At 36.1% G+C, this 60,948-nt stretch overlaps 1 protein-coding gene and 1 pseudogene across 1 annotated transcript; both read right to left on the reverse strand.

Moving 5' to 3' along the window:
• Positions 1-27,418: 27,418 nt before the first annotated feature.
• On the reverse strand, positions 27,419-34,337 carry LOC137388266 (uncharacterized protein C3orf20 homolog; annotated as a pseudogene).
• Positions 34,338-46,338: 12,001 nt separating this feature from the next.
• LOC137388267 (uncharacterized protein C3orf20-like) lies at positions 46,339-50,906 on the reverse strand. Its single transcript, XM_068074761.1, has 5 exons — positions 50,848-50,906; positions 50,104-50,305; positions 48,660-48,802; positions 48,217-48,378; positions 46,339-46,435 (listed from the first exon to the last, which is right to left on the reverse strand). The coding sequence occupies exons 2-5, from the start codon at positions 50,275-50,277 to the stop codon at positions 46,339-46,341; spliced, it is 576 nt and encodes a 191-aa protein (XP_067930862.1). The 5' UTR covers positions 50,278-50,305; positions 50,848-50,906.
• Positions 50,907-60,948: the final 10,042 nt, after the last annotated feature.

The raw sequence follows: 60,948 nt of genomic DNA on the forward strand, positions 1-60,948 counted from the left end.
TCATTCGTAATTAGTATTATTTGTTTGAGTAATCAATCCTTCGTTTTTTCGTGACATCTTTCTATCATTTGTCGACCATCTTTATGGACAAATTTTATAGTTGAAAAGCCAAAGCTTCTGCGTTTAATTATTACAAACAATACCCTTGTTTGCTAATTTATTTTATTTTAGTATCAAAACAACACCGAAAAATACTATTAATAAAGAGAATGACGATCGTTTTCTTCTACAAAGATTGGGGCTTTTTCGTAGATGAGCACATGTGCAAGCAGGATGATGACGTAAAAAACAATGGATAGGTTTTGCTGTGAATTGGATACATTGAGTCATGTCATGCTAGGGTCACTCGTTCAACCAAATGTCTTCTCCCCATCCTTTATGAGGTCTGTGATGATCTCATATAATCATAAATCATCACAGATTTATCAACCAGTCATTACCAGTGTCCACTAAACTATAGACATATGACATATGTCATATATGTCATATATCATATATGTCATATGTCTTATATGTCTTATATGTCATATGACATATGTCGTGTAAGCGTGATACAAAGTTAAGTAAAATAAACCGTTGTCTTCACCTGTTATGTAGGTGGAGAGGGGGTGCTTAATACAAGTAATGCTGTATTATGTTATTTCACAGGCTTTGTCACATCCTGATAGTCAGCTAGAATTCATTGAAGATGGTATAGTGTATGTTGCTTGAAAAAGGAAGTTATATTCCTTTTACATAATAAAAACACCTGTAATAATATTCACTAAGACTTGTACTATCAACGATTTGGTATGATTGTAATCTCTGTCTATGCGTAGTAAAAAATGGATAAACATTCGAATAGCTGACTGAGACAGAAATATTAAGCCTAAAAAATATGAAAATGCATGACTATATGACTCCCTGAATATCTCACACAGCACATATTCAATGATCAGAGACTAGCCTAAAAATAAAAACCATGACAATCTACAAAAGCTACAAAAAACATGACTTTACAATGTAATCAACTAATAAAGTGTTAGTTGTAAATTTTGAGTTACTTTAGAGATTGGCAGCAAGAAAACACAGCATGCTTACTTTGGCTAGCTTTAAACAATTACGTTGGTTGGTTACAATGTTTCCTGCCGCACTAAATATTCTCTCTAATGACGCAGACGTAGCCTGGATGCTCAGGTATTTCTAGGTTAGCTGAGCCAAATAGGGGAAGGACTCTTTGTGTCCTCGCCACCATACTAGTGGGTCCGACTTCATCGATAGTCTCAGCAGGGAGGCATAGAGAGAAATCTCCTTGTCTGTGTTGGAAGTTAGGTTGTCGTTTTCATCGCTGTGATTGTCTTCTTCTATGAGCTCTCCCAACAAGTCTGCCAGGGTAGACTCAGACGTTGAGCCTGTTGGAATCACTGAAGGCTCACTTAATATATCTGAAACAAAGGAAATGAAAACTTATTCAAACCTATAGAGTGCTAGACGATGATAGTTGAGAAAAAACCTTGTAGAAATTTTACAACCTCTCCATAAATGTGGCAATCATAAAACTTTAGCACACAAAAAGGCTGTAGTAATATCGATGGCTTAGAGATCGATAAGAAATGCTTAACTTTTTCCACCCCGTTCCCGTAATCTTACGGGTTGAGAGCGCAGTTTCAGCGCAGTCTCATCAAACCCGTGAATGCCCGTCAGATCTGGGTCTTTGATAGGTATTTTTAAATTCATTTATTTATTTTAAAAACGGCACTAAAATTTTTAATTAATAATTTGAGGAGTTTTAAAAGATATCATACTACTATTTTGAGGCTATAATTAGTCCCTTATACGCATGTGCAAAAAGAACATGTTGCTAGAAGTTGATCGTTCTTTATGGAAAGCTTATCATCATGAACGGACGTGATATTTCAAGCGCTGCTAAAAAGATTCGTTTACAGGAAGATATCGACTGGTTTGAAAGTGAAGCATAGGATTTTAGTGCAGAAGAATGTGAAGAAGACGATGAAAGTGAAAAAGAAATTCAACAGAGTGAATCGGAGTACGAAAGTGAGACTGAAACGGCCGGCGTTGAAGGAGGGAGTCATGACGGAGTTCAAAGAAGAGCCGATTAAAAACCTATAGAATTTCATTTTGATGACCGCTTGGCAGGTGTAAAATGCCGAATTCCTGGACAGATAAGTATTTTTGGCTATTTAAAGCTGTTTATTACATTGGCCATCATGAATGTAATAGTTAATGAAACAAATAGATATGGCCTTCAAAAACATGGCGATGCCTGGCAGCTTGTCGATGAAAAAGATATTTGGCGAATTTTTGGTTTAATTTTGCTTATGGGTATTGTCAAGAAGTCTACTCTGTCGTCTTACTGGTCTACCGATCATTTGCTATCTACACCAGTGTTTAGTAAACTGATTTCAAGAAACAGGTGTTCAATGGTTTTAAACAGTTTACATTTTACTGACAATTCGGAAAACCCTGCTGGCAATAAATTGTTCAAATTAGGAAGTGTTTTTGACATGACATGTGACCGGTTATCTTCTGTTTTGCTGCCTGGTAAATTTATATCTATAGATGAAAACTTGCTGGCTTAGAAAGGGCGACTCAGCTTCAGACAGTATATTCCATCTAAAAGATCTAGATTTGGAACAAAGCTATTTGCTCTCTGCGATGCTGTCTCTGGCTATGTGCACAAGCTGTCTGTGTACATTGATGAGGAAGAGGAATCACTAACAACATAGTCATAAAATTAATGAGTGGTTTACTTTAATTTAGGTCATTGTTTATTTATGGATAATTTTTATAATTTGCCAGAGTTAGCGGCTGAACTTGTAAAAAATAATACTCATGTTTGTGGAACTTTGCGTCTAAACCGAAAAGGTGGCCCCAAAGATTTGAAAATGTATAATGAAAAAGTAGTTAAAAAGTTGAGACAACAAGCTTTTCTAATGGAGAATGTATGGTTGGCTGTTGGAGAAATAAAAAATATATTTCTGTAATTTCAACTATGCATAAAAACATGGAAGTCGCAGATACAGGCAAAGTAAATTATAAAGGAATAAAGTTTGCAAACCAACTGTTGTTTTGGATTACAACAAATACATGGGGGAGTTGACAAATCACATCAAAATTTGCATTACTATAACGCTGCGCGTAAAACCATGAAATGGTATAAAAAAATTTTTTTTCATCTATTAGATATTTGTGTATACAATGCGGCCATAATTTATAGAATCCATAGCGGCTGTAAAATAACTGACAGTTTCGACAGAAATTAATTCATTAGATATTTGAATATACCGGTTCTTGTCGCAAAAACAGTACTCCTCACGCTTCAACTTCTTCTACTCATCGAATAGTGACAAACAGTCCAGGGAAAGGTAGACCGGCACAATACAGAATTTGTGGGCACTGCAAAAGGCGCGCTGATGACAACAAACCTAAGCGACGCGAAACTAAATTTAAATGTCTAGATGTGGAGTACCTTTGTGCGAGTCATGTTTTGCTGCTTACCATGCTAAATAAATTCATTTTAAATTTTATTTAGCGTGAGCAAATCCTTCATTGCTTTGTATCACTTGCTTTTGTACATACACTTGCTAAAATGTCAATGTCTATGTATTGTATTTGTTGTGTATTTACAGGTTGTATTTGTTGTGCATTTACAGGTTGTATTTGTTGTGCATTTACAGGTTGTGTTTGTTGCAAACCGCCCTTTTTAAGGGCACCCATATTATCAAAGAGTTAAGTTCACATGCATTCTAGCAGTCCATGATTTGCTGGTTGCGCTCGTAATAAATGTTGCCTTCTGTCTTGTGCTGCTTCACAAAATGTGCCAGTGCAGACTGACAACACAATTCATTTTATGCACAATAACTTTTTCTGCAGCACACATGAATTTGTGCAATGTGTTTATATGCAAAATTGTTACATAAATCTAGTTTCGAGAAATGCATAGGATCAACTAAAATCGGCAAAAAATCATAACTATCAATACATAGATCTCCAATTGTAAAGCTTTGCAAGCTGTCTGGAGGAAAAAATCAGTCTAGAAAATAATCTCAGCTTTCAAATGCATATTCATTTGCAGCTAAATGCCAATTTGCACGAAAGTTATAGCAGAGTTGGAACAGTCTTGTCAGCCATCTCGTGCACTACTTATAGACATGGCATCATAAGCATTTCTAAGATCTTCCCCCAATGCACATGAGCGCCTAACTCTGCTTTTGATGCACTTGGACAACCAATTTTTTTCCTACGTGTCGCACACATATCTGACACCATGCAGATGCTTATCATAAACTATTTTCTTAGAGTTATTGCTTTTAAAAAATGTATTTATTATCGATATTTTATGGTAAAAAGCTGACAGCTTCGTCAAATCAGAATATTGACCAAAGTTTTTACAGCCTATTTGCAGGAAACAAATGGCTGCCTGTTGAGAAATTTCTAAGCTTTCTAATGCATATTTATTGGTGGCTGTATGCCATTTTGCATGCAAGTTATTGCCAAGTTTAGGCAACCATGTCAAGCCTCCATTTTTCGCTGGTCATTAGGGCCACGCGCTGAGAATTTTGAGCGGCGTTCCTGTATTGCATCGGAGATCATAACTCCACTTTCATTGCTCTTGGACGACCAAGTTCTTTTGCAAATTGTTGTGAACATATGAATCCATGTAAGTATTATTTATACAACATTGTCAATTACTTTTATTATTTGGAAAACACAATTGAATATGACATACAAAAATAAAAAAAAATTGGTAGCTTCAACGAATTGAGACTTTTGCAGGAAAGCAATTGCAAACTATCTACATAAAAAATATCAGCTTGTAGAAAATCTTCTCAGCATGCTTATGCATGTTAATTTATGTAACTACCCCAATTTTGATGTAAGTTGATGCAGTTTTTACGCAGTCGTGTCGAAGGCTCAAATCGCCCTAGTAAACGCTCTGGTGCGCTGGGGATTTTCCAGCCGTAAGTGCCTGTTCGATAAAGGGTTAAATGTAGGGTATGGTTATGGCATTGTCAAGTGAAATAAAAAATGTTTTACAATCTTTTATTTAAATGAAAAGTTTACCAACCTTCACGATAAGGCTCCAGAGACTTGGCCTTTTCTTTCACGCTGCTTTCAATTCCTGGAGAAGACTATCCGTTGTATCTAGGGTCCAGGAATGATACTTTCTGGTATAGCTGGTTGATTGGAATAGGCTTAAAGGGGTCGCCCATATACTTCCAGACTGCCTTCTTGAGCTTTGACGATAGAGCAGCCTCATCTGGCTCTGCCACCATCTTAGTTTTGATGAGCATGAGCGTCGGTAACACACTGCTTACTGTGACATTTGTCTCCCCTAGTAACAAAGGAACCACATAAGTCAGTCACATGAGTTTGCTTGAGAATCACAATCCGGCACTTGATGAAGCTGGCCATCAAAGCAACACATCATGCAAATTAGTCTAAGAACTCAGACTTCAAAAGTGTGGAGTTGTTCCACACTTTTGAAGCTGAGGATTTAGGCTACATGCGAGTGAAAAAATTTCACAAACCATTTTATACGAGCAGAGTGAAGGAGGAAAAGAAGGGAAAGGAGAGGGGAGATAATAAAGCCGTGGTGGCCCATGCCTAAACACTACCAAGCCAATTAAATTTACTTCTAACATTAAAGAAATACTTTCAAACAAATAATAAACTAACCTGATAGCCAATCAGTAAGCTGTGCCAGTGGCTTCAATGCATGGTGAAGGGCTTGTAGAATTTCCAACTCAACATTAGAGAGTAGCAGGTATGTAGCTGAGTAGTCAGCTGACAGTATGAGTCTGATGGCTCTCTCTTGTTCTAAAACCTCTCTATCACTTGAAAAGTACTCCCCTACCTTGTGGGGCACTCATTGATGAGGGAATGGCTCTCGATGTTGAGTTTATCCTATGTGACAAAGAAAATTATACAAATGTAACATGGCATGTACCTGCAGCAATGGCGTAGTGTAAAATATAAAATTGCAATATTATTGATGAAACTGTCTAAGACACCATTAAATTAAAAACAAGACAAACCGCTTTTGATCCTATGCGAGTGCTGGGGTCTTTAGGTGTAAACATTGCAGATATTAATGCCCGATCTGATGTGATATTGCTCATTGCACAACTTTAATGTGAGCAAACTGAATTGTTACTTGCGCCTCCTTCAAAAGCCTCTTCTTCTTGTGAGAGTGGGCAAAGTGTCTGATGACCTTTTTCATCGCCAACATAGCAGGGGCTATCTCCTCCTTAGACTGCTTCAGAGTAGTGACCACAGCAAGATTAAGACGGTGTCCAAAACACTGCACTCTTAGCCAACCTAAAACAGTGACAAATAACAGTGAAGGTAAAAATCGATTATAAATTGGTGAATTAAAAAGAAAAACCCATGTCCTTTATTGACTTTTCTAATGAAAACAGAATAGCTGGATTGACAGCTTTAATAGGTTTGTGATCTGAACCACAAAATTTTCCCACATTTTACCAATAAGATAAAAGATAATAGTTGTAACATAACAAACTCAAAAGCTGATTATTAGGACTGTTTACCTTGACCAGTGACTGCCTTGCTGATGTTGGAGGCATTGCGTTATCAGTAGTCAAAGCAACTTGCTTAGATGCCTCAAGATCCCAATCCAACAAGACCTGGTCCAGCATCACCTGGATATTTGCAGTGGCATGGTTCACTGGACAGTGATTCACATTAAAAAGAGCAGAAAATGTGGAGTAAACTCATACATCTGGCAAAATATATATGTTGTAACCATAGATATGATATTATTAATTACTATAAATTTATTATATCTATGGTTGTAACACTCATCACCAATGAAGTATAGTTCACGGCATAAAGGAAAGCTGGAAGCGGCTATACCATTAAGCCTTGTTTGATATAAAAAATGTTGAACTGGCACCTAACTGCAGACTGAAACGGTACGACTAACACACCACAAGAAAAACAAATATATCAATGAAATGTTAAGCGGTAGAACATGAGTTCACGAGACTAAATTCACTAAAATAAAATCACTGATGTCAAAAGGCAGGTGAAGAAAAGTAGCAAGATAAAAATAAAGGTTGACCCAGTTGTTGTTATAATATAATGAAGCAGGATATCTGGAGTTAGGTGTAGGTTTGCTTTATCTGAGTTTTGATGATGTATGTTTTCTAATCAACACCGTTGTAACAAAAAAAAAACACATAACTGTAGTTGGTTATAAAGCTGACTTGCAAAGATCATGTCTACAGCTGAAAGTCGTCTGTCAGCCAGTGGACAGTGTAGGCCATGTACGGATCCTTGATGATGGATGACCAATAATCCGTGGTAGCGCTGAAGTAGGAAACACTACTGAGCTCGTTATTGACAATGTCAACAGTTTCCTGATAAATAGCTGGTGATAGGGTTGGGCTAAAGTAGCTTCTACTAGGAAGTGTGTTCCTAGATCAGAGAACAATAAAAATTAATGATACAAATTGATGATCATTCCAAGATGATCAGCATATAGCACTAGAACTCTTTGATTGCAAGACCAGCTTCTTAACCTACTAGGAGCCTAAAATGAAGAAAGAACTCCATACTATGTCTTTAATAAAACTAGCATACACTACACTTACAGTGGGTCAAATGTTGACAACATCTCCCTAAACCCTGTCTTCTCAACTGTGTAGATGGGCAGACCATCCTTGAATATGAATGGCACCACAGCCTTTGTCAGTTTCTTATGGTTTGCTGAACTGGCCGAATAGGGTGTTCTGAACAGCTGGTGTATAGATTCAGCCTTTGACAATTTGAGAGTTTTTCTAACAGGCTTTGAGTCAAAAGCCTGCTCATTACAAGTTACATCTACAAAAAAGAACACGAATAACGAACATTCACTGGTAATACAATTATGTTTTATCATCAGATATCAGGTGATTGATGCACAATTAAATTTATTTGTACTGTGACTTGCATCGGTTAAAATCATCACATTCAGACAATATATATTCCTATTGTCACACTAAGATTGAAAATCATCCTGGATCAACAACAATGAGCTATTGTAATCAAACTCACTCTGCTCATCATCACTGGGGGAAGCCCTTCAGCGGGTGGTTCCATGTGGTATAGAGGTCACTTGTGAAGCAGATGGTGATAATAGCAAATCAGAGAGCTGTGATCCAAAGGTTTTCTCAGGATCACTCAACTCCAAATCATTCACTCTAAAACTATCTAAATTCCTTTGAGTTGATGTTGCTATAGATATAGGTATGTTATGTTTAAAACCTAGAAAGAAAGAAAAATATTACATATCAAAGGTTTCAATGTATCATCTTTCTGATTTCATAGAGAATAGAGATGATAATTATTGATCAATTTTGTCAGTTTTGGTATCTAGAAATTAAAAGCAGGCAGAACTTCATGCATGAATGAGGAAACATCATCAAGAATAATTGTCATTGTTTGAATTTAAGTCTTCAGATCAATCAATCAATGTTGTTGCGTGTACTTCTACTTGTTCTTGTACCACCAAACAATACATGCAAAGTTTGCCATTTATTTATAACAAGAGAGCCGTCATTTCATTAGTTTCATGCATCACATTTCTGGTTCAGTACCATTCAGTGGATAATCTACGAACCAGATTTCATGAATTGAATTTATATCAAGTGAATTTGAAATGGATTCATTTTATTTCGTATAATAAGTTATCTAATTAAAATTAAAGTTAAAATTATCTAAAACTATAGTTCAATTGATATGAATTCATCATATTAAATTGATTTATTTGTAAGTCTCATCTCGATTAAGTGGTCTCTGACTAGAGTTGGGTGATGATGACGATGATGCATACAGTTGATTGGCATGAGCCGCTCTCAAGTGACACATCATGTTGCTGGTACTCCCTTTAACCTGCTTCATCTTTTTATCACAAATGAGACATGTGAGAGAGTCTTCGTTTGTGTCCTTAAACTTTGAGCCGTCATTGTAGAAAAACTCCCACACTTTAGATGGTGGCATAGCAAAATTGACAGAGCGTTGGTGTGTGGAATTAATGTCTGAAGACCGAAGTAATAAGTTACTGTTATACCAGTATAGCTAGCTACATTGACATATTTATTCCAATATAGTTCAATGAACAAATCGCGCTACTGAACTTGTACGCGTCAATGTAAATGATGAATTATTGTGTGATCTTGCGTGGCACGAAAAAGCATTATGGGTAACTGATAGACTGCCGAAAAAAACAAAAAAACTTTTATCGAAGGTAAAAAACGGATAAATACCGAAATGTGGAACCACCTATGGATAACATAGCAATACCGAAAATAGTGTGTTTTCCAGGATACCGAGAATCCTTCGGTGGTTCGCTATAAGCGGATAACTCCATACCGGCCTAGCCCTAGTTCAGGCTATAAGATAAATTATTGTTCAGATTTTGATTTTCATTATGAGTATGTTATTCCAGGCTTTTGTGATAGATCCTATATATTCTATTGATCGTATTGAGGCATTTAGGCCGGTAGCCTATTCACATTCTGCACAGCAATCAACTGCTCATTCATGATCTGGTTGGAGAGAGACAAAAGAACCTTTAGCGCATTTGCTTGCTAAGCATTTAAAAAAACAATTTTGGAGACTTTCTTTGGATACAAGCCTGTTCCCAAAAGATATTTTCCATGACAGTTGCTTGTTTGGTTATAAACTTAATTGAGGTAAAAGTTAGCCATGTTTTATAATCTGAGCTCATTTATCAAACTCAGGTTACAGTAAAACCTATTGCTCAGGTATTGATTTTTACTCACAATCTTTCACTCAGACCTACTCTACACTTACTGACATATAGTTGCCTAGCAACACCAACCATACTAACAACAAATATGAAACAGTCTCTTGATAAACTTATTAGTATTGAAGAACACTTACAAAAATTTACAAAAGAGTTGAAGCAATATGGTTATTACTGTTTGTTTGAAATTCCTTTATGTTTTCTCTAACAACATGATAGTATTTGCTGAATGTAGCTATTTGAAAGCAATTACCATGTCAGTTATAGTATTCTTCTATCTACCAAGCAAACGTAATACACTCAGAATAAATGGCTGTGTCTTACTTGAAGCATTTTAGATCACTTGATATTGGTTGTAAGCCTTAAGTCATTGCTTTGGTCCCTCCAATGATTCAGTAAAGCCCTCTCTAGACGAATACTTACGCACAACTATACTAACACACACTAAGCAGGTGTAAACTGTCATCATAAGTAGGCAATAGATTAACAATAACAGTCAGCATTCAATGAACACACAGTATATTAAACTGTGAAATATCAACTGTGTTATACAGCGGTTTCTTTTTCCCATAAAGACCAAAAATGAGACTGTTGGATAGAGTACACCTTAGTTATAATTAAAATAGTTTCTGTTGATATTGTTTACCTAGAAACTCCTTAAGTATTGCAGTCTTTTTGACTAATCTTCAATACTTACAATTACTTATAAATTGTGTTATTAAAGAACAAACGGTAATATGTTTAAACTGCTGTCATTGCCTGTGTTTATCGTAATACAAATAGTGGGAATTCTTGCTGCTTAAAAATGCAGCGCATGCATTAGTGTGCTTGTGTGTTAAGAGTATGTGTATGTTTGGGTAGATTTGTAATCACACATTTGTGATAGCATGTAACAGTAACTTCACAGCAATAGGGTTAACAAAAACATGGTGCTGATACATGGTAAACAAGTTACTAAACAAGCGCTGATTGCCTGGAGAGATTAGTGACTAATGTTTATGCAGTACACCTACGTGGAGCACAGCTAGGAGCTCAGCTAAACAGTTGCTGACATAAATCAGTTGATTTGGTCATTCATTTGAGACCTCATTCACTGAGCTCAAGTTAAAATAAAAGTTATTGTTCAGATGTTGGCTTGCATTATGAGTATGTTATTTCAGGCTTTTGTGATAGATCTTATTCATTCTATTGTAAAGACTGCCGGTCCTTTTACTCTCCAAAAGGCAGTGAAATGACAACACTAAGTGTTAAGTGCCATTGAAATGTATATTTACTAAATAAATATATGAGTTTACATGAACGACAGGCGATATAGCAATTTCAAGAGTGGAGAGAGGGTGTGAGTACCGCTCTGCCAAAGCGATAGAATCTTCTTCCTTTCATACTTTTACTTTCGCTTCAGGCTCCGGCCCTTTTTTCTACGATCAGTTTCTCTTTAATGATCTCGGTCTCTTTGGTGTCTTGAAAACTCGCCCCAATGAATATGATGACTAGGAGGCCGCCTATCACTACGGCCTTGGTCACAGCACTCTGTCTGACTCTATTGATTTTATTCACTGGTTTAAGCTGATAGCCTACTCACATTCTGTGTAGCTAATGACTGATTTAGTTGGACAAAAACCAAAAACCTTTAGTGCTTATTCATGCTAAGCACTGAAAAAACAGAATTTTCAGAGAATTTCCTTGGATTTAAAAATAAACACAAAATATTTGTTTCATGACAGTCGCTAGATTAGTAACAAACTGAAGTTACATATAAATTAACAAAGCTCAAGCACTGATTCATTTCAAAGAGAATTGACATGTATATGCTTCTAGACTATGATAACTAGCTAGTCGTGTTAGATGCATTACAGCTAGCAAAGTTTTACTAATTGTTGATCACTGAACTTTAGGTGATTTTTAATGTAAAATATTACTATGGAGGGTGATTCTTCAGTTGTAATAAAAATGTTGTAAGATGTAATGATATTGATAGCTTGTCCGATTCAGACATTTTCACTCACTATAGTAGTGAAAATGGTTAAAAATATATCTGAGCTTATTCTGCAACACATTTAAAGCATTCTTCAAGGCAAAAGCTCACGGACAATTTTATAAATGATTGCTATGGTAGCAGAACATATGTTTTTTTTATAAACATACAGTAAACAGTTATGATAATTTATACACTACCTATTTAGATCTTAAATTTTACTAAATATATACATGTAGTTATGTTCAGGTAAAGAAAACAATTTGGTAGGAAATGAACACCAGCTTTGTGAGAATTTGTGCAGGTGACCTTGTACAGCTGTACCGTCATTATGGGTTACATTGCTGTATGGAGTAGCTTCTGCTTCACATGAGATTCCATAAGCCTACAGGGATTTTTGTCTAGTGACACAGTAATGTTGATAGCTGTAACATTTTGGTTAATTGAATAAGTTTTTAAGCTACCTACATGTATATGCTGCAGCTAGATAATTTGTACATGACAGCTTTCAGCGTCAAAGAACTGAGACTTCCTTAAGGATGTCAGAAGCTCTTTACCTGGTCTGTCGCTGTTGACAGAAAAAGAACTCCTCTTTGATGGTTCTATTGTGGGAATATCGTCGCAAAAGCCATCAACTTCGATCATGGTTCCACATAGATTGATTCATCAAGTGGAAGAGTGCAAAATTTAGGAAACGTTTCATTCACCTGTAAAAGGGGTAGATTAATCTTCTCAAAATCTGACATGCAATTTAAAAAATACTACACCACTCTTTATTGGAGCATCATCTTTAATAAAGAGCCACAATAAAGTAAGAGTTGAAAATTAGAGCTCCATGGTATTGAAATGAAGGTTTCACGATGAGGAAAGATGATGTATGACAACTCCTATATGAGCTCACAGCCTCTTATCCATAAGATTATCTGAAGGCCTTTATCCTAATAAGGTTCACTCGTAGGTCATGTGTAGACCTGGCTTACTCCATAGACTCTCCATAGACTTATATTTTAAGTAGGTTTGCACATACCTCATCTCATGCCTAGGTTTACTCATACACTGTCCCCTAAACACTGTTGCTCGGACTTTTCTTGTTTCAGTGCCTGCTAGAATGACAGACAATCTAAGTAATATTTAGTTTCAAAACATATATTTTATATTATGTAATTTAATTACTTTCATCTTGTATATACATCTACTAGCAGTGCTACCCGGCGTTGCCCGGGTAATAAAAAAATCTTTGGTCAAAAAGTCGATTTGTATTTAACATATAACAACATTTGCAACTCTAAGTTTCAAGCTGCATACCACGAAAAAAGTGTTTTGTGTAAAGGTTTTCAAACTTAGTCAAACAACTGTAACTTTCAAACTTCATATCATAAGGAAAAGGTTTTCAAACCACTGTAATTTTAAAAGTTCATAACTTTCAGCAACGTATAGCTTTTAGTAACGTACAGTGGAACCTATTCTAGCGGAACTGTTCTAGCATTGCTAACAGAGTTTTTCGAGATCCGAAACAATTTTTTTCATTAAAATAAGATTATGTAGATTTAATCCGTTCCAAGATGAGAAAAACTTGGGTAAATTCGGAGATATACTTCGGTAAAGTACTTTTTTCAACATTTTACACCATAAACTGTACTGTATACTGCATACTATAAATAGAAACGGGTATATATAGATTGTGTTTTATTCTACTAAATCTTTTTATATTTATGTCGATGCAAAAATCGTCGTGAGTTCAAATCCATCAGATTGCAGAAACTAAAGATTTTAAAACCATATATAGCCAGAATGCGTACCGACATATGTACAAACAGACATAGTTTGGTATACCTAATATATATAGATATATATACATATGTATATATATATACATGTGTGTATATAGATATAATACATGCATATATGTATATATACAGGTGTATATACATATAGTACATATATGTATATATACATGTGTATATATATACATATAGTACATGCATGTATATATATATATATATATATATATATATATATATATATATATATATATATATATATATATATATATATATACAATATATTATATATTTTGAACTTTTATATCAAGCTGTTTATTTATAAATCTGAACATTTGTAGACATATGTCATCACCACACCAGCGAAGAGGTGAATAATTGGCAAAAGATATTTTGTAACAGGGGCTTCATAACCCATGAACGCAATATATACACTAATACAAGCTTCAACATGTGCAATCGGGAAAGGGATATACAGTATATGGTAACAATGTTTGACTCGTAAGAGCTCGTTTGCCTTGTGCTTAAATGCAAATTTGGAAACATGTGTTGGCAATTTTAGAGAGTTCAAATTTAGCAAAATTTGTCGTTGCAGATCGTCAAATGTGTCGACAAAACAGAGAATAAGATAGCTACGCAATTGTTCATATATGCAAAGGTGATCGATTGGGGCAGGTGTTACAACAGGGAGTATCACCGAAAGTTCTCTTTTATTGTAACCTTTACCCCTGATTACAGATGACGACTAACTAGTAGTACCGATTGTTATAGTAAAATTATTTTGGCGTTTTGCTTTATGGTAGACGTATAAAATATTTATTTGTAGTTTTACTTTGAAGAGTACACATTGCTGTTCAGAAAAAATAAGCAAAATGTTGTAAATGAATGTTGAAGATGTGTGCTACCCATCAACTTATTGTGACAATTAAAACAATCATGGTTTTATATATATACATATATAAAACCAGTGAGATTGATCAGAAAAAGGAGGAAAGCTATCAATGCAAACTAATAATACTGCAGTCATGGTACAGCCCATAAATTACTGTAGAATAGTTAAGTCAATTTTTTCTTTTTTGGATGGTTCAAGAGGTGAGTTTGAAAAAATCTTGGAACGGATTAGGCAGTTTACATTTATTTTACTGTTCTTATAACATGAAATCCTTATAATGTAAACGTTCCTGAAACAGATTATTTACGCTGTAGTAACACCTACTGTATACATATATATATATATTTACTAGCAAAATGCCTGGCTTCGCACGGGTATTAAAAACAGCTTATAAAACAGTGGCAGGTGATATAGTTGCCTGCCATTTGCAATTAGACTGCCACATTACCAATGGCTAATTTGAGTGGGCTAGTAACTTATTAATAAGAGCTGTGAGAGCAAGCTGTAAAGATGTTGTGCTGTAACCTAATGTTGTGCATATTCTAGCCTAGATAATGAACCATATCACATAATTAATGTATGAATCTTGAGTAGCCTAATTGGTAAGATACAGTCAAACATGGATAACTCGAACTTCCTGGGACCGAGAAAAAGTGTTCGAATTATCAGAGCGTTCAAGTTATCAGAGCACTGTCACAAGTCCATGTATTTACTTATTTATTAGTAGATACATGTACATATACAAACAATAATATTAATCCAATACACAAATGGCTTGTTTCAAATTAAATTATTCTAATGTAAAGTTTAAAACGTTTTTATCAAAAAGTATAGAAATTTTTCTATCACTTGAGATTGGTTTGTTGTTTGGGGTGATGGTTATTGCCAGGACGTTTTTTAGATTGACATTGGTAAAACTTGATCGTTGTTGAAATGCTCAAAAGAAAAGAGATCTTTTTCTTTTGAGCGTTTTACCCACGATCAATTTTACCGATTTTTCTTGAAGTTTATGCAAAGATTACCTTACTTTACCTGGGATTCGTTAAGAGCAACACTCCGAGGCAGTTCAATAAGAAGTTTTACGAGGTTTTACGGTATACATAGTATATTACTCACGGTTTTAGAAAGGATATTTATTGAATGTACACACGTATTCTGTGTTTAGAGCAAACGATGAAGTTTCTTTTAGCTAAGACAACGTATACGTTTAATTACAACAATTTCTATAACGTTTTAAACATTCAACATTCCGACGTTGATCCAACACAGAATCAACGTCAGAAAACTATTCATCACGGGCTAGCCGGGTCACACACTCAAGGATTTTTGCCACGCACATACAAAAACAAAAGGCTGTTTTTGTTTTGTATGTGCGTGGCGAAAATCCTTGCGCGCGTGACCCGGCTTGCCCGTTCTATTCATCATATAGCCGTATAAATCAAATTTCACCAAACCTTTAGAAAAGTTGTTAACAAAAATATTTTGCCGATGGTGGTATTAACTACGCTTGTGATTTACGAAAAGATGAGGTTTACCTCTATGACTTTCAATAAAGTAATTTTCTAAAGCGATAACAACCGTTTCGGTAGCCGTTGGGCAAAAAACAGTTCGAATTAACAGTGTTGAGTTCGAGTTATCTATAGCAATTTATCATTACGTGTGAACGGACCAAAGAAACCGTTCGAATTAACCATGTGTTCGAGCTATCAGTGGGCGAGTTATCCATGTTTGACTGTAGTTGCCTGGTGAATGGAGGTTGCAAGATCAAATCCAGCAAAAAAATGATTTTTCATTCCTAAGTTTTAATAGCTCTAGCCAAACAAACTAAAACACACATACACACTTTAAGATTTATACCTATATATATATTTCATAATATTTGTCTGTGTGTTGTATGTCTGTCTGCGTTCTGGCTACAGCTATTATTAGAATAGCCTATCTAGCCAACAATGCTGACGCAATGGCATTGCCCATCGGCATTTGAAGCTTACTAACGAGGTTAGGGGAATTATGATCAATTATCCATCGGCAATTTGCCAGGCCACTTGTCAATGACCTGCCACTTGCTGGAAAGTGGCCTGCCAGCAAGTAGTAAGCAAATCTTATCATTCTCATTGTTTATAAGCTGATTTTTAATACCCGAGAAACGCCGGAAGGCACAGCTAGTATATATGTAAATATAAGATATATAATGGATAAGTAGTCAGGTCTACAGCTGTCAACAGCACTCTATTGCTAAAATACCTCTTTGGCCTTCAACATATTTGGGGAGGTGTGCAGAGTCTAGTAGGGAGGAAAGGTTATGGTGTGATCTTTTTTACTGATCTTTTCTATAGCAGTCTAACCAGAAGGTTGGACTGCTTATGATAAACTTGTACTTTAGAGCCTTATTGAAAAATGTGAGTGTTTGTGATTGGCCCAAAAAAGTGTATGCTGATGCGATACTCGGCTGGTTGGAACATAGAATGAGCTATTTGAAATATGAGAAGTGATAATATATATGAACTATTTTGTTATATACTCAATTTTGGCTATTTATGTATCTAACACTCATTCTGGTTTGGCAATTCTTTTTAAACTACTGTCCAGGATTGTAGCAAGTCATATGTTTTTGTGTTTTAATTGGTTTTCGTTTGTTATTTAATGTTCAGTAAGAGCTATGACTCATTTTAAAATTCTGAATATCCGTTAATTAAACCGAGTTGGCCACATCTGTCTATATCCTATGTATATTATTTTTGTACTTATATATAGTATTTATTTGTATTTATATATTTATCTCATTATTTCCTGTTTTATCAACATGTAGTATTACTATTAGCAGTTATAAGTAGGCATATTCTACACATTTACTTGTCTTTATTTCATGGACTAGGGACCGACACCACGAGTCAAATTTTTAAATTGTACTAGTGTCAGAGTTAATGTTAAAAGCCATTTGTTAAGCCTAGATTAATTCAGACCTGCGCTCAGAGTTTGCCAATTCCTGTGGGCCAGGCGGATGACTTTCACATGCAGTGCTATTGCGCAGGTGGGCCTCATAATGCCTTGACGAGTAGGACCTAAGCTTTCATTTATATATTTTGTTTAAATTAATCAATATTATAACTATATCTTTATTTTGCTTAGTAATATATTTCTACTAATTGATGAAATAAAATACACAAACACACAAATATTTAGCCTTTTCTAATATTCGGCATTTTTCTCCTCATGATGGAATCCAGATTCAAGATATGACCAAAACATCCAATCAGAATAAGTCCGAAACAAAAGTAGTTTTGGTCTTATGAATTAACTAATCAGATTAAAGTGAAAGCAGTTGCATTTCAGAAACTGAGCAATAAAAATGGCAAAACATTTTCTAAAGATGCTTCAAAAAAAGAGCGGCGCCATTGGAAATTGTTAGCCAATCACAGAGCTTAACGCAAAACTGACCAACAGAAAGCCAGAAGCTGTTCAACACTGATTGATCGATTCTCGAAATATTGAACTCTGCTTGGTGACACACATCCGGTCACCGACAGCTCTCTATACTACATTATTTGTGTTTCAGTTTTTCACAAGAGTATGTTGTCATATTCAGTTGGTTTAAACACACTTATCTACGGATTTCTAAAAACTGGCAAATTAATTTTAGCATGAAAATTACTTTTAAGCAGGTAATTGTAATTATTTTGTTTAATATTTATCTGGAGCCAACTCGGCATCAACCAATCAGCACGATGACTTAGTTTTTTGTTGTCTTATAAAACTTCCCTACTTGTGTTGTTTAGGTATATAAACTACAAACCACATGAAATGCTGAAATCACATTGTCACCGACTTTTGAAGTTTATTGCGCAGCATATCGTCTAATATAAGTATTACGACTGACAGGCTCTAATAAATTTTTATTTGCTGAGAATCGCTAGCAAACATAGTGTTTTATTTGATTTACTGCACAAATTAGTCAAGACATGATAATCAATTCTGTCAGGTGCAACTCAAATTCCATCTACTTCATGTCTCTCTTTTCATACTGTAGAAATTATATTCATAAAGCACACAAAATAATAACAAAATATATAATTGTTTTAACACAAACATCACATAAAGCTATTATTCACATTTCCAAATAAAGAGGTCGGAAGGTCATTTGCTGCCAGTACCCAAATGCTCTCCATAGAATTTGGTATTCATATCCACGACTGGCAGATAGTTCTGTGTGAGAAGTAGGTTTGATACATTGGAGGCTTGCGATAAGCGACCTTTACTTGACCCCAGTAGCGGTGGCTCTAATCTTTTAGATTTCAAACTAAAAATGAATGACAAACTTGTGTATAAGAAATTAAATATGCATACTGATAAACTGGAGGGTTGTATCTACTGCTGGTATTATTGTCTCATGTGTGAGTAGTATACCAGTACCAAAATTCTGCTGGCAGCATCTTTCATTTGAATCTGATTGAAACAACCATGCAATTGGCAGTTACAACAACATGCAAACCTCTTATCAGATGAGACCGGATTTGTATAGGTAACTTGTCCTGTTTGAGTTATCCCTCTTTCCACTGCTGATGGCCGATGTGCGTACTCCCAATCTAACCTCTACACTGTAAATCATAATGTGGCAAATCAATGCGATAAATGCTAATTTAGGCGTCGGATTGAGTTTATGTTTCAATTTAACACATAAAAACTTATACGGCACCTATGTTTGTCACCTTTAGGTGGTAAACCAAATATTTCAATGTGATATAAACCATCTAAAAAAGCGCTGTTTAAATTTCGCAAAAGGCCGCAGGTAAAACCTTCCTGAAATGCACTGTACGGGTAAAGGTCACCATTAAAGAAACGGCATGGCGAGCGAACCTTTTATTTGAGTTTAGCGATGCAGCTTAAGCCGAATAAAAGCTGTTTTACTATTCAATGAAAAATGCCAAATATAGGTTTTTAGTATCAAAAAGGATTTCTATCGAAAATTTTAGCTGTGATGGATACAATTATGTATGTTGAGTTTTTTGCAAAAGTTATTTGGGGTTTCTGTTATTTTACAAAGCCAGGCACGGTATTACATAATGAGTTTATTTTAATATTTAGGCTTCCTTTGCGCATTGCACATGTGTGTTAATTAGTGACAGGTGTGAAATTTAATCTTATTGAAAGTCCAAAGTATTAACAGGGCCATTTCCCAAGTTAGCAGCCAACTGAACAGTTGTACTGTAAGAACTATTACTTTCAACCCAAGGTTTCGACTTTGCGCCGTTCCTATCGCTTTTCCTTACTGCATATACCGTCTATTATAGTATACATATATACTTAAAGTTAGAATGGCAAATGTTGTTATATGTTAAATAAAAATCAATATTTGTCCAAAGACTCTTCTATTACACAGGCAACGTCGGGTGGCACAGCTAGTACTGATATAATAACACTTTACCTCTTAGTGGATAAACATGATTACAGAGGAAATTACAAACACTGAATTATACTGTGGATTTACAACACCGGGTTCAACATTGTGTGAGGGCAATAGAGCGATTACCATGTGAGTACCTGTCTAGTATAACTACTCATCTAAAAATGTGGGTTCGTCCTATTTCTGATCTATGTTATCTGCTCTGCTTTGTGTTTGTGATCTTGATTTTGATTATCAATATTTAAGCTATGAATCAAAAGTAGCAATCATATGAAGGAATTAACCCAGAGGTTTACCTCATGATAGTAGACATACTTTGACCTAGTCATTTATGCATATGTATATTGTATGCATCAGCCAGTATAAATGCTCACCTCACCCCGCATTGAACCACATTGGATTGACTTTTAACTGACATTATTTTTTCTACAATAGAGTGAGTCACAAGAGGGGGTCCTCCCATGTTTCCAGGGATATTTAAAAAGTGACAGACAAGACGACCATTTATCAATGTAGGTGACGATGATTGTGTAAGTAGGATTACTAAAGGTACGGCTGCACGTAACAAATTTTTCGTTGGTTCTGCGTTCTGGCCGTGAAAATCATGAAAAACACAGAATAAATTGGTCGCAATTCACAGAATTATTTGAGCTGTGCAAGCCCACCGAGTTCGTCGACGAAACGCTTTTAACAGATTAAACAAATTATTACAATAAAATACGAAAGCATCTCAACATAGAACACACGATGTAACTGTTTAAGTCGCGCTATTATTGGTAAGCAAGCACGATTCTAGCCAATTCTAAGATATATGTGGTCCGAGAAGATAATGCGACACACAAGAAAAATATTACAGAAAGTTACCATAGTAAATACGATGCAACTGGCTTGTTTGCGCTAGAGATGTCAACATTTTCTACAACAAAACTTTTGCTGCTAAAAAGGAAATATAATTAAAAAATAAACAAATTGTAGCTATAGCATCATAACAGTAAATATATTCAAAAACGCAATCTAAGCAGTTGCATCTATGTACTATGTTGACAGCAAATCCGTTTCCAAGTCTGTGACTGATAGTGATCTCGGTCTATTTTATTTAGGTTCTACTTAGGTTGTAGGTATTTAGGTCTATTTTATTTTATTTAGGTCGATCTCGGTCTAAGACAATCTCGGTATATTTTCAGTACAAGAAATATAGCCCTAAAAACCTAAGATGGCTGTCACTATTCGCGGAGTAATCAGCAATCCCCCAAACATCACTAATATGTTTGTGAAGGTCGCTGGTTGAGCCATGCTTTTGGTTAGCAGAAGTTCAAACTGAGCGAGTTTCAGATTTTTAACGCAACTCAGTGCCACCAGAATAGATATTGGTATTAAAATAACGAATGTGATGAAAGAGGTTGTTCTGGTTACCAACTTGAAAAAGGTGACAGTGATTTTAAAAGTGACGACAGTGATTTTAAAAGTAACTATTCTGACGACAGCTTTGTGTGGTAGGACGCCCACAAGACGTTAGTTCAAAAGTAGTTTTGAAACAATGGCTATGCTGTGAAGTTCTAAGAAGGAGAGGATGAGTGGGATAGTGCCTGAAGCTTTGGATCACTTGCCGTCCCTCAAAGACCCGCATTATGTAAGTGGATAGTGTACATGCACGTATATTTTAATGAAACGAGAATCCTCCTTTTCATTAACTGACAGCCAGTGCAGTGTTGTATCAGGATTGATACCATTTATCCGCAACCATGGGATAGAAGTAATAGTATACCTTCTTACTAAATAATATTAACATACACATGTGTTAGACAGCCTGTAGGAGTTGTGCCCCATGTTCTGGTGTCTTTGGCTGCCCTGCCTTACTGTGATCTGCTGTTGCATTTTCAAAGGTACATTAAAAATTCCTATCAATGTTAATTGACCGCCTCAATCTCCATTAGCCCTTGTGATTTATCATATATTTTTGCATAAAGTATATGTATGATTATGAATTATTTGAGCTCCCTCAGGAGTGGAAAGAAGTGATTAAAGCATTTGATGCATCCCTGAACATTCCTACCCTAGACACTGGTTTCACAATCAGAAAGAATCTGTCTGCCTTGTCTATCCAATTGGAAGAGAGATGCAAGCTACTTCCCCAGGCAAAAGTCATCAAAAGTGTATACACTGGAAAATTAGTACTTTACCAGTGCATGCGCAGCCGCAACATACAACTAAGCAAGAGATGAACAGTAGCAATATCGCAATATCACAACGCAGGCATATAAATAATATCGTATTCTCACAGTATTTGTACAATTGTAACATAGTACTTCCACAGAACAAGCCCTGTGATAAATAGTTATTCTCACAGCGTGTACATCTTACTTCTAGAGTATATGCCCAGAGGTACCACAAGATTTTATTAGAACCTATACAGTAGTAGGATAACATTCCCACAATTATGCATAGTGACAACAACAATCTAACACCTCTGGCACAATGGTAACACAGTACTTCTACATACATACATTTGGGTAACAAAGTGCTTTTGCTGTGCATACACAGGCCAACATAATACTGTTATATTGATAACATGCCATTCCTGCAGTGCACAGAAAGCGGTATGGCCATTATAGTATTGCTATGGTACCAAAGAGTAGCAATGTAGTAGTTTACACAAACCGTACTGTCTCTTGACTTATATAAGCATGTATTTGCCAATTTTATTGAAGCATTGCCATTGTTAGTGACATATACGTACTTAAGAATGTTCATTTCCTTTTAAAATTAACAGCAAGTTATCACATCATTTTAGTTTCTGGTCAAATTTTAAAGATATGCTAGTTTCTATATGTATTCAAAACCAAATTACAGAAATTGGAAATGCATGACCAGCAGGTAATAGAAAAGGAATACAAGAGTGCCAGGAGAGAACAATACCTGATGGAACTGAAGGTATCCAGACAGGCTTCTCAACATCTTTAATACTAGGTATAGGTGTAGAGGCCAACTCAGCAGCATTGTTGTTGCGAATACTGGGTGGAATATATTTGGCAGTCGGCAGTCCTTGCCGCGAAAAGTCTATCGATGTCGGTATGTTTCTGCAACTGTTGAGAGTCAATTCCACGAGCAATGCTATTAATACATCTAGCCATTCGTCTGTCTACGAGACATCTGTAAAATGAAACATTACATGCCTAGATGTTAGCAGCAGACATGTTTAGATGTTAGCAACTGACATGCCTGGATATTAGCAACTGAGATGCCTGAATGTTAGCAACTGACATGCCTGGATGTTAGCAGGGAACATGTCTGGATATTAGCGACTGACATGCCTGAATATTAGCAACTGACATGCCTAGATGTTAGCAGGGGACATGTCTGGATATTAGCAGCAGACATGCCTAGATATTAGCAAGTGACATGTGTAACTTATCATTTATATCATGAAACCATTTTACTATTTCAGGCCATACATACCATACATACTTGAAAAGCACCTTTTATTGCCTGTTCATAATCAAAAGCTTTCTCAAGAATTATAATATGTATATATATATATATATATATAATAGATAAGAGATCGTCTCTGCCTACGATCCAGGCAGAGGCGGAGCTACAGACACCACCAACAACATCAGGAGAGGCAATTCCACCCGCCATTCAACAAAAGTCACCTGAAGAGTGCACCAGCACGAAACAGACCTGTCGTGACCCCAGAATAAAACATCAATCTGGAATAAAGATAAGTAAAATTAACCTATTCCACACTCTAGTTAGTTATATATATATATATATATATATATATATATATATATATATATATATATATATATGTATGTACATAAAGTGGATGCTTCACAATTCGTTACAGAGTGCTCAATGATAAATCAGAGCTAAATTATCAAATATGTATAAGCGGAACTTCACTCTATAAGTTAAACATTTTATTACTAATAGTGTCATGTGGTACTATAAGTATCACACTCTTCAGATAAAATGTCTAAAAATCTTAGACAATAAAATAATACGCTTTTAAGGAGAGCTTGCTCTAGGCTAATGTCTAATTTTTGATACCTGTATATTTAAACGGCTGCAAAACAACTTCCCTTATATGATAACTGCTCCGATTTTAAGTAATGAATTAATAAAGCATTTTGGGACATAAAATGAATTTTTTTAAATGTATTTTTAGGTGGGGGAGTTGTATTACGGATCAATTATTGTCCGGGAAAAAAATTACTGAGGGCAATTGTGCGGTTGTTATCCGTCAAAACCATAGCAATCATTTTAGGATAGCTTTTAAACTTTACCAAATTCCCCCTGCACAGCATCCATAGTTGAGTTTGAAGTTACCAAACTCTTTCTATGTTTGGTAAATCTTATGCAAACCTAATTTTAGCTCTACTATGTTTCACTGATCTATATGGCTCACACACTCCATATATTCCAGTTACTAAGGTTTACATATTTCTGGTTTATCTTCTGATAACTTCGATTAAAACTGAAGATAAGTAAAGCTGGACAATTCAAAGAGAATATAAAATAAAAACTAATTGCTTTAAGCAATGATAAGGGGTGACTTACAGAGTATTAGAAGAGCTTTTATTCACGAGCTGACAAACTTGAAGTAGTAGACAACTCCTTGATTATCTCTGTCGAATGCATCTATGATCCAGAACCTGCAAACAATTTGGACACGCCTGAATCCTACCAAGCTATAAACAATACTAATAGCCATTGAGTACTACTGTTGATGTGATATAAGGCAGGTGTTTACTGTAATAAGCCTTAGTGCCATCATATTGGCTTCGTGAGAGATAATAGTCAATTATCTCCCTTACTTTTGCCATAGTACACAGTCTCTATTTAACTGTTACAGTCTTTCAGTCTCACTTTGAAATTGCGGATAACATTTACCTTTTGGTCACACTGAAATAATCCAAAACTGATGTGACACATTTATTACAGTAAATGTCTCAGCTCCTATATGTGGTGATGTATATGCCACCATATCTACTCCCATAGAGTAGTAAGTGTTCAAGTGAACGAACAAAAAGCTTATTTGGCACTAAACCAGCCAGTTGTGTTTAGCATACAAACTTAGTGGTGTTAGAGTTTACCAACCTCTTTCTACTTAACCACCTAACTTCTGCTAAGTCATTTATTACTGATACTTATGGCTGATGCTTGATTTACTCCAGTTCATAAGCTCTTCAAACTTATCATTTTATTTTTGATACAGGTATATTGACAAACTCTTAACTGCCTCAACAAAGATCAAAAGTCGACAAGTCTAGACAAGTGAACATTTAAAAAGCAAGGCAAGAGCAACTCCAATAGGAATGTTCTGCATGCAGACTATCACGCTGATCAAAAGCAACAGTGACATGTCTAGCAGGTAGCAGCAAGTAGAAGCAACTGACATGCCTGGATATTAGCAAGTGACATGCCTGGATATTAGCAAGTGACATGCCTGGATATTAGCAAGTGACATGCTTTGATATTAGCAACTGACATGTTTGGATATTAGCAACTGACATGCCTGGATAATAGCAATTAACATTCCTGGATATTAGCAACTGACATGACTGGATATTAGCAACTGACATGACTGGATATTAGCAACTGACATGACTGGATGTGAAGCACCATTCAACTTCTATTTAAAACTGTTTACAGTTGATTTCCTCGGGTTATGATATGTTATGATAGGTCTACAGATGTCTATGATCATATTCTGTGACGTACCAATGCAATCCTAGAGCAGGTGTGTGGACATGTCATAGTTTAAAGCAGCATGACTTATATGTCATTATGCTGTCAGTATTGACAGCAATGTAGGCAAGTCTTGCAGTGCGTATGACTTACTTCTTATGTACAGAGCCAGCAGGCTGCCTTTCCGTCTGCGAAGTAGTTACACCAGCTTTTTGTAGTACACTCTGGGATGCTTGACAAGTGTACGCTATTTTATCACTCATCTGCAGCGGTGACTACAATAAAAATCAAATATTGATACAGCAAAAATGACCATATTAACATACTGTATGCAATGTATTGCCATAGGATCTAGAACAAGAGAATGGAATGTGCTAGTACTTTCTAGAACACTAACATTGAACTTACCAAATCATCTATGCTCGGAGGTTGCATGTTTTCTAATCCCTCTGCAAGTCCAACTGGAGTCTTAATAAACTTATTTCCAAACTGGAATACGAGCGTGGTAGAGGAGCGTCCTACAATCTACAAAGCAATAGTCTAGAAAAATTCCACTTGCTGAGTGGTTTAGCAATGAGCAATAAAAAAGCTTAAACTCTGTGAGGCTTCAGATCAGCCAATCACGTGCGGGCTGATAAAATTATTCTCATGCTAGTTAATTGGCTAATGTGTCGAATGTTTTGCTAATACTAGAAAATTGATCTAACTAACAAATTCCAGATTTGATAAAAGCTCTTATAGGTGCATTTACACAAAAGTAATTTATAGGAGTTGCTTTCATGCTCACAAAGTCGGTTTGGTGTAACACGAAAAATGGTTGTAAAATGTCTTTGTATCAGTTGCCGACACTAAATCAGCAAAGTTCTGCATACTATGTTTGTCTGTTTTGAACAGCCATCATTGACAGAGTACAACATAGAAATGAACCATCACATATCACAATGTTAACAGCGACGCAAATACAAGCAGATGGAATGGATATCAATGTGGTATTTCATTGGCTGAAAAAGGTGACTCATTCTGAATAGTCGGAGTTTGAATTGGATTTGGTTTGCAAACTACATTTCAAATTGTGAACAGACTGGATGTCATTCCAACTCTCTCAGCGGAAAAACAACTCCAATAAGTCCCCTCGGTGTGAACGCACATTTATTGTTAAAAAAAGAAAAATTGTGTACTCTTAGACATTGAGACACATGGCCTCAAATGGGTTTAACAATTAACTTGTTACTAGCCAGAAGAACCGATCTAATTTTCTTAGCTACATTTCCAAATTCATGAAAAGTTTTTGTGCTAAAATCTTTCGGTATAAAGCTAAAAAAGGCATGTGATATTGTGTTCTTCTGCTGACTGCAACCACGTAATGGCACAAAACAAAATGGAAATGTTGTAAGTGACTGAGAACTGGTACAGCCTACCTTGATTGAAATCTGTTTGCTCAGCGTAACATTTATAGGGTAGCTGAGTTTAGTTTGAGTTCCTGATGGCCATGTCAACTCTTCCACATCATCTTCTTGGTTGGTGTAAAAGCCACCTGATGATGTTACTAATAGCCTAGGGTAAACATTGAAAGAATGCAGTCAGCGGTACAATACCACATGACCGCTTTGGTCTACAAAACTTGAAATAATGCTGTTTATATCGAAAATAGATCAGACTCGTGACTCAAATACAGAAGCAGGTACTTAGTTTAAGAAAGATGCATTTAACACAAAAAGTTACTATTATCATAAATGCCTATGTATAGCTCATGATTCTGAATGTAAAGGAATTTGAGTGTACATGGCAGTGTATATGGATGGTAGTACACATTCCTTGGTACTTACAGATGAGTGTTGTGGGTGGTATAGTAGCAGCCCATGCCGAGTGGCATAAAACTAGCAAGCGTGCGTTTGTCCTTGCCCTATGCTATTGTGTAGAACCCTGAATCAGCACCACTGCTAGTTACGATTGCCAGCTCTCCTCCCTCATAGCTGATACAACTGTTCAGGAAACTTAGGCTAAATCAGTGTAAGTTACTATGCATGTCATAGGAGACGATTCACACGCTCTATGAAGCTTAAATGGGGTTGTGCTCTTTTGATAAAAAAGTTTTTGTAGCTATAATCAGTGTTTCTATAGTATACACTATTGGACGCATGCCAAATGTCAACAATAAATTTTTTTTCATAAATGTCCTAAATCTGAGCCACTTTAAAAGGTAAAGGACTTCTTGGAAAAACTAATAGGAAGAAAAATGTGCAAAGTTTTCAAAATATTTAATATTTCCAACTTGATAGAGTCAGAAAAAAATGCATGTAGATACTTTTCAGTGAATTCGCTTGGCTATAACCAGTGTTTCAGATTTGAACGGTAAAGCAGTGTACAAACACATGGGTTTGATTCGCTTGATTTGACCAACAGCAATTTTACGCAATTATGCCTGAGCAAACTGGAGCTGCGCTTGGAGAACAACAATAACAGTAAATGTAAGCTAAAGCTACCAAAAGTAGCTAATTGTTGCTCATTGCCAACTGCTGATTGCTTATTGCAAGCTGTTGATTGGTTATTGCCAACTGTTGATTGCTTATTGTGAACTGTTGATTGCTTATTGCCTACTGTTGATTGCTTATTGTCAACTGTTTATTGCTTATTGTCAACTTTTGATTGCTTATTGCAAGCTGTCGATTGCTTGTTGTCAACTAATGATTGCTTATTTTCAACTGTTGATTGTTTATTGCCTACTGTTGATTGCTTATTGTCGACTGTTGATTGCTTATTGTCAACTTTTGATTGCTTATTGCAAGCTGTTGATTGCTTGTTGTCAACTGTTGATTGCTAATTGTCAACTGTTGATTGCTTATTGTCAATTGTTGATTGCTTATTGTCAACTGCTGATTGCTTATTGCCATTTTTTGATTGCTAATTGTCAACTGTTGATGATTATTGCCAGCTGATGATTGCTTATAGTCAACTTTTGATTGCTTATTGTCAACTGTTGATTGCTTATTCCCAGCTGTTGATTGCTTATTCCCAGCTGTTGATTGCTTATTGCCAACTGTTGATTGCTTATTGCCAACTGTTGATTGCTCATTGCCAACTGTTGATTGCTTATTTCCACTGTTAATTGCTTATTGTCAACTGCTGATTGCTTATTGTCAACTGCTGATTGCTTATTGTCAACTGCTGATTGGTTATTGTCAACTTTTGATTGCTTATTTTTAAATGTTGATGATTATTGCCAGCTGTTAATTGCTTATAGTCAACTTTTGATTGCTTATTGTCAACTGTTAATTGCTTATTCCCAGCTGTTGATTGCTTACTGCCAACCGTTGATTGCTTATTGCCAACTGTTGATTGCTTATCGCCAGCTGTTAATTGCTTATTGCCAACTGTTGATTGCTTATTACCAACTGTCGATTGCTTATTGCCCACTGTTGGTTGCTTATTGCTAACTGTAGATTACTTATTACCAACTGTTGATTTCTTATCGCCAACTGTTGATTGCTTATTGCCAGCTGTTGATTGCTTATTGCCAGCTGTTGATTGTTTATTGCCAGCTGTTGAGTGCTTATTGCCAGCTGTTGATTGCTTATCGCCAACTGTTGATTTCTTATTGCCAACTGTTGATTATTTATCACCAGCTGTTGATTGCTTATTGCCAACTGTTGATTATTTATCACCAGCTGTTGATTACTTATTGCCAACTGTTGATTGCTTATTGCCAACTGTTGATTGCTTATTACCAACTGTTGATTGCTTATCGCCAACTGTTGATTGCTTATTGCCAGCTGTTGATTGCTTATTGCCAGCTGTTGAGTGCTTATTGCCAGCTGTTGATTGCTTATCGCCAACTGTTGATTTCTTATTGCCAACGGTTGATTATTTATCACCAGATGTTGATTGCTTATTGCCAACTGTTGATTGCTTTTTGTCAGCTGTTGATTGCTTATTGCCAACTGTTGATTGCTTATTTCCAGCTGTTGATTGCTTATTATCAACTGTTGATTGCTTATTGTCAACTGTTGATTTCTTATTGCAAGCTGTTGATTGATTTTTGCTAACTGTTGATTGTTTATTGTCAACTGTTGATTGTTTATTGCGAACTGTGTATTGCTTATTGCCAACTGTTGATTGCTTATTGCTAATTGGTGATTGCTTATTGTCAAGTGTTTAATGCTTATTGCCAATTCTTTATTTCCAACTGTTAATTGCTTATTGCTAACAACTGTTCAAACCTGCTGAGTCAGTTTAAGAGTATAAAGATTGTTAACAAAAATCAACTTGGCTTTCTAAGCGTGAGTTGAAGTTGAGTTTGTGTGAGTTGAGTTTCTTCTTTGTGAGTATTCCATAAAAATTCTAGAGCTGGGTGGTCCAGTGAAGAGCCATGCAACAAAAGATTAAGACCGACTAATCACATGCGGGCGTTAAGTTAACCTACTGCATATGTGACAACTAATTTGTGCCAACTGTGTACATGACAACTGACAAACAATGCAGTGGCCTGGTATGCAAACAAACAATGCAATGGTATGCAACCTGGTGGTCTGCAAACCATAGATTGGATTCAGTTCCTGACAAAAGTCACCAGCGGTGACCTTTAAATGGAACCCTGACCTTTGGTATCTAACCTCAAATTGCCCTTTCTCTCTTCAACTGTGCATGTTTCCGGTTGTCAAGGTGATCTCACCACTGAACTCACACATGTCCAGCTGAGATGACAGAGCCAGTGTTTGTGCAACAAACTAAGCTAAGCAGACATCATGGTCTTCAAGGCATTGCTCGTACACACTTAATATTGGTATGATAACTCCATCGAATTGGTAGATGACTCCCATTTGAAGCTGAAAGGATATTATATTGTTTGGAAGCATCAGTAATCTGTGCGCACAATATTTGACCTTCGCATGTTTTAGTTTTTAAACTTGGTATTTTACGTTTCCCTCCTTTCGTAACCGTATTTAAGTTTCCAAGTCTATCACCAGCACTTTTAGTCGAAGACTTTTTTGTTACCCTAGGACATTTATGTATTCGCGGCATCTGACTTTCGCATTTTCGCGGCAACATCCTCTCGCGAAAATTCCATGAGCGAAACTAAAAAATCATAACGAACAAGCGAAAACACGAAATTAAATGGCTTTCTTTATTGATATTCCTAATAAAATCGTCATATTAGAAATGCAAGCAATTTTCGTGTGTAGTTGGCTCATTGGACAATTTGTTGGCTAAACTCATTATATCTAATACACCGACTGAACAGCATGGCAAAACAAATTAAGATAATAAGTTTTTTGGAAAAGCCTAGACAAATGAGGAAGTTAATGATATTAGTTTAGTAATTGAACTTGTAACTGATGAGGATGACAGTCTGGTACGGATAGTCATAAAATTGAATAATAATTATTGTGGTGATGAATTTTATCACCAACCAAAAGCAATCACAACCCGGAGCCATGGCCACCGCGTGCTATAAATACTTGACATCTAATATTGGTACCACATCAGTCACGGCGGCAGAGACCTTGACGTCATTGATAGTCCAGGAAACAAATGGCAGCAAGGGATCAAATTGCATTATTGATCTCGCTTACATATTTCTACCTGCGGTTTACAAATACAAATTACCGTACTTTTCGGACTATTAGCCGTTACTTTTTCTGATGATTTGAGTCATACGGCTTATATACGGGTGCGGCTAATCCATGGCTTTTTCTTTCACTGCTAAGGCGCATTAACGGGAATCTCCAATCAGTGTGTTCTAGCGGTGAAAGAAAATCCGAAACAATGCCTCACGGTACTGTCCCGTTAGGCACTAAGTTAAAAAGCGCCGGATAATACGAAACTGTGCCGTTTTGCACTGTTCCATTTTAGACAGCAAACGTGCTGCCGCGTTAAAAAGCACAGTCATGAGTTCTGCGGCCTATTCAAAGGTGCGGCTTATATATAGTTTTATTATGGTTTTTTTTGGAAAATAAAACAGATGCGGCTTATATAGAGGTGCGGTTTATAGTCCAAAAAGTACGGTAGTCCCAAATTGAAAAATATTTCGTACCAGTGAACTGGACCTGAGGAGTCTAATGATGTTTGTTCCACTGCATTTATTTTCACATCACTATGTTTTCGCACTCATCAGAGCTGCGAAATTAAGTAGCAGCGAAATTTTACTCTTTATGCTACTCACGAAACTAAATACTAGCGAAATATAAGTGTCCTAGGGTATAATGACTCCTGATCAAAATACACTGCAACTAGAAAGAATAAATTAACACCTTGGTTACGGTACGTAGCGCCTCAGAAACTTTACTACATCTTTAAGCCTGAAATAAAATCAAACACAACTATCTTAATAAAGTTGCTCCCTGTTGGTGCTAAGGCTATTTGCTGTTTATTTGGTAGGAAGACATAAGTATATCCTCTATACATAATAAAATAATTAACAAGATAAACATAGCCTAATTCCCTATTCATGTGACTGCAATCCTCTGCATCACCACTTGAGCATAACAGAAGAAAACCGGCTAGAATCTGTTGAATTTCTCATTACTCCATTTCATGTTACCTTCACTCTGCTAGATGGTTTGGGTGTTGAGTTGTTTTAATTAACATATAAGTGATAATAAAAATGATAAAATAAAAAAAAATACAAATAAGAGAAAGGTAAACAAAACGGCTATAGGAAGGATTTTAAAACAAAAAATGTCTACCAAAAAGTGAAAATGGATTTAATGATAGGAATGAGTGTGGTGAGGTCATGACAGGAGAGAGATGGTGGAATAAGATATTGCACAACGATGAGATTACAGGGTTGAAGAGAAACTATTCACTAAAAAAAGGAAAAAATAAGAAGTCTCGAGAGGAAATATACAGTATGATATAATTGGGGTGTCTAGGAGTAAAAGGAAGGAGAAAGCATTTCATATGAGGAGAGAGATGTTTCCAAGGAAGAATATTTTACAGAAATAAAAGACATCTGAAGAAAAGAAACAATTACTGAAAATACAAAACTGTTTGTAATAAAATAAACCTTGCACAAAAATCTTTAAGAAAAGAAGACACATTTTAGCGACACCCGTTAGTAATGTGTTTAGCCAATGTATAGCAAATGAGGAATTTTCCACAATTCCGCCTGCTAACAATAAACGCAGAATTTGGAAAATAATTGTTTGGAGCTCTGCATAGAAAAAACAATTAATGCTCTTACATTTCATAAAAATTTAAGTTTTTCAGTATTTCAATCATCTATTTGAAAATGCCAAAAAAGTATTAATAATATAGCAATCACAGTCGTAATCATGGGGTTATCGGTTATGGCTATCGTTCGAGGCTATCGATCGTGGCTATCGCTCATCGTTTAGTAAATCTAGAGGCACAATCTTAACCCTTAGCTTAGTCATTAACAGCCATAAATGACTTAATACATTCATAAAATCATGACTAAAGTGATTGGATCTTAATTAGCACGTAACAGAGAGATTTTATTAGTCATCCGCAAACACTGAAATTGGTTTAGTAAAGGTAAGATGCCTTTACTATCTTACCAGAGAAGTTATTCAAATTGACAGGACATTCATCTAGTTGATCATATCTCTAAGTTTAACTGATTAAAACTACTACACCACTTGCAAAGTTAGGTAATCAGACTGATATAACTGTGGCTATTCCTGCAGACAACCAACTTATGTCAAAAGATGAGACTTGAAAAACAATTTTTGTTAGCCAAAAGGCTTTTTATAATTCTAAATAACGAATGAGGAAAAACAAACACAAATGTTTGGTTCCTCTACTGATTGGACAATTAGAGAGAGGGAGGGGTACAACCTTTTGCTACCAACTACAGGCTAGAAGTGACAATCAGACAACCAGGCGTAAATCACTGATTAAACTGGAATATTGACTAAATAAAATAATAGTGACCAACCCGATATGGTATTCCAAGGTAGATACAGAATCTGGTGACTGAATTCCATCGTCTATTTTGGGCACCAGAACAGTAATGCCAGGACCGCCATGCTTGTCAACTCCGGCACCTCCTATCTGCCCACCCCACGGAGACCTCAGGCTCTCTCTTCCTTTTTGTGGGCTATAAAAAGTTAAAATTGATGAATACTGATATACCTGTATTTATCTTTCTCTGCTCATTTTTTGGAAACTTACATTTCCAAATGCATCTACAGGCCTTCAGCACATTGGCATGTTACTCGGGCATTTGTACTTTGATAAAAAACTACAAATTAAAAAAGAGCATTTTTTATGGATGAAGCAGTGATATCCAAATCACAGTAGACTTATTATTAGCAATCACTTGTAATCAAACAACAAAAAACACTTTGCTTCTACAGGGAGAGACAGGAAAAAAAAAAAAATCACCTGAACTTGAAATCTCTGGGCAGACAGAAAACCTTGAGAGTGAGCTTACGGGTGTCCATCAACTGCTTTTGGAAGTCCTTCTGCGCATTTCCATAGCTATTGAATATATGGTCACAAAATATTAGTCGCCCGACTGGAAAAAAACAAGATGACGAGCTATGGTAAAGCAAAAGGAGGCAACTCTCAATACCACTTGTGTTCATATTTGTTACTTTTAAACAAAGTAAGCAAGTAGCAAGAGCACTCTAAGATCTATGAATCAGGTTAAACTAAAAATAACCAAAGTTGTACCAAGTCAGTTCCATGTACTTCAGTCATTATATGAGCTACTACAGCCTAAGCCCACGGATGAACTCACTAGGAACATGCCAGGTACAGCATTATGTCTGGTGAGAAGTATTGGTTGGGTGTGGTTAGAGTCAAAGTAAGCCATCATCATATCTAAAGAGACGGTAAGGGTCTGAACGTGACTGCATACACGTGCGAGCTCGGTCAGATCTAAAAAAGATAACGATTTGTGAGTTTCTAGCCCGCAGTTCCTAACTCGGTTTGAAAACTGTGTTGGCGATTATATGTAATCAGTAGTACCGTGGACGTAATGGATTTATTTAATAGCTGTTTTGTAGCTATTAACTAACTAATAACCATAACTGATAACCATAACTATAACTAATAACCATAACTAATAACCATAACTGTTTTGTAGCTAGACTAATATTTGCTGAAAAGTCGGGTTCCAATATGTATTTAATAGAAATATAACTGTTTTGTAGCTAGGCTAATAATTGCTGAAAAGTCAGGTTCAAATTTGTATCGTAATTAGAAGAAAAAGTAAAACGGTTTTGTGGGCAAGCCAAAACCTGCTGTAGTCATACAAAATAACCGTTTTGCAATGTAGTACATATGTAATAGTTCGTAATAATATTATCAATGTACAAGCTCTATTCAAAAGTATACTAAAAACCATTTACAACAACAGCCTACTACAACTACTCAGTGCAACTAGCATTAGAAGTTTTGTAGTTGCGTAGAAACGACCTTATTAACGCGCAGTTATATTGTAGGCGCCGAAATTAATTTACGTGTACATTCCGCAACCGATTTAGGAATTGCGGCTAGAAACTCACAAACCGTTATCTTTTTTAGATCTGATCTGCGAGCTCAGTTGGTATTGCGGTCATTATGCAGTTTGTCTAGCATCTCCCATGTTTTTGTCATGAAACCTGTCAATAAAAATATCCAGCAAAGCTTGAGATGGCATTCGGCTCATGGATAGAAATGTGAAGTAAATGAGAGGACTACGCGTCAGAAGAGAGCAGGAACTGTTTTTGCAGTTATAAGTAATTTTAAATAGTAGACACTGTAGATTATTATGATCATACAACTAGAAAACGTATAGATGGAAAACAGTATGCAAGGAAAAAGTGAAATCATAAAATGGAAAAGACTTCGAGAAAGATGGAGACGACAACTTACAGACAACAGATGACTTATGGAAAGAAGACAACTTATAGAGAAACAATTTTAAGGAACTAGCGCCTTATAAAGAGAAGACAACTTACAAAGAAAAGACAACTTGTAAGAAGGTATGTAGCTTAAGAGAAAAGGCAGCTATAGTCAGGCAGGAGACACAGTACAAAATAAAAACAACTCATTGTAAAATGTCCCATTTACAGCAATGGGACACTTTACAGTGAAGAAACAGCTTACAATGAGAAAACAACTTAAAGAGGGGAGACAACTTACAACTGAGAGAACAATCAGCTGTTTTCTTGGCACTACTTTTGAAATGAACTTTTCAAGTTCAACCTCCGTAATGTAAGGAACCCATTTCCATGTACATCTGTATATATTGTGACTTCCTAAAGCACAACAAGATTAAAAAATAATCTACTATATAATCTACTATATAAACAGCAAAAGATCGGTCTGTATATTTGTGTGTGTTTGTACACATTATAGAGCGGTTCTTTCTTTTTCGATTCGGTCGCACAAAGCGAACTGAATTAATTTGAGTAGTAAATATGAGTAGTAAATTAATTATTAAAATTAAATAAATTAATGAGAAGTAAATTACATGTAATTAATATTTACTACTCAATATTGATATTTACGCGTACAGGGAAGGTCATGTGAACGCTTGTTTTTTGCGGCCACCTAGACAATTGTTTTGGCGTTTTATCTACTGAACTTCTACTTCAAAAAGGTAAGTACTTCTCATTCAATGTTGTATTGTCTATGAATTGCCACACCTTCACTACTTGAAAACGTTGGATTTGCCACTGTTGGTGATAGTAAACATGTTCATTTCCTTCCACAGCCGAGTTACATTTACTTTTTTTCCATCTACGAGTACTACAGAACTGCAGCTACTACAAAACTTGCACGGGTACTGCTACTGCGTTTTACCTACTAAATTTATACTTCAAAAAGGTAAGTACTTTTCATTCAATGCTGTACTGTCTATGAATTGCCACACCTCTATCACTTGAAAACGTTGGATTTGCCACTGTTCATGATGGTGAACATGTTTATTTCCTTCCGCTTCTAAGTTACTTTGACTTTTTCCAGCTACAAGTAATACAGAACTACAGACCTTGCACGGGTGCTCCGAGCGTTGAGATAGGCGACGATGAGAAGAGAGCAGGGCATATTACAAAAAAGCACACCATCTCATTCACTTTTAGAAACGCTTTTAGTAGCAGTTCTGGCCTGTTCTAGCCGTAGCCGTGTTTGCTCAGCAGTTTATGCTCGGCAAAAAGGTTATCATGTTAGCGTTATGTTTTATTATTGCAAGGTGCTAATGCTGTATCTGCCTTGATATCATACTGTCTGTCCTGTTATACATGTAAATTTTACTGAAAATTTTATCAACACCATCACATTACTGCTGCACTGTTTGTATATACCATGTCAAAACACAGACTATAGACGAAGAGCTGCTGAGCCATGATTAGTGTTTTAAGCATGTAGAAGTCTCCATTCAAAAAAGGCTGATGATAGCTCAGCAGTGCAATAGCAAAATATTTTGTAGAATTTCTTAAAAGATGCAATATTTTAAAATACTGCCAGTTTAAAAAACTTCCGTTTGCTTAGCAATATCAATTTCATTATCGGTTCTTTGTACAACAATAAGACAACTCCATTTTTAGTGGTTTGACACTGATGCATTGTAGACTAGATGTAAAACACTTTGCATATGTCTTCTAAACACTCTTAAGTGCCTCAACAAAGATCTAAAGTCGACAAGTCTAGACAAGTGAACATTTACAAAGCGAGACAAGAGCAACTCCAATAGGGATGCTCTGCATGCGGACTATCACGCTGATCAAAAGCAAAAGTGACATGTCTAGCAGGTACCAGCAAGTAAAAGCGGCAAGAAAGGTCTAAACAAGACACACACTCGCTGTAACCTTGAACTATACTAATAATTTATAATACCATATGAAATAGCCTAGAAAGCTACAGGTAATGTTAGAGAAGGGAAAGATGCACACTATACTATCACATTATGAATATACATGTACATTAGAGCTTGGTTAGAGATAGCTTTATTATAAAATCCTAAATGTGTGATACCTTCATCAGTCTCTGTAATACAATATACACTGATGCTCACACTTTGCTAAGATGGTAAATCGACAGTGACATCGTAACAACATAGTACTCCCACAGTGCAAGCACAGTGAAAACGTAGTACTGCAGCATCGCGTGCACAGTGGCAACATAGTACTCCAACAGTGCATGTACAGTGGCAACATAGTACTCCAGCAGTGCATGTACAGTGGCAACATAGTACTCCAACAGTGCATGTACAGTGACAACACAGTAGTTAAACAGTGCAGAGTGGCAACATCACAATCTCATAATGAATTAATATGAATAACATGGCACTCTCATCATGCTGGTACAATAGTAACATAGTGCTTCTACAATGCAAGCACTGTAGTAAGGTGTTATTTCTACAATGCACAGATGTTACTTCCACAGTGTATGCGCTGTGGTAGGATAACATTTCCACAGTGCGTATACATTAGTAATATATTATTCCTATACTACATATACAGTAGTAACACAGCGTTCCCAGCATTCACAGTACAGTAGTAACATAATATTCTCACAACCATGCACAGTGATAACATCGCTTGCACAATAGTAACACAGTACTTCTACAGATATGCATTTGGGTAACAGACTGCTTCTACAGTGCATGCACAGGCAAACATAAAACTCCTACATCGCTAATATGCCATTCCTATACAGTTATCAGAGAGCAGTGTGACAACATTACGACTCTAGTGCCAATGTAGTAATTTACACAAACAGTACTGTCTCTATGCCTATACAAGGGTGTGACTGCAAACTTTAGTGAAGTAGTACCATGTTCAGTGACATACATGTACATGTACTTAAAGACTGTTCATTTCCTTTTTTAATTGATAGATTTTCATTTCAGCTCACATCTCAATCTCATCACAATGCATACACGTTCCTTCCACAGTATGTGCACTGTGGTAACATAACATTTCCACGGTGCCTATACATTAATAACATATTATTCCCAGACTACCTACTCCCATGCACACATCTCAGTGATCAGATAGACTCTATTTGTATTTCAATATCAAAGGAGAGACATAAATAGTTACTAAAGTTCACAAAATTGGAAATGCATGACCAGCAGGAAATAAAAGAGAACTACTAAAGTGCCAGGAGAGAACAATACCTGATGGAGCTGAAGGTATGCGAGGAGACTTAACGACTTATACAATGCCAGGTATAGGTGTAGAGGCCAACTCATCAGCATTGTTGTTCATAATACTGGGTGGAAGAGATTTAGCAGTGTGCAGTCCTTGTCGTGACCAGTCTACTGATGTCTTCAGGTTTTTTTTAACTGAGAGGAGGCAATTCCAAGAGCAATCCTATATACGTCAAGCCATTCATCTACGAGATTCCTATAACGTGAAATAGGACACGACGGGATATTAGCAACTGATATGCTTGAATAATAGCAACTGACACGCTTGGATATTAGCAACTGACATGCCTGGATATTAGCAACTGACATGTTGAATAATAGCAACTGACACGCTTGAATATTAGCAACTGACATGCCTGGACATTAGCAACTGACATGCAGGGATATTAGCAACTGACATGGCTGGATATTAGCAACTGATATGCCCAGATATTAGCAACTGACCTGCTGGGATATTAGCAACTAACATGCCGGGATATTAGCAACTGCCATGACTGGACATTAGCAACTGACATGCTTGGATATTAGCAACTGATATGCCTGGATATTAGCAACTGACATGCATGGATATTAGCAACTGCCATGACTGGACATTAGCAACTGACATGCTTGGATATTAGCAACTGATATGCCTGGATATTAGCAACTGACATGCATGGATATTAGCAACTGACATGCCTGGATATTAGCAACTGACATGCCTGGATATTAGCAACTAACATGCCGGGATATTAGCAACTGCCATGACTGGACATTAGCAACTGACATGCTTGGATATAAGCAACTGATATGCCTGGATATTAGCAACAGACATGACTGGATATTAGCAACTGACATGCTTGGATATTAGCAACTGACATGACTGGATATTAGCAACTGACATGCTTGGATATTAGCAACTGACATGACTGGATATTAGCAACTGACATGCCTGGATATTAGCAACTGACATGACTGGATATTAGCAACTGACATGCTTGGATATTAGCAACTGATATGCCTGGATGTGAAGCACCATTCAACTTCTAATGATTCATAAATTTCAAGTTATAAAAAATCAATAGAAAGTCAGGATATCTTATGTCAGCGAATGATCCTTCCGAATCTTGGCTTCTTCCCAGTTTACCCTATGGTAATTGTTTCTTTTATACCATACTATCAGTTTCAAGAACCTTCATGGCTCGTGTCCCCAATTTTTACATGACAATTACAGGTTTCCAACTCAATTAAACTTGCATTATATGAACAAATTGCATACAACCTTTATTATTTGCTATTTGAAAATATATTTTGCTATTTGCTATACCTATTTAAAAATATCATTGCTAGCGCCTCTAGCAATCTTTCACCTAATATCCGTTCTCTCCACGGACAAAGGTATTTTAAACGATATGTCAAACTATTTATTCGCTTTTATTGGCCAACTGTCGGCTTTTTTCTGTTTTATAACGCTTGTATTGCATAACTTAGAAAACGTTTGTTTGAAATGAAATTGTTGTCAATAAAGTAATACATAGTAAAAACAGCCTGTTCAGTAAACAGATGTGACTTGCAAAGGATTGAAATGTGAACAAGATTAGAGCTATATTTAAATGTGATAATGATCTTAAAGCATATAAATTACATAATTGTTTTATTATATAGTTCAGTATATCAGAGTCTTGGCTTTCGAATGGGCCTATATTCAATACACAAATAATAATAGAACTGTGAAAAACAGGGTGTCAAAAGTATGTCCTGCAATAAAAAAACATTTGGATGTGGTTCCTACATTGTGATGTCACAATTATTATTTAGCCTTAGGTAGTCGATCCTTTTCGCCGCCATATAGGCTGCGCTTTTCTGTGACAGTTAGTGCTGTTAAATCCAGAGAACACTAATAATAAACTAGGATTCTAGATAATCAACAATGCCTGGGATCGTGCTAACGCCCATCCAATACAAAGACATGTTCTGGGTTAATTATTTATGCTTCAATAAATATACTGTCGTTGATAAAGGTAATGAAATCACATGGATGAAATTGTGACCCGTGGTTGCGTGGCCCTAGAACTATATGTCAATCGCACTTTCGCAAAATCACGCAATGCTTGAAATAAATTAGTCTCAGTCGCGACCCTCAACATATTCTTCAAGTATATTACAACATTTCATATATTATAATGTTATGTCATATGGTAATTTATATGATACATTAAAATTTTTTATTACATATAAATTATATATATATTAAAACTACCTACCATTCAGTATTATCAAAGATACGAAGGTTTGCATCTTTCGAGCCAATTCATACTACAAAATGCTGCTCTGGTGGATATATATTATTTATGGATATAGATTTTTATGTTTGCATACATATACCTGCTTCTGCTGCCAAAAGAAAATATTTTGCTGTGAAAAATAGGCTGACACATGATTCAGTTTGTTATGGAAGTCTATTTTCTTAGCTTTATGACCCAAAAGTTACAAAGGTGTGCATTATCTATTTTTAGTAACATAAAATTCAAAAGCAAAATAATACCAAATTTTTTAAATTAGGCACATTTTTAAAATTTCGGAAATTCTATCAATAACGTGGCCTAAAATTCCATTAATCAAAATATTGAAGTCACTGTAAAATTTTATAAATAAACTCAGCAAGTGTACTGGAAATGTCAAACAAAGTAATGGATATGACCACTTCTGATGCCGGCAGCATATATATGGTCACTGAGTTTGATAATCAATATAGCTAGAAAGTTTAGGGCGTGTTTGTGAAGTGAAAAGCTACAGATTTTAATTTGTAACCTAATCTACACATGCATATTTACATGTATAAAAACTTTATAGAAATATCAAACTTACCTTTGATGAAAACTTCCTGATACTAAAAGCATTAACATTTTTGGTCCTAGACAATATAAAAATCTGTTTACAGTTGATTTACTTAGGTTATGATAAGTTACAATAGGTTCACGGGTGTCTGTGACCATGTTCTGTAGCATACCAATGCAATCCTAGAACAGATGTGTGAACATGTCATAGTTTAAGGCAGCATATACGTCATTATGCTGTCAGTTTTGACAGCGATGTAAGCATGTCTTGCTGCAGTGCGTATGACTTACTTCTTGTGTACAGAGCCAGCAGGGTGCCTTTCCGTCTGGAAAGGAGCTGCACCAGCTTTTTGTAGTAGACTCTGGGATGCTTGACAAGTGTACGCTATTCTATCACTCATCTGCAGCGGTGACTACAATAAAAATCAAATGTTGATACAGCAAAATATGTTTAGATTTACACATATAATGTATTGCCGTAGGATCTAGAACAAGAGAATGTAATTCACCAGTACTTTTCTAGAACACTAACATTGATCTTACCAAATCATCTAAGCTCGGAGGTTGCATGTTTTCTAATCCTTCTGTAAGTCCAACTGGAGTCTTAATAAACTGATTTCCAAACTGGAATACGAGGGTGATAGAGGAGCGTCCCACAATCTACAAAGCAATAGTGTCTAAAGAATTTGATCAGTGCAGGCTGATAAAAAACTCCACTTGCTGGGCGGTCCAGCAATGAGCAATAAAAAAACCTAAACTTTGTGAGGCTTCAGATCAGCCAATCACATGCGGGCTGATAAAATTAGTCTAATGCTAGCTAATTGGCTAATGTGCCTAATGTTTTGCTACTACCAGAAAGGTAATTTAACTAACAAGTTCTAAATTTGATGAAAGCTCGTGTAAGTGCATTTACACCGGGGTAACTTATAGGAGTTGCTTCCTAGGTGACCAATTCGGTTTGGTGTAAAATAAAAAATTGTTGTAAAGCCGCCTTTGTATCAGTCGCCAACACCAGATCAGCAAAATCTTCATACTCTATTTGTCTATTTTGAACAGCCATCATTGACAGAGTACAACATAGAAGTGACCAATCACATATCGCAATGTTAACAGCGACGCAAATACAAGCAAATGGAATGGATATCGATGTGGTATTTCATTGGCTAAAAAATGTGACTCGTTTAGAATAGTCAGAGTTTGAATTGAGTTTAATTTACAAAATGCTTTTCAAATTGTAAACAGACTGGATGTCATTCCAACTCCAACTCTCTCAGCGGAAACACAACTCCAATAAATTGCCCGATCGTGAACCCACGTGTAATCATAAATATTGAGACGCATAAACCTCAAATGGGTTTAGCAATTACCTTGTTACTAGCCAGAAGAACAGATCTGATGTTCCAATTACATTTCCAAATTTATGAAAAGTTTTTGTGCAAAAATCTTTTGGTAAAAACTAAAATAGCAGGGGATATCGTGTTTTTCTGCAAACTGCAACTCCTTAATGGCACAAAACAAACAATGGAAATGTTGTAAGTGACTGAGAACTGGTACAGTCTATTTTGATTGAAATCTGTTTGCTCAGTGTAACATTTATTAGATAGCTGAGTCTAGTTTGAGCTCCTGATGGCCATGTCAACTCTTCCACATCATCTTCTAAGTTGATATAAAAGCCACCCCATGATGCTGCTAATAGCCTAGGGTAGACATTGAAAGAATGCAGTTAGCTGTACAATACCACATGACCGCTTTTGTCTACATAACTGAAAAGGATGCAGTTTACATAGAAAAGAGATGAGAGACTCGTGACTCAAATACAGAAGTAGGTACTTAGTTTAAGAAAGATGCATCTAACACAGAAAGTTACTGCTGTCATAAATGCTTATGTATAGCTCATGATTTTAAATATAAAGGAACTTGAGTGTAATGCCCATGCCCACATGTACATGCCCATGCAGAGTGGGGTAAAACTAGCAAGCATGCGGTTATCTTTGTCACATGCTATTGTGTAGAAGCCTTAGTCAGAACCACGGCTAGTTACGGTTGCCCGCTCTCCACCCTCATAGCTGATAAAACTGTTCAGGAAAGTTGGGCTAAATCAGTGTAGGTAATTACATATGTCATAGGAGACGATGCACATGGTCGATAGGTATGAATGAGTTCATACCATATAAAGTTTAAAGAGAGTTGTGTTCTCTTGAAGAAAAAGCTTCATTATCCATAATCAGTGCTTTTATAGTACACACTATCGGAAACATGCCAAATGTTAATTAAAATTACTTCTTTATAAATAAGCCCTAAAATTGAGCCATGGTATTAGGCCAAGCTTAATGGCTATTTGAAAACAAGAAATAGGAAGAAAAACTCCCAAAATTTTCCAAATACCTAATATCAACAGTTTGACAGAGTCAGGAAAGATACATATGGACACGCTTTAGTGAATTAGCTTGGCTATAACTAGTTTCTTTAGATTTGAACGGTAAAACAGTGAACAAAGACATGAATTTGGTTCGCTTGAATTAACCAACACACATTGTACCCAACTTGAACAAACTAGAGCTGCTATTAGAGAACAAAAAGAGCAGTAAATGTTTGTAATCGTAAACTAAAGCTACCTAAAGTAGCTAATGATTGCTCATTGCCAACTGTTGATTGCTTATTGCCAACTGTTGATTGCTTATTACCAACTGTTGATTGCTTATTACCAACTGTTGATTGCTTATTGCCAACTGTTGATTGCTTATTGCCAACTGTTGATTGCTTATTGCCAGCTGTTGATTACTTATTGCCAACTGTTGATTACTTATTGCCAACTGTTGATTGCTTACTGCCAACTGTTGATTGCTTATTGCCAACCGTTGATTGCTCATTGCCAACTGTTGATTGCTAATTACCAACTGTTGAATGCTTATTGCCAACTGTTGATTGCTTATTGACAACTGTCAATTGTTTATTGACAACTGTTGTTTGCTTATTGTCAACTTTTGATTGCTTATTGCCAGCTGTTGATTGCTTATAGCCAACTGTTGATTTCTTATTACCAACTGTTGATTATTTATCACTAGCTGTTGATTGCTTATTGTCAACTGTTGATTGCTTATTGTCAACTGTTGATTGCTTATTGTCAACTGTTGATCGCATATTGTCAACTGTCGATTGCTTATTGTCAACTGTTGATTGCTTATTGCCAACTGTTGATTGCTTTTTGTCAGCTGTTGATTGCTAATTGCCAACTGTTGATTGCTTATTGCCAGCTGTTGATTGCTTATCACCAACTGTTGATTTCTTACTGCCAACTGTTGATTATTTATCACCAGCTGTTGATTGCTTATTACCAACTGTTGAATGCTTATTGCCAACTGTTGATTGCTTACTGACAACTGTTGATTGCTTATTGACAACTGTCGATTGCTTATTGACAACTGTTGTTTGCTTATTGTCAACTGTTGATTGCTTATTGCCAGCTGTTGATTGCTTATCGCCAACTGTTGATTTCTTATTGCCAACTGTTGATTATTTATCACCAGCTGTTGACTGCTTATTGTCAACTGTTGATTGCTTATTGCCAGATGTTGATTGCTTATTGTCAGCTGTTGATTGCTTATTGTCATATGTTGATTGCTTATTGTCATATGTTGATTGCTTATTATCAACTGTTGATTGCTTATTGTCAACTGTGGATTGCTTATTGTCAACTGTTGATTGCTTATTGTCAACTGTTGATTGCTTATTGTCAACTGTTGATCGCATATTGTCAACTGTCGATTGCTTATTGTCAACTGTCGATTGCTTATTGTCAACTGTTGATTGCTTTTTGTCAGCTGTTGATTGCTTATTGCCAACTGTTGATTGCTTATTGCCAGCTGTTGATTGCTTATTGCCAGCTATTGATTGCTTATTGTCAGCTGTTGATTGTTTATTGCTAACTGTTGATTGCTTATTGTCAGATGTTGATTGCTTATTATCAACTGTTGATCGCTTATTGTCAACTGTCGATTGCTTATTGTTAACTGTTGATTGCTTATTGTCAACTGTTGATTGCTTATTGTCAACTGTTGATCGCATATTGTCAACTGTCGATTGCTTATTGTCAACTGTCGATTGCTTATTGTCAACTGTTGATTGCTTTTTGTCAGCTGTTGATTGCTTATTGCCAACTGTTGATTGCTTATTGCCAGCTGTTGATTGCTTATTGCCAGCTATTGATTGCTTATTGTCAGCTGTTGATTGCTTATTGCTAACTGTTGATTGCTTATTGTCAGATGTTGATTGCTTATTATCAACTGTTGATCGCTTATTGTCAACTGTTGATTTCCTATTGCAAGCTGTTGATTGATTTTTGCTAACTGCTGATTGCTTATTGCCAACTGTTGATTGCTTACTGCTAACTGGTGATTGCTTATTGTCAAGTGTTTAATGCTTATTGCCAATTGTTTACTGCCAATTGTTGATTGCTTACTGCTAACTGGTGATTGCTTATTGGCGAGTGTTTAATGTTTATTGCCAATTGTTTATTGCCAACTGTTGATTGCTTATTGCTAACAACTGTTCAAACCTGCTGAGTCAGTTTTAGAGTATAAAGATTGTTAACAAAAATCAACTTGGCTTTCTAAGCCTGTGAGTATTCCATAAAAATTCGAGAGCTGGTTGGTCCAGTAAAGAGCCATGAAACAAGAGATTAAGGCCGACTAATCACATGTGGGCGTTAAGTTAACCTACTGCATATGTGACAACTAATTTGTGCCAACTGCGTACATGACAACTGACAAACAACGCAGTCGAGACCTAGTGGTCTGCAAACCATAGATTGGATTCAATTCCTAACAAAAGTCACCAGTGGTGACCTTTAAATGGAACCATGACCTTTGGTATCTAACCTCAAACTGCCCTCTCTCTCTCTCTTCAGCGGTACATGTTTCCAGTTGTCAAGGTGATCTCACCACTGAACTCACACATGTCTAGCTGAGATGACAGAGCCAGTGTTTGTGCAACAATACTCCTAAAAAGTGGACACAACTTCTACTTCAGTAAGCTAAGCAGACATCATGGTCTTCAAGGCATTGCTCATACACACTTAATATTGGTACGATAACTCCATGGAATGGGTAGATGACTCCCATTTGAAGCTGAAAGAATATTATATTGTTTGGAAGCATCAGTAATCTGTGCGCACAATATTTGACCTTTGCATGGTTTAGTTTTTAAACTTGGTATTTTAGATTTCCCTCATTTCATAACCGTATTAAAGATTCCAAGTCTATCACCAGCACTTTTAGTCGAAGACTTTTTTCTTACCCTAGGACACATATGTATTCGCGGCACGTAACTTTCGCATTTTCGTGGCAACATCTCGTGGAAAAATTCATGAGCGAAACTAAACAATCATAACGAACGAGCGAAAACGCGAAATTAAATGGCTTTCTTCATTGATATTCCCAATAAAATCGTCATATTAGAAATGCAGGCAATTTTCGTGTGTGGTTGGCTCATTGGGCAATTTTTGCTAAACTCATTATATCTAATACACCGACTGAGCAGCATGGCGAAACAAATTAAGATAATAAGTTTTTTGGAAAAGCCTAGACAAATGAGGAAGCTAATGATATTAGTTTAGTCATTGAATTTGTAACTGATGAGAGGAAGACAGTCTGGTAGGGAAAGTCATAAAATTGAATAATAATTATTGTGGTGATGAAATTTATCACCAACCAAAAGCAATAACAACCCGGAGCCATGGCCACCGCGTGCTATAAATACTTGAGATCTAATATTGGTACCACATCAGTCACGGCGGCAGAGACCTTGACGTCATTGATAGTTCAGGAAACAAATGGCAGCAAGCGATCAAATTGCATTATTGATCTCGCTTACATATTTCTACCTGCGGTTCACAAATACAAACTACTGTACTTTTCGGACTATTGGCCGCTACTTTTTTTGATGATTTGAGTCATGCGGCTTATATAAGGGTGCGGCTAATCTGTGGCTTTTTCTTTCACTGCAAAGGCGCACTAACGAGAATCTCCAATTAGTCTGCTTCTAGTGGTGAAAGAAAATACGAAACAATGCCTCATGGTACTGTCCCGCTAGGCACTAAGTTAAAAAGCGTCGGATAATACGAAACTGTGCCGTTCTGCACTGTTCCATTTTAGACAGCAAACGTGCTGCCGCATTAAAAAGCACAGTCCTGAGTTCTGCGGCCTATACAAAGGTGTGGCTTATATATAGTTTTATTATCATTTTTTTTGGAAAATAAAACAGATGCAGCTTATATAGAGGTGCGGTTTATAGTCCAAAAAGTACGGTAGTCCCAAATTGAAAAATATTTCGTACCAGTGAACTGGACCTGAGGAATCTAATGATGTTTGTTCCACTGCATTTATTTTTACATCACTATATTTTCGCACTCATCAGAGCTGCGAAATTAAGTTCATCTAGTTGATCATATCACTAAGTTTAACTGATTAAAACTACTACACCACTTGCAGAGTTAGGTAATCAGACTGATATAAATGTGGCTATTCCTGCAGACAACCAACTTATGTCAAAAGACGAAACTTGAAAAACAATTTTTGTTAGCCAAAAGGCTTTTTATAATTCTAAATAACGAATGAGGAAAGACAAACACAAAAGTTTGGTCCTCCACTGATTGGACAATTAGAGAGAGTGAGGGGTACAACCTTTTGCTACCAACTACAGGCTAAAAGTGACAATCAGACAACCGGGCGTAAATCACTGATTAAACTGGAATATTGACTAGATAAAAGAATAGTGACCAACTCGATATGGCATTCCAAGGTAGATACAGAATCTGGTGACTGAGTTCCATCGTCTATTTTGGGCATCGGAACAGTAATACCAGGACCGCCATGCTTGTCAACTCCGGCACCTCCGATCTGCCCACCCCACGGAGACCTCAGGCCGTCTCTTCCCTTTTGTGGACTATGAAAAGTTAAAATTGATGAATTTACACAGACTGATATATTTTTCTTTCTCTTCTCACTTTTTGGAAACTTTACCGTTTCCAACTGCATCTACAGGCCTTCAGCGCATCGGCATGTTACCCAGGCATTTGCTCTTCGATAAAAAAAACTAAAAAATGCAATTCTTGTGGATGAAGCGGTGATATCCAAATCATAGTAGATTTATTATTAGCAATCACTTTTAATCAAACAACAAAACACTTTGCTTCTACAGGGAGAGACAGGTAAAACAGAAATAACCTGAACTTAAAATCTCTGGGCAGACAGAAACCCTTGAGGGCGAGCTTACGAGTGTCCATCAACTGCTTTTGGAAGTCATTTTGCGCATTTCCATAGCTATTGAATATGTGATCACAAAATATTAGCCGCTCCGACTGGAAAATCTAGATAAAAAAACAAGATCACGAGCTATGGTAAATCAAAAGAAGGCAACTCCCAACACCACTTGTGTTAATATTTGTTACTGTTAAATAAAGTAAACAAAGACAGCCCGTTGAGAGTGTTTCACACAATAATGTTGGGTTATGATCATATTGATTTGAATTTGTTCCTGGTTACTGTTTATAATACTGTTGTATGCCTGAGCGGTAAATAACATATAAAATTAAAATGCAGCAGAAACAGCGAGGCAATCAGCCAGTTATATTGAGTTATCATCGGTACAGTAGACACTCCTATAACATATACATCCCATAACGTAAATTCCATATAATGTAAAGAATTTCACATACCATAAAGTGTCAAGTCAGTACAACTTGTCAAATTTGATTTCAATAACAAGAATCTCGTGGATAGCCTTAAAAATATAGCTTTTTCTCAAGCGGTTGAGAGAGAAAACTACATGTAGAGCTCTCTATTACATGTACTAGTACACTGGCAATCTACTTCACCATGAGAGTTTATCAGGCGTCTCGACGAAGTTCAGAAAATAGGTAGTCGTGCAATAATTCAAAAATACTGGAAGCGATCTATTGGTGCAATCGCTGGAATGTCGATGTAACAAACTGAATGTCATGAGTTGCAGTCGCAATCTATCTATCGTCAAACGCTACCTTTTATTTTTATCCTGATAACTGACGGGCGGTCCGACAGAGATAAAATACATTACTAAATACGTATAGTAAAAATATTTTTGTTTTTCGTTATTTTAGACATGAAATATTTTGCAAAATTTTTCCTTTGCACATTAAACCTTGCTGTCATAAAAAATGAGGAGAACCTTTAAATTGACATTGAAAGCATTTCCTTTAACTTATAGTCAAATTAGCATCCTCAACGCTAAACCTGGTGCAATTGATGAGAAAAAATGATAATTTGTCAATACAAACCGTTAACACTAAAGTTTCTGTCAAGTTTTCAAATTAAATAAGTTATGTTTAGTTTCTAGCCATTTTGGAAGAGACAAAAACGTGTTTGGAAAGATCTTAGATTAGAGTCGGCAATTTGCATGTATTTTACCCTTTGTATAACATAAAATGTAAACATTCCCAGAAAAAGTTATTTACGTTGTAGATGCCTCTACTATATATGCAACTTGACCATGAAATTATTTTATAAAGTGAATAAACACTCAAAGATCCTCAAATAAGGTTAAACTAAGAATAATGGAAGTTGTACAGAGACAGTTTCATGTACTTCCTTCATTGTGAGAGCTACTATAGCCTCAGCTCACAGATAAACTCACTAGGAACATGCCAGGTACAGCATTATGTCTGGTTAGAAGTACTAACTCGGTGTGGTTAGAGTCAAAGTAAGCCGTGACCATATCATATCTAAAGAGACGGTAGGGGTCTGAGCGTGACTGCATACATATGTGAGCTCGGTTGGCATTGCGATCATTATGCAGTTTGTCTAGCATTTCATCTCCGGTATTCTTGTCAGGAAACCTGTCAATAAAGATATCCAGCAAAAATTGAAATAGTTTCTGGCTCGTTACACATGGATAAAAAATATCATCGCTAATGAATGTAAAATTTACGATGTAGAGAATAAAATTGATTATGATCAGATAACTAAAGAACATATGGCTGGAAAACAGGAGGCTTTGCGAGGAAAAAGCGAAATCATAAAATGGAAGACTTTGAGAGAGACAACAACTTACAGAGAAGAGATGACTTATGGAAAGAAGACAACTTATAGAGAAATAATTTTAAAGAGCTAGCACTTTATAAGGAGAAGACAACTTACAAAGAAAAGACAACTTGTAAGAAGGCAACTTGGAGAGCTAAGGTACCGTATGTAGCCTAAGAGAGAGGTTGCTTTAGTTAGGCAAGAGACACAGTACAAAATAAAAACAATTCACGGTGAGAAGGCAATTTACAGAAATGGGACATTTTACAGTGAAGAAACAGCTTACAATGAAAAAGCAACTTATAGAGAGAAAACAACTTACAGTGAAAACACAATATACTGTTACAAGACAACTTACAATGAGGAGACAACTGAGAGAACAATCAGCCGTTTTCTTGGCACTACTTTCGAAATGAACGTTTCCAGTTCAACATCCGTAATATAAGGAACCCGTCTCCGTGTACATCTGCATAAATTGTGACTTCCTAAAGTATAATAGGACTAAAACATAATCTACTATATAATCTATATAAATGGCAAAAAATCCGTCTGTATATTTGTGAGTGTTTGTACACCTTATAGAGCGGTCGTTCTTTTTTCGATTCGGTCGCACAAAGTGAACTGAATTAATATGAGTAGTAAATATGAGTAGTAAATAAATTAATAAAATTAAATAAGATTTACTACTCATTAAATAAATTATTAAAATTAATTAAGATTTACTACTCAATAAATAAATTAATGAGTAGTAAATTACATGTAATTAATATTTACTACTAAATGTTGATATTTACGCGTACAGGGAAGGTCACGTAAACGTTTGTTTTTGCGGCCACCTAGACAATTGTTTTCGCGTTTTATCTACTGAACTTCTACTTCAAAAAGGAAAGTACTTCTCATTCAATGTTGTATTGCCTGTGAATCATCACACACCCACTACTTAAAAATGTTGGATTTGCCACTGTTCATGATGGTGAACATGTTCATTTCCTTCCACAGATGAGTTACTTTGACTTTTTTCCAACTACGAGTACTACAGAACTTGCACAGGTGCTCCGAGCGTTGCGATAGCCCACGGTGAGAAGAAAGAGAGCAAGGTATATTACAAAAAATCACACCATCTCCTTCACCTTTAGACATGCCTTTAGTAGCAGTTCTGGCCGGTTCTAGCTGTAGACATGATTGCTCAGCAGTTTATGCTCGGCAAAAAGGTTATCATGTCAGCATTATGTTTTATTATTGTAAGGTGCTAATGCTGTATCTGCCTTGGCATCATACTGTGTGTGCTGATATACATGTAAATTTTACTGATAATAAATTTTACCAACACATTCACATTGTTGCTGCACTGTTTGTATATACCATGTCAAAACACAGGCTATAGACAAGAACTGGCGAGCCATGATTATTGTTTTAGGCATGTAGAAGTATCCATTCAATAAATGCTGACAAAAGCTCAACAGTGCAATCACGAAATAATTTGTAGAATTTCTTAAAAGATGCAAAATTTTTTAATACTGCTAGTTTGAAAAACTTCAGTTTGCCTAGCAATGTCAGTTTTATTATCCATCCTCTACAAAAATAAGACAACTCCAGTTTGAGTGGTTTGGGACTGATGCATTGTATACTAGCTGTAAAAAACATTGCTGATTTACATTGTTCTCCCCAACATTATTGACATGTATGATTGCATATGTGTATGCATAGTCCAATCAGCGCAACGATTTCAGTAGACTGCATACTTGGAGTTGTTTTACAGTATGAAAGACAACTCTCAATAAACCTCTTGCTGTTCGTGAATTAGCCTGTTCCCGTGAACGGACTATAAAACTAGTCAGATATAAAACTAGTTGGTAAAAGCAGACATTACAGCTCTCGCAAAACATCAAGATATTATAAAGTGGTTCACCTGACATGGTGCAACCCAGAAGTTGCACCATGTCAGGTGCATTGATAGTGGTTAGCGACAGTCCATTCTGACATGAGACCCTGAAGTTTGGGTGTATCTGTAGATAATGTAGTTTGCTCTTTGCAAGGAAAGCTTAATACGGGTGCCTCCACTTTTAGACTGACGCCTGTTAATATAATAATAACACATTTTAACTTCAACTTAGCTAGCTGTGACACTTGGAATAACAAAGGGCGTACTGCACACCCTCCATGTAAAACTGCAAACCAGAAAGGTAGGTAAATAAAGCACTCTTATCAAAGGAGGTCCAGTCATAGTCTTCTACATGGCTTCAGGTGGTCTCTTACTACTGTCAACATCAGTAGTAGTAAGTAGTAATAATTACTAGCGTACATAGCATCAACAAATCCGTGTTCAAGTTACAGCCAGGTCTCAAACCTCCTATTTATATATAATAACTTTATCTTGCTCTACTCTAATGGAAATGCTGTCTTATACAATCTCCACCTACTAATTTTAATTTAATTTTAATACTAATCCCATTTAAATCCTAGCAATAATTTTCTAAGCTAGCATCTAAACTTCACCGATTGTCCACTGCTACACAGCATCCATAGACGTGTTAGGATTTATCAACCTCAATCTATATAGCTATCAAATTCCTAATCAAGGATTATTACTGATATTAATGGCTCACACTTCCATTTATTCCAGTTTTTGAGGCGTACCTATTTCCTGTTTCTATACACAGGTCTTCTGATAACTTCAATTAAAACTGAAGAGAAACAAAACAAGGCAATTCAAAGAGAATATAAAATAAAGACTACTTGCTTTAAGCAATGATAAGGGGTGATCTACTGAGTATTAGAAAAGCTTTTTTTACGGGCTGACAACCTTGGAGTAGCAGACAACTCCTTGATTATATCTGTCGAATACATCCATGGTCCGAAACCTAAAAAAAATTGGACACTCATGAATGCCTACCAAACCATAAACATATCTAATAGCCATTGAGTAATTCTATTGGAGTCATATGAGGCTGGTGTTCCAAGAATATACAAGTTTTATATATTGAAACCAATATTGTAGTATATATATACAACAATATTGGTTTCATGAGAGAAAATAGTCAGCTGTCTCCCTAAATTTTGCTACGGTACACAGTCTCTAATCAGCTGACCTCTGCCTCTTAGCGACATTTTGAGATTGGAGATAGCATTTGCTTTTGGAACACAGAAGAAAATTTTAAGACAAGTATGAGAGATTTATTACAGAAACTGTTGCAACTCTTCTGTGTGGTATTGTATATGCTACCACATTCCCTCTCGTAGAGTAGTAAGTGTTCAAGACAACAAAAAAAGCTTATTAGGAAATTTTCTAGCACCTTCCTAGTGAGGCTAGGGTTTACCAACCTCTTTCTATATAACCACCTAATTTCTGCTCAGTGATTTTTACTGATATTCATGGCTGATGCTTGATTTATTCCAGTTTATAAATTCTACTAATTTCCTATTTATTTCCGATACAGGTCTTTTGATAAACTCTCAAGTGCCTCAACAAAAATCAAAATTCGGCAAGTCTAAACAAGTGAAAATTTAAAAAGTGAGGCAAGAGCAACTCCAATAGGGATGCTCTGCATGCAGACTATCACGCTGACCAAGAGCAGAAGTGACATGACTAGCTGGTACCAGCAAGTAGAAGTGGCAATAAATGTTTGAACAAGACGCACGCTAACTGTAACCTGGAACTATACTAATAACTTCTAATACCATATGAAATAGCTTAGCAAGCTACAGGTAATTTTGGAGAAGGGAAAGGTGCACACTATACTATCACATTATGAATATACATGTACAACTTGGTTAGAGATAGCTTTATAATAAAATCCTTAATGTGTGATACCTTCATCAGAAACTGTAACAACATACATGTAGTACTCCAAAAGTGCATGTACAGTGAAAATGTAGTACTGCGACATCGCATGCACAGTGGCAACATAATAATCTCAAAATGAATGAATATGAATAACATCGCACTCTCATCATGCTTGTACAATAGTAACATATATAGTACTTACACAATGCAAGCACTGTAGTAAGTTGTTATTTTCACAATGCATACACGTTACTTCCACAGTATATGCACTGTGGTAAGATAACATTTCCACAGTGCATATACATTAATAACATATTATTCCTATACTACCTACTCCCATGTTCACATCTCAATAATCAGATAGACTCTATTTGTATTTCAAGATCAAAGGAGAGACATAAATAGTTACTAAAATTCACAAAATAGGAAATGCATGACCAGCAGGAAATAGAAGAGAAATATGAAAATGCCAGGAGAGAACAATACCTGATGGAGCTGAAGGTATGCGAGGAGACTTAACAACTTCTTCAATGCCAGGTATAGGTGTAGAGGCCAACTCATCAGCATTGTTGTTCATAATACTGGGTGGAAGAGATTTAGCGGTGTGCAGTCCTTGTTGTGACCAGTCTACAGATATATTCCGGTTTTTTAACTGAGGGGAGGCAATTCCAAGAACAATTCCATATATATGTAGCGATTAGTCTACGAGAGGTCTGCAAAATGAAACATTACACGTCTGAATAGGTATTAGCAAAAAAAATGGCTGGATATTAGCAACTGACATGCCTGACTATTAGCAGCGGTCAGGCCTGACTATTAGCAGCTGTCAGGCCTGGATATCAGCAACTGACATGCTTGGATATTAGCAACTGTCATGCTTGGATATTAGCAACTGACATGCTTGGATATTAGCAAATGTCATGCCTGGATATTAGCAAGTGACATACTTGGATATTAGCACCTGACAGGTCTGGATATTAGCTACTGACATGCGTGGACATTAACAACTGACATGCGTGGATATTAGCAACTGACATGCCTGGATATTAGCAACTGACATGCTTGGATATTAGCAACTGACATGACTGGATATTAGCAACTGACATGCCTGGACGTTAGCTACTGACATGACGGGATATTAGCAACTGACATGCCTGAATATTAGCAACTGACATGCATGGATATTAGCAACTGACATGCATGGATATTAAGGTCCGGCCACACGTAACGAATTATTCAATCTGACCGAATCCACAAATTTCACAGAATTCACAGATTTATTCTGCCGAATATCATAGATTCGTCTGAGCTGTGCATGCACACCGAATTTGTTAACAAAACGCTTTTAATTGGCTAACCAATTTTTTTTAGCGAGCACGGTTCTAGTAGCTTTGACAAGTGGTATAGTCCAAGACACGTACGACGACCCACAATAAAAGTATGACCGCGATATGACTTGATACATACGATGCAACGGCCTATATGCGCTATTGTTGGTTCTCTCTCGTTGGTTCACCATGACAGGAACTTCTCATTGTGTATCCAGAATTTTCTTTTAGATGTTTTAGAAGCTATGAATTATTTCTTTTTCAATAATAATTTCTTTTTATGCAGCAAAAGCTCCGTCGCAAAAACAGTCGCTATTTCTAGCGCATATAGGCAGTTGCATCGTATGTATCAAGTCATATCGCGGTGATACTTTTATTGTGTGTCTTAGTACGTGTCTTGGACTATACCACTTGTCAAAGCTACTAGAATCGTAGTCGCTAAGAAAATTGGTTAGCCAATTAAACGCGTTTCGTTAACGAATTCGGTGTGCATACACAGCTCAGACGAATCTATGATATTCGGCAGAATAAATCTGTGAATTCTGTGAAATTCGTGGATTCGGTCAGATTGAACGAATAATTCGTTACGTGTGGCCGGACCTTTAACGACTGACATGACTGGATATTAGCAACTAACATGACTGGGTATTAGCAACTGACATGCTTGGATATTAGCAACTGACATGCCTGGATATTAGCAACAGGCATGCCTGGATGTGAAGCACTATTCAATTTCTCATAATTGAATTCTATATTGATTAATAAATTTTGGGTTGTAAAAGGTCAATAGAAACTCAGCATATCTTATGTCAGCGAAGGATCCTTCCAAATCTTTGCATCTTCCCATTATGGTAATTGTTTCTTTTATACCATACTAGCTGTGCTACCCGGCGTTGCCCGGGTAATAAAAAAGGCTGGACAGAAAATTGAACTGTATTTAACATATAACAGCATTTACCATTCTAACTTACAAACTATCTATCATGTGAGAAGTGTTTTGTATAGTTGAAATAAATTAAGAGAAAAATGAAAACAACGGTGAAGGTTTTAAAACTTTGGCAAACTACTGTAACTTTCAAGCTATTAGCCTGGCACAATGCTAATGGAAAACTGCAGTAAGCTGCTAGGCTTCTAATGACGGTACTCCATGGCATTGCGACAGCAATGTAGTCCAGCTGCAGTTATTCTAATAATAGCTATAACCGGAATGCAGACAGACATACGACACACGAACATACTTTGAGAAATATATATATATAGATTATCAATTTCGAGAACTTTCATGGCTCGTGTCCCCAATTTTTACATGACAATTACAGGTTGCCAACTCAATTAAACTTGCATTATATGAACAAATTGCATACAACCTCCAACATTTATTTGAACATATCATTGCTAGCTGCTCTAATAATCTTCCATCTAATATCCGTTCTCTCCACAGAAAAATTTATTTTAAATTATATGTCTATCAATTTATTCAATTTTATTGGCCAACTGTTGGCTTTTTCTGTTTTATAATTCTTGTATTGCATAACTTGAAAGACGTTTCTGTTTGAAATGAAATTAATGTCAATAAAGTAATACATAATAAAAACAGCCTGTTCAGTAAACAGATGTGACTTTCAAAGGATTGAAACGTGAACAAGAGTTGAGCTGTATTTAAATGTGATAATGATCTTAAAGAGGAAGCAGCCTCACTTAGCCTTGTTTTCGAGTTTGCTGTAGTCTCTCTCAAACTTGTTAATGTTGTATTGAATGACGTGAGCTTCTGAGAACTCGACATTTGAGGTATTGTCCTTCTTCGGTGTCTTCACTGAGTGAGTTCTAAACAGAGAGAAATACTGTGAGAACTTCTATTTTTATTGTAGATAAGCTGCTTTCTAGTATGCTCACCACATCAACGGGAGTGTGTCTGTATTAGCCAATATATAGTCAGCACTGGCAGCTGTCTAAGCATCAATGTTTGTACAATATACTATGGATATATAAAACAAAATTATATTATAATATATTTATATAATTTATTCTTCAAGTATATTACAACATTTCATATATTATAATGTTATATCATATGGTAGTTTATATGATACATTTAAATATTTTATTACATATAAAATTATATACATTTTCAAAGATATGCGGGTTCGCTTCTCTCGTGCCAATTCCTACCACAACATGCTGCTCTAGTGGATATAATGTAGTTTATTTATGAATATAAATTTCATGCCTGTAGACATACCTGCTGCCAAAAGAGATTATTTTGTTGTAAAAAAATAGGCTGACACATAATTCAGTTTGTTATGTAAATCTATTTTCTTATCTTTATGACCCAAAAGTTACAAAGGTTTGCATTATCTATTTTCGTTAACATAAATTCAAAAGCAAAATAATGCTGCATCTTTTTAGATTAGGCGTATTTTTTAAATTTCGGAAATTCTATCAATAACGAAGCCTAAAATTCCATTAATTAAAATATTAGAGACACTGCAAAGTTTTCCAAATAAACTCAGTAGGTGTACTGGAAATGTAAAACAAAGTAATGAATATGACTACTTCCGATGCCGGCAGCATATATATAGTCACTGAGTTTAATAATCAATATATCTAGAAAGTTTAGGGCGTGTTTGTGAAATGAAAAGCTACAGATTTTAATTTGCAACATGATCTGCACACGCATATTTTCATGTATAAAAACTTTTTAGAAATATCACACTTACCTTTGATGAAAATTGCCAGATACTAAAAGCGTTAACACTTTTGATCCTAGACAATATGTTCACAGTTTATTTTCTCAGGTTATGATAGGTTACAATAGGTCCATGAGCATTTATGATCACATTCTGTGGCATACCAATGAAACCCTAGAGCAGGTGTGTGAACATGTCATAGTTTAAGGCAGCAGATATGCCATTATGCTGTCAGTATTGACAGCATAGTAAGCGAGTCTTGCTGCAGTGCGTATGACTTACTTCTTGAGTACAGAGCCAGTAGGCTGCCTTTCCGTCTGAGGAGCTGCACCAGGTTTCTGTAGTAAACTCTGGGATGCTTGACATGTGTACACTACTCTATCACTCATCTTCAGCGGCGACTACAATAAAAATCAAACATTGATATAGCTAAAAATGTTTATGTAAACACATACAATGTATTGGCATAGAATATAGAACAGGAGACTATGGAATGTGCTAGTACTTTCTGGACCACTAACATTGATCTTACCAAATCATCTATGCTCGGAGGTTGCATGTTTTCTAATCCCTTTGTAAGTCCAACTGGAGTCTTAATAAACTGATTTCATAACTGAAATACGAGGGTGATAGAGGAGCGTCCCATAATCTACAAAGCAAGTCTAAAAAAATTCTACTTGCTGGGTGGTCAAGCAATGAACAATAAAAAAGCTTAAAATCTGTAAGGCTTCAGATCAGCCAATCACGTGCAGGCTGATAAAATTAGTATCTTGCCGGCTAATTGGCTAATGTGCCTAATTTTTTGCTAATACCAGAAAGGTAATTTAACTAACAAGTTCTAGATTTGAGGAAAGCTCATATAAGTGCACTTCCACCGGTGTAATTTATAGGAGTTGCCTCGACGGCGACCAAATCGGTTTGGTGTAGAACAAAAAATGGTTGTATGAATGACTTTGTCTCAGTCGCAGACGCTAGATCAGCAAAATTTTGCATGTACTATGTTCGTCGATTTTGAACAACCATCATTGACAGAGTACAACATAGAAGTGACCAATGATATATCGCAATGTTAATAGCGAGGCAAATACAAGCAAATGGAATGGATATCGATGTGGTATTTAATTGGCTAAAAAGGGGGACCCACTTTGCAGAGTCGTAGTATAAGTTAGGTTTGGTTTGCAAAATACATTTCCAATTGTAAACAGACTGGATGTCATTCCAACTCTCTCAACGGAGACACAACTCCAATAAACCATCCTGGTGTTAACGCACGGGCAAAGTTAAAAGACAAAAATTGTGCTATCTTAGACATTGAGGCACATAAACCTCAAATGGGTTTAGTATTAACTTGTTACCAGCCAAAAAACAGATTTAAAAACTGCAACAGCTTAATGGCACTAAAGAAAAAATGGAAATGTTGTAGATGAATGAGAACTGGTACAGCCAACCTTGATTGAAACATGTTTGCTCAGTGTAACATCTATTGGATAGCTGAGTTTAGTTTGAGTTCCTGATGGCCATGTCCACTTTTCCACATCATATTCTTGGTTGGTATAAAAGCCACCCGATGATGTTACTAATAGCCTAGGGTAAACAGTGGAAGAATGCAGTTAGCTGTACAATACCACATGACCGCTTTAGACTACGGAACTAAAAATGATACCATTTATATAGAAAATAGATGAGAGACTTGTGACTCAAATACAGAAGCAGGTACTTAGTTTAAGAAAGATGCATCTAACACAGAAAGTTGCTGCTGTAATCAACATTTATCTATAGCTCATGATTCTAAATATAAAGGAATTTGAGAGTACATGGCGGTTAATATAGATTGTGCTACACATTCCTTGGTAGTTACAGAGGAGTGTTGCGGGTGTTATAGCAACAAAACATGCCGAGTGGCATAAAACTAGCAAGCATGAGTTTATCCTTGTCGTATGCTATTGTGTAGAAGCCTGAGTCAGCACCACGACTTGTTACGATTGCCAGCTCTCCTCCCTCATGGCTGATACAACTGTTCAGGAAACTTGGGCTAAATCTGTGTAAGTAACTACATATGTCAGGGGAGACTATGCTCATCGTTGATAGGTACGAATGAGTTCATTCTATATAAAGCTTGAATGGAGTTGTGTTCTTTTGAGTAAAAAATTTCTTTTAATCATAACCGGTGCTTTTGTAATACACACTATTGGAAACATGCCAAATGTTAATAAAAAATTATGTTTTATAAATAAACCCTAAAATTAGACCATTTTATTAGGTCAAACTTCTCAAAAAACAAGAAATAGGAAGAACTCACCATTTTTTTGCCAAATGGCTAATATTTACAGTTTGATAGAGTCAAGAGAGATACATGTAGATACTCTTTAGTGAATTTACTTGGCTATAACTAGTTTCTTTAGATTTTAACGGTAGAGCAGTGGACGAATACATGAATTTCGTTCGCTTGATTTCATCAACAGACATTGTACCCAACCTGAACAAACTAGAGCTGCTCTTGGTGAACAACAGCAGTAAATGTCTATAAATGCAAACTGTAACTACTAAAAGTAGCTAATGACTGCTCATTGCCAACTGTTGATTGCTCATTGCCAACTGTTGATTGCTTATTGCTAACCGTTGATTGCTTATTGCAACTGTTGATTGCTTATTGCCAACTG

Source organism: Watersipora subatra, chromosome 2 (assembly GCF_963576615.1).
Source record: "Watersipora subatra chromosome 2, tzWatSuba1.1, whole genome shotgun sequence".
In the NCBI taxonomy this organism is placed as follows: Eukaryota; Metazoa; Bryozoa; class Gymnolaemata; order Cheilostomatida; family Watersiporidae; genus Watersipora; species Watersipora subatra.

Excerpts from the sequence above, each read along its gene's own strand:
- LOC137388267 (XM_068074761.1), bottom strand. The coding sequence starts at position 50,277 with ATGCTAGACAAACTGCATAATGATCGCAATGCCAACCGAGCTCACATA. Across the intron at positions 48,803-50,103 it reads CTGTACCTGGCATGTTCCTA|ATTTTCCAGTCGGAGCGGCT; the intron begins GTGAGTTTATCT and ends TTTTTTATCTAG. Across the intron at positions 48,379-48,659 it reads CCCAGAGATTTTAAGTTCAG|TCCACAAAAGGGAAGAGACG; the intron begins GTTATTTCTGTT and ends AACTTTTCATAG.